The 72,089-nt window shown below is 47.8% G+C and overlaps 2 protein-coding genes across 2 annotated transcripts; one reads left to right on the top strand and one right to left on the bottom strand.

Annotated features, from left to right (window-relative positions):
- Positions 1–21,491: 21,491 nt before the first annotated feature.
- LOC123096383 (uncharacterized) lies at positions 21,492–23,950 on the top strand. Its single transcript, XM_044518122.1, has 2 exons — positions 21,492–23,594; positions 23,686–23,950. The coding sequence occupies exon 1, from the start codon at positions 21,492–21,494 to the stop codon at positions 23,502–23,504; it is 2,013 nt and encodes a 670-aa protein (XP_044374057.1). The 3' UTR covers positions 23,505–23,594; positions 23,686–23,950.
- Positions 23,951–24,094: 144 nt separating this feature from the next.
- On the bottom strand, positions 24,095–35,791 carry LOC123096384 (uncharacterized). The gene is made up of 2 exons (XM_044518123.1): positions 32,805–35,791; positions 24,095–25,891 (listed from the first exon to the last, which is right to left on the bottom strand). The coding sequence occupies exon 1, from the start codon at positions 34,583–34,585 to the stop codon at positions 33,338–33,340; it is 1,248 nt and encodes a 415-aa protein (XP_044374058.1). The 5' UTR covers positions 34,586–35,791; the 3' UTR covers positions 24,095–25,891; positions 32,805–33,337.
- Between the last annotated feature and the right edge of the window lie 36,298 nt (positions 35,792–72,089).

The raw sequence follows: 72,089 nt of genomic DNA, 5'->3' as shown, positions 1-72,089 counted from the left end.
TGTCTTCCTTATGAGTGGCGGTCGGGGACGAGTGATGGTCTTTTCCTACCAATCTCTCCCCCTAGGAGCATGCGTCTATTACTTCGTTTTGATAACTAATAAAATTTTTCAATAAGTATGTGAGTTCTTTATGACTAATGTTGAGTCCATGGATTATACGCACTCTCGCGCCTCCACCATTGCTAGCCTTACCGCGCAACTTTCGCCGGTGCATTAAACCCGCCATTTACCCTTCCTCAAAACAGCCACCATACCTACCTATTATGGCACTTCCATAGCCATTCCAAGATATATTGCCATGCAACTTCCACCGTTCTGTTTATTATGACATGCACCATCATTGTCATATTGCTTTGCATGATCATGTAGTTGGCATAGTATTTATGGCAAAGCCACCATTCATATTTTTTATACATGTCACTCTTGATCATTGCACATCCCAGTACACCGCTGGAGGCATTCATATAGAGTCATATTTTGTTCTAGTATTGATTTGTAACTCTTGAGTTGTAAAGTAAATAAAAGTGTGATGGTCATCATTATTAGAGCATTGTCCCATGTGAGAAAAGGATGGTGGAGACTATTATTCCCCCATAAGTCGGGGTGAGACTCCAGAAGAGAAATAAAAAAAGATAAAGAAAAGAGGCCAAAGAGCCCAAACAAAAAAATGAGAGAAAATGAGAGAAGGGACAATGTTACTATCCTTTTACCTCACTTGTGCTTCAAAGTAGCACCATGATCTTCATGATAGAGAGTCTCCTATGTTGTCACTTTCATATACTAGTGGGAATTTTTTATTATAGCACTTGGCTTGTATATTCCAATGATGGGCTTCCTCAAATTTCCCTAGGTCTTCGTGAGCAAGCGAGTTGGATGCACACCCACTTAGTTTCTTTTTTAGCTTCCATACACTTATATCTCTAGTGCATCCATTGCATGGCAATCCCTACTCACTCACATTGATATCTATTGATGGGCATCTCCATAGCCCGTTAATACGCCTAGTTGATGTGAGACTTTCTCCTTTTTGTCTTCTCCTCACAACCTCCACCATGCTCTAGTCCACCTATAGTGCTATATCCATGGCTCATGCTCATGTATTGCGTGAAAGTTGAAAAAGTTTGAGAACATCAAAAGTATGAAACAATTGCTTGGCTTGTCATCGGGGTTGTACATGATTTAATACTTTGTGTGATGAAGATGGAGCATAGCCAGACTATATGATTTTGTAGGGATAACTTTCTTTGGCCATGTTATTTTGAGAAGACATGATTGCTTGGTTAGTATGCTTGAATTATTATTGTTTTTATGTCAATATTAAACTTTTGTTTTGAATCTTATGGATCTGAATATTCATGCCACAATAAAGAAGATTACATGGATAAGTATGTCAGGTAGCATTCCACATCAAAAAAATTGTTTTTATCATTTACCTACTCGAGGACGAGCAGGAATTAAGCTTGGGGATGCTTGATACTGTCGGATTCGGGGCTCCGCAGACCCTAGATAGATTCGAACTCTGGGGTGCGTGCAAAGAACTCAACCTCCCCAGTCTACCAACTCGTCGATCTCACAGCCTAGCTCGATGAACTGGAAGGAAATGGAACAAGGCAATTTACCCAGGTTCTGGCCACCTTGTGGTGTAAAACCCTACTCCTGCTTTGTGGTGGATTAGCCTCGAGGCGGGCTGAGGATGAACTAGTACAGTGGAAAAACAACCTCAGGAGGTGTGTTCTTGTGTTTGCGTGAGCTGGTGAGGGTGCGGATGGATGAATGATCCGTCATCCCCTATGGTGGTGGCTAGGCTATACTTATAGTGGCCTTGGTCCTCTTCCCAAAATGAAGGCGGGAAGGGATCCCACAATGGCCAAATTCAAAGGGAGACAACTAGTACGTCTTATCCTGACGACAGGTGGTCTTCGCCTGCAAAGCCTCTAGTCGTGACGCTGTGGTGGGCTCGGCGATGACCTTTGTCCTGCCGTCCTAGCGGTCTTGGTCTTGTAGAATGGAAATGGAAACCTTTGGTTGATGCCTCGGGACTCAGCGCCTGCGCTTGCCTATTTAGCACCAAAGAGGAAACCTACTGTACTGCTCCCGCTTGCACCCACCTGGCCTTGGTCGTCATGGCTCGCGTCATCCAAGCCTCACGAGGTGAGGGCTCGCATAGAAATATCCGCTCCTCAGGAGCCAGCCTAAGGAGGCCGCTCCTTCTAGAGGTCTTGGCGTTCGCCTCGCGAGGGTCTTGTGTTGTTGGTTCTAAAGATGGGACGTACCATGCCGTCGATGGAGCCATGCCGTGGGCCGCACGCAATCAAGTCTGGGTACCCCGGTTCCCAGAACGGTGACGGTAGCCCCGGGGCCCAAGGCGCGCTCGAACTTGGCTTCTAGGCGAAGCCAAAGGGCAAGGGTGGAGCGCCGCGGGCCCCACCTGCTTGCGGCCTCGATCGACGCATGGCGCCTGATGGGACGTGGGCGCCTCCACTTCCCCACGCAGCCTCGGCAACCGTTCGACTTGACGGCTGTCTGTTGCGAGCGCGGTTCAGCCAACATTGCCCGCTGCGCCGGTCCTCCGCTTCTTCTTTTCCTGTGAGCTCGCTCCTCCCCTTCCAGATTCTGCGCCGGTGCTGATCCACCTTTGCCGCCATGGCTCCGAGGTCGAAGAAGAGGGTGAACACTCAGGCGACTGCTGGATCCCCTCTGGGCTTCCAGCTCACGCTTGGCCGGTCGTCGGTGATCAATCAGGAGGGATTGGACAAGGTCCGGCCGACCCTCGCCGCCGATTCCAATGAATGGAAGGCGACGGTGGTCTAGCCTGCCTCGCGGGCCCAGATCGATATGACGGCCACCGAGATCCACATCCATCTTCACGCCCTCCAGGCCGGCTTGGCCCCCCTTTCTCTGATTTCTTCAACGCCGTGCTCTCGCATTACCAGATCCATGCGTTGCATCTGGACCCCGGGTCCATTGTGCTCCTTGCCGCTTTTGCCTTTCTGTGCGAGGCCATTGTGGGCGTCGCCCCATCTGTGGCCTTGCTCCGCCATTTCTTCTCGCTTTATCTGGTCGACAGCAGACAATTCTCGGGATGCGTGTCGCTCCGGGCGATGGCGGCTCCGGCTGGCTCCGACATTGACTTCACGCTTCATCCGGACGCGATGGAATTCCAGGAGCAGTGGGTGTATGTGGCCGCCGCCATGTACAACCCCCTTCTCCAGCTTCCGCAGGCGCCAGCGAAGCTGAGCTCCGGCTGGGGACACTCGAAGCTCGTCGACCATCGGCTCACCCTCGTTTGGTCCAGGTTGGCTGAGCTGAAGAAGGCGGGGGTGACGGCACCGATTGTGGTGAGGGAGTTTGTCCGGCGGCGCATCGCCCCACTTCAGCGCCACTCTTGCCCCATGCGGGCCTTTGCCGTCTTCAAAGGCCCCATGAGGCTACAGGTGCCCTCGCTTCCCTTCAAGACGCTGCAAATGGTGCTCTAGCTCCTAACAGGTGACCCGACGCCTGCCGTGCTCCCAGCAGACAAGTGCCTCCTGTATCAATGCTCGAACGGGGAGGCGTTCGCAAAGCTGATGCCTTGCTTCGACATGTGGGGGCTGCGCCCAGCGAGCCTCGAGGGGCCTCGCGAGAATCCCATCTTGGTGGCCCCTGTTTTTGCCGATCCTGTGGCGTGCACCATGGATGTGGTTGCAGGGGGGCGAATGTCGCCAGGTACCCCTGGGGCGACCGCTGGGGAGCGGATGCTTTTAGGCGCCCCCGAGGTAGCCGCTCCTGAAGTTCCAGCGAGCGCTCCTGAGGTGGTCGCTGGCGAGCTGGTGCGGCCCGGTGCTCCTGAGGCGGCTGCCCTCGAAGCTCCGGCAAGCGCTCCTGAGGTGGCGGTACGCGGCCCAGCTGCCAAGGGCCATGCTCCGACCCTCGGCTCGCTTCGTCTGAACCTTGGAGCACTCCGCAAGAGGAAAGGGCTCTGGAGCAGCAGTGGTGACGCCTACTGGCCCCTGAAACAGAGAAAGTACATAGCCATAGACGAGTAAGTGCCTTATGTTTGCGGTTCTCCGCGTGTCGCATCCTTTCCTGACCCTAGCTCCTCAGGATCCCTTCGGCTGCGGCGGTGAAACCTCCTGGGGAGCGACCTCCGGAGGCCCTTCGTCCGCTCTCGATCCCAGACCCCTCATGACAAACATCCACGCGAGGCGCGAGACCGGTCCGCGAGGCGGGGGTGCCGCTGGAGGGCCGTGAGGATGTGATCCTGGGACCCTTCCTTCATGGTCACCCCTGGGGCACACGAGGCGTGCCGAGGGCTCCTCCACTCGTATTTGCTGGTGGCTGGGCGGCCCCAACATCGGCTTCATCTTCGAGCGGCGAGGCCACGCCGCCCAACGCCTTTGCCGAGGCCTAGGAAATGGCTGGGGAAGCGCCGGCCACCAGCCCCTTGTCGGAGACGGGCGAGCCGCTCCGCGCCTCTCCGGCAACCCCTGGCACAGAGGAAGGGCTTGGCGGCACGCTAGAGCTTGCGCGCGGGCGTAGCGCCATCCGCGATGACCTTTTTCGGGAAGCAGTGGGCGCGCTGAGTCGGCTTGGAGGAGAGCTTGTCGATGTCGACGCCCGCCTTGAGGCGGAGGGCCTCCGCTTGGCACGCGAGTGGCACCAGCTGAAGGTCGCCATCAACCTCGCGCATCTGCAGCATGAGCGCGCCCGCGCGAACGCCATGGTATCCCTTGCCAATTCTCGCAAGGCTTGCGCCCGCGCTTTGGAAGAAGCCCGGGCCGCCGATTGCCGTCGTGAGGCAGCCAAGGAGCGGGAGAGGGAGCTTTGAGCTTCATACATCGCCCTTGAGCGGCAGGTCCAGGCCCGCAGGGCCGCCCTGGCGCACCGCCGAGGGAAGCCCCCTCCGACGAGAAGGAGGTCCAGGCACACGAGGACGCACTGGCGCTTGAGGTCCTGGAGCACAGCCTGCAGCTCGAGCGGCTCGAGGTGAGGGAGCGCCAAGCAGCCGCGGCTGAGGACGTTGTGGCCGCTCGGGAAGCCAGGATCCATCAGGAGGTTGACCAAAGGGTGGCGAAGATTCACGCGGCTCGTGCTGACGAGCACCGCCGGGAGTTGGGGCTCCAGGAGACCCGCTTCGAACTGCAGCAGGTGGAGCTTGAGGGCAGCACGACCGCCCTCAAGGCGAAGCTGCTGGCCGCGGCAGAGCAGTGCGAGAGGACCGCCCAGGAGGCTCAGGCCTCCGCCCAAGCCGACCCGGCCTCACTCCAACAACAGGTTGAGGGCGTCACGTCTCTCGCGGAGAGGGCCACAACCGAAGCGTGCCATTGATGTCGCTTGAAGCTACGTCGGTATTTCCCCAAAGAGGAAGGGATGATGCAGCACATCGGCGGTAGGTATTTCCCTCATAAATGAAACCAAGGTTATCGAACCAGTAGGAGAACCAAGCAACACAACGTAAACAGCCCCTGCACACAAACAACAACCACTCGCAACCCGACGTGTTAAAGGGGTTGTCAATCCCTTTCGGGTACCGGCGCCAGAAATGGTGCATGGACGGGAGAAAGTTGTAATAGATTGATAGATCGAATGCCAAATAAAATAAATAAGAATAAAACGCAGCGAGGTATTTTTGTATTTTGGTTTAATAGATCTGAAAATAAAGGCAAATAAAATAGATTGCGAAGGAAAATAATAGAGAAATAGACCCGGGGGCCGTAGGTTTCACTAGTGGCTTCTCTCGAGAAAATAGCAAACGGTGGGTAAACAAATTACTATTGGGCAATTGATAGAACTTCAAATAATCACGACGATATCCAGGCAATGATCATTATATAGGCATCACGTCCAAGATTAGTAGACAGACTCCTGCCTGCATCTACTACTATTACTCCACACATCGACCGCTATCCAAGATGCATCTAGTGTATTAAGTTCATGGAAAACGGAGTAATGCAAAAAAAATGCCATGATGTAGACAAGATCTATCTATGTAGAGATAGACCCCGTCATTTTATCCTTAGTAGCAACGATACATACGTGCCGGCTCCCCTTCTGTCACTAGGATCAAACACCGTAAGATCGAACCCACTACAAAGCACCTCTTCCCATTGCAAGATAAATAGATCAAGTTGGCCAAAAAAACCAAATATCGGAGAAGAAATACGAGGCTATAAGAGATCACGCATAAAAGAGATCAAAGAAACTCAAATACTTTCATGGATATAAAAAGATATAACTGATCTTAAACTCAAAGTTCATCAGATCCCAACAAACACACCGCAAAAAGAGTTACATCATATGGATCTCCAAGAGACCATTGTATTGAGAATTCAGCGAGAGAGGGGAAGCCATCTAGTTACTAACTACGGACCCGAAGGTCTACAAAGAACTACTCACGCATCATCGGAGAGGCACCAATGGAGGTGGTGAACCCCATCTGAGATGGTGTCTAGATTGGATCTGGTGGTTCTAGACTCTGCGGCGGCTGGATCAATATTTCGTCGACTCCCCTAGGGTTTTGGGAATATTGGGGTATTTAGAGCAAAGAGGCGGTCTGGGGGGCACCCGAGGTGGGCATAACCCACTAGGGCGTACCTGGGCCTCCTGGCGCGCCCTGGTGGGTTGTGCTCTCCTCGGAGCACCCCCCAGGCGTAGCCAGGGCCCATTATGTGTCTTCTGGTCCAAAGAAATCTCCATAATGTTTCGTTGCATTTGGACTCCGTCTGATATTGATTTCCTGTGATGTAAAAAACATGCAGAAAACAGCAACTGGCACTTGGCACTATGTCAATAGGTTAGTACCAAAAAATGATATAAAATGACTATAAAATGATTATAAAACATCCAAGATTGATAATATAATAGCATGGAACAATCAAAAATTATAGATACGTTGGAGACGTATCAGCATCCGTTGGACGATGCAGCGCGAGCGTTCCTCGATGCTTCAGGACCTCAGGACCAGGGCCAACCGGGCCTTAGGTACCATTTGCGAAGAGAGCATCTCTCACCCGCACGAAGACGATGACGCCGGCCACCTCCACTTCCTCACTCAAGTCGTGACGCGCCTGGAAGATCGGGCCACGAGGGCTCGCCAGCTTGTCGAGGAGAGAAGCCGGGGGCTTCTTGGGCACACATTCTCGCGCGTATTTAGCCACCTCCTTATCACTGACCCCGACTTTGACTTCAACGCTACGATAACCCCCGTGCCCACGGTCATCCAGGGCAATCTGGCGGACTGGGTGAATGACCATTTGGACGACCTGGTGGCGAAGTTCGCTCCCGAGGACGACATGGTCGTGCCCGCAGCTGAAGAAGATGGTGCAGATGGTGATGATGGAGGCGACGACACCGACGGCAGCGCATCTAGCTAGTCCTGCATTTCCCTTCCTGTCCTGACCTGTATGCCAAAATTTTCGGATACGGCCCTGCGAACGTGAAAGCATTTTTGGATGGGGGGGGCTCATAACATATGAAATGATGATTGCTTTTGAGATAGAATTTGGAACGTGCCGTCATGTCCCTGGAGGCTCCCGAGCAAAGTAACTGTTGCGACTTATCTTTGGTTCCGTAGGTCTTGAGCGGGTCCTGGTGTCACATAGGCACCCCTCTCCCGAGGCGGGCCCTCCGGGAGCTCGCGAGGGTTTAAGCCTCTAGAGGAGCCTGCTGGCCCGCCCAAGAGGGCCTTGCAAGGAGCCGATTGCCGGATTAGGGCAAGGTGTGCGCATGGTGATCCTGAGGCGGTTGCATTCCTGACCCCGAGGAGGCCTCGGCGCCGCCTGGGCTAGCCCGAGTGTGCTTCACGCGCGCATACCATGCAAAGACCCCGCCGGCGGGGCGCTCACAGGGGGGTAGCAGGTGTGAGCCTTACTCTTAAACACAAACCAAAAGGCAAGAAATCGCCACGAGCCAAGAAAAATTCCCCCCGTTTTTCCTTTGATAAGCACACGAAACTCCAAATCTCATTCCAAAAGATGGCAAATTGGGTTACAGAAAGAGGGCGAAAGCAAACAACCACGTCCCGCACCTAGCTAGTCTTCTCACCAGCGCGGAGCTAAGTACTTCCACTGGGCGTGAGCATAGTCATTGGGGGACAGTGTCGACGGCCAGCACGGAGCATGGTGCTTCCACTCGAACTTGGGTGGGAGCCCCCGTGAGGCCTGAGGGCGGCACACAGGAGACTCCGTGGCGTGTACAGCCCCAACTCATTATTACGTGAGAGTGTCACGAGCCGAGATCTTCACGGGCTTCCCCGACGCCTGCCGAGGGCCCCGCCTGCACCTCCCCCGATCACCGTTGGGGCGTCCGGAAACCAGGACGAGACCAAGGGGCAAGGCGGACACTAGCGGTGCCTCGGCGATCGCAGGCCCCAACTACCGGGGGGAGGGCTTGTCGGCGCCTTCCCCGGCAAGGGGGGTCTACCTTCATGCGGCGTGCACCGCCGTCGTGGCGGCGCCTTGCTCCATGCGGAGCGGGGGAGGCCCTGGCGCCGGGCTCCCCCCGCGCAACTCCTAGTGCATCACGTTTGCCTGTAGTGGGGCCATCATCCTAAGGTCCATGCCTACTGTCGTGGCTTGGTTCACCTGCGGTCCATGGTTAGCGTAATCGTGCCCCTGAGATATTGGCTGTACCCGGTGACTATTGTCATTGAAGACGTCGGTGAAGTTCCGGGGTGGCTCGCAAAGAGCCTCGACCTCGCGTGGCCTCGATGCCCAGGCTGGCGAGGGAAATGGGTAGGGGCTTCTTCTTGGCGCGTATAGCAAGTCCGTCAGGGGGGGAACAGGGGTGCCTGAAGCCGCCATCCTCGAGTCGTCGCCTAGCCATCCCGCGTCGTTGCTTGCCAGGCTTGGCGCCAAGTCACGACGACCATAGGGTGGCGTCTCGGCGCGGCCCCAGGAGGGGCCGCCCGACCTCGCCACGCCCGGAGGTAGTGTATCCTGGGTAGGATAAACGGCGTCACGGGTCAGGTTGGTGTCGTGAGGTCCTCTAGGTCGCCCGAGGAGGGGCCTGCGGGTGTAGCGGGGGCCGGCGCGTGCCCCTGGCAACGCTTGCGACGTAGGCAAGGTGTAGAAAGGTGTTGCGCCCTTGCAGGCGTCATCGAGCAGCTCAGCGACCCGCTCCAGTAGGGCGTCATGGCCGCCTTCCACCAGTCTGCATCGCAGCAGCTCCCGTGCCACGATGAGCGCAACTCACGTGTTCACCTGCTCCCGGCGGGTGTGTAGCATTGTCGCCGCAGCATAGCTCGAAGATCGCGTGGTGGCGCGGTTGTGGCATAGCGCGGGAGCGGGCGGTGGCGGTCCTTGCCGCCCACGGGTGACGATGCTGGGCGGCGTGTGGGCTACGAGGAGTGCGGAGTGGAGATCTTCTTGGGCGAAAGGCGCTGCTCGGGCAGGCCGAGCAGCCCAGTGCTCAGTGTGAGCTCAAGGAACGTCAGCCATAAGAACGGCGGAGCGGTGGTGAGCCAACCGACGGAAGAGAGGCTTCGACGCACCCCTACCTAGCGCGCCAAATGTCGGATTCGGGGCTCCGCAGACCTAGATTCGAACTCTGGGGTGTGTGCGAAGAACTCAAACTCCCAGTCTGCCAACTCGTCGATCTCACGGCCTAGCTCGATGAACTGGAAGGAAATGGAACAAGGCAATTTACCCAGGTTCGGGCCACCTTGTGGTGTAAAACCCTACTCCTGCTTTGTGGTGGATTAGCCTCGAGGCGGGCTGAGGATGAACTACTACAGTGGAAGAACAACCTTAGGAGGTGTGTTCGTGTGTTTGCGTGAGCTAGTGAGGGTGCGGATGGATGAATGATCCGTCGTCCCCTATGGTAGTGGCTAGGCTATACTTATAGTGTCCTTGGTCCTCTTCCCAAAATGAAGGCGCGAAGGGATCCCACAATGGCCAAATTCAAAGGGAGACAACTAGTACATCTTATCCTGATGAAAGGTGGTCTTCGCCTGCAAAGCCTCTGGTCGTGACGCCGTGGTGGGCTCGGCGATGACCTCCGTCCTGCCGTCCTGGCGGTCTTGGTCTTGTAGCATGGAAATGGAAACCTTTGGTTGATGCCTAGGGACTCTGCGCCTGCGCTTGCCTCTTTAGCACCAAAGAGGAAACCTGCTATACTGCACCCGCTGGCGCCCGCCTGGCCTTGGTCGTCATGGCTCACGTCATCCGAACCTCGCGAGGTGAGGGCTCGCATAGAAATCTCCGCTCCTAGGAGCCAGCCTAAGGAGGCCACTACTTCTGGAGGTCTTGGCGGCGTCCGCCTCGTGAGGGTCTTGTGTTGTTGGTGTTGAATATAGGTCGTACTAGGCCATCGATGGAGCCACGCCGTGGGCCGCAGGCAGGCAAGTCTGGGTACCCCGGTTCCCAGAACGCTGACGATGCGTCTCCAATGTATCTATAATTTTTTTTATTGTTCCATGCTATTATATTATCTGTTTTGGATGTTTTATATGCATTAATATGCTATTTTATATTATTTTTGGGACTAGCCTATTAACCTAGAGCCTAGTGCCAGTTTCTGTTTTTCCTTGTTTTTGAGTTTTACAGAAAAGGAATATCAAACGGAATCCAAACGACCTGAACTTTACGATGAATTTTTATGGACCAGAAGAGACCCACGGGGCATCAGAGATGGACCAGAGGAGTCCCGAGGCAACCACAAGGGTGGAGGGCGCCCCCCCTAGGGCACACCCCCTGCCTTGTGGTTCCCTCGGGAACCCCCTTGATGTGAAACCGACGCAAAAAATTCCTATAAATTACGAGACCCCCAGAAAGAAACCTAGATCGGAGTTCCGCCGCTGCAAGCCTCTGTAGCCACGAAAACCAATCGGGAGCCCGTTCCGACACCCTGCCGGAGGGGGAAACCATCACCGGAGGCCATCTTCATCATCCCGGCGGTCTCCATGATGAGGAGGGAGTAGTTCACCATCGGGGCTGAGGGTATGTACCAGTAACTATGTGTTTGATCTCTCTCTCTCTCTCTCGTGTTCTTGATTTGGCACGATCTTGATGTACCGCGAGATTTGTTACTATAGTTGGATCATATGGTGTTTCTCCCCCTCTACCTTGTGATGAATTGAGTTTTACCTTTGAGATTTCACTATTATCGGATTGAATACTATTATGGATTTGATAACACTTGATGTATGTCTTGCATGGGATACCCGTGGTGGATGTTCTATTGATTCACTTGATGTATGTTTTGGCACTCAACTCACGGATTCTCGAGGTGACATTGGGGTAATCTATGCATAGGGGTTGATGCACGTTTTCGTCCTTGTTTCTCTGATAGGAATCTTGGGGCACTCTTTGAGGTTCTTTGTGTTGGATTGAATATTATGAATCTGAAGTTGTTTGATGCATATCGTATAATTGACCTACGGATACTTGTGGTGACATTGGAGTATCTAGGTGACATTAGGGTTGATTGATGTGTATCATATGGTGTTATTTTACTACGAACTATAGGGCTGTTTGTGACACTTATAGGAATAGCTCAATGGATTGATCAGAAAGAATAACTTTGAGGTGGTTTCGTACCCTACAAACAATTTCATCTTATGTTCTTCGCGATCAGAACTTTGGAGTGACTCTTTGTTGCACGTTGAGGGATTGTTATATGATCCAGTTATGTTATCATTGTTGAGAGAATTTGCACTAGTGAAAGTATGAACCCTAGGCCTTGTTTTCAAGCATTGCAATACCGTTTTTGCTCACTTTTGTTACTAGTTACCTTGCTGTTTTTATATTTTCAGATTACAAAAACCTATATCTACTATCCATATTGCACTTGTATCACCATCTCTTCACCAAACTAGTGCACCTATACAATTTACCATTGTATTGGGTGTGTTGGGGACACAAAAGACTCTTTGTTATTTGGTTGTAGGGTTGTTTGAGAGAGACCATCTTCATCCTACACCTCCCACGGATTGATAAACCTTAGGTCATCCACTTTGAGGGAAATTTGCTACTGTCCTACAAAACTCTGCGCTTGGAGGCCCAACATGAGTCTACAAGAAGAATGTTGCGTAGTAGACATTAGCGGGCGGGCGCCTGCCACTTGTAGAGACTTTGTTGTGGGGGGCGCTCCTAGATCCTCGCCACTGGTGTGTCTGGAAGCTGTGGCGTGTGCTCCTAGATGCTCGCCATTGGTGTGTCTGGAAGCTGTGGCGGGTTTTTTGTAGCGCCCTCCACTGAGTGTCAGTCATACAAATTAAAACTTTCACATCCACGTCAACATTTATGTTGTCATGGCTGCGTTTTTCATAAAACCCATATCAGAATACATTGGTAAGAATAAGAGAGGACAAAATATTGTTGCATACATTAACCACCAGCTCTAATTGTTTGCAACCATGACTACAAATGCCCCAACTAAATATTCGTAGCTAGGTAGCAGCCAACATATAGTAGGAGAAACACGATTGACGATACAAACATGCACCAGTTAATTAGTCCTGATAATGACATAGTACTAGGACCTACTCCACTCTTTTAGGATAAATTGAAAAGAATAAGAAAACCCCTGCATCTCCATGGTGGAGCACGGAGATCCACCGATCTCCAATTTCTGGTCTGCACTCATTCAATATTTGCCGCCATTCATCAATTTTGAGGCATCCATCTAGTGGTCTGCAGTCAAGTAGGTGCCTTTGAAATTGGTCTTCTGACGAGTAATAATTGCCACCTCATCTTTCGCATCCATCGCTGCAGGCACAACAACTCTTGGGAGATTCTGTTGAAGAACAACATAGTAACATTGTAAGCAATGTAGTTTATTTAAGATGGACTAATGGCACCAATAATAGTACAAAATCATACCATGCATTTCTTATGAATGTTGGTATTGCTCAACTTGTGAACTAGTGGTACGTATGGTGTAGTATTTGGACCACCTCCGTAAGTGCCCTTAAACTAGCGCGGCTCTTAGCCCCTCGTTGCTGCTATTGGCACCTTATCCACCACGCATGTTTTCTCTCTTACTCACTCTCCCCTCACACACTCTCTTGCTCGCTCTCTGCTGTCTCCCGCCAGCCGCTACCATCGCCTGGCGCCGCCCGCTGTTGCCCTCGCTCCTCCACCGGGGTATATCTCCCTCCTCCCTCCCTTCCTCCCTTCTCCCTCCATGGATGGATTAATGCCTGGATGAATTGATAGATGTATGGATGGATTGTTAGATGTATGGATGGATTGATTATGGACGTTGTTCGATGGATGGATGGATGGATGAATTTGTAGATTTTGGCTATTGTCTATTGGTGGTGTTGTTTTTTCTGTTGTTCAATGCTAATGTGAGAATGATGAACGGTGCTGCTCATACAATTTTTATGAATGATGTATACAAGAATGAAAAATATTAAAACTGCTAATAGAATAGAATAGAAAAATTAGTAGTAGAGAATAGATAATTTTAAGCAAGAAATAGTAATAGAATAAAGAATTGAGGTATCGAATAGGAAATGTTTTAGATATCAAATAGGTTTTTTTAATACATAAATTTTGAGGTATCCAATAAAATATAATTTTTTTAGGAATTTAAATTAACCAAATACCTTAAAATTTTAGGTACCGAATAAAATATAAAAATGTTGTTGCCAATTATATCGATGATCTAAATTTGTCACTCGGTGAAATATGCACGCTTTCTCGTGTCATGTCTCCTTGGAGTGATCATCATCGGAGCTTCCTCTACTTCCTCAGCTGAGTGGGTAAGATAAAAGTTCACCACCTCCTCCTCCTATGCTCTTTGTTTCATGTCACTAAAACATTTTGTCGAGAGTGGTACGGTTTGTATATATGATGATATTTGGACATGTATTGGTTGTCTCTTTGGACATGTGTATAATTTTGCAGGGAACACCTCCGAGTGGTATATTTTTGCCGGAATGTTGATTTGTTTCCTTTCTGGCAATTTTAAGGCGCTCGATGTGTCCTATTTTAGCAAAGATCATGCCGAATTTGTTGGTTTGTTGGGATCCGATCTTCTTGGAGTTCTATTCGATGTAATCCTTTTTTACGGTGTGTTTGTTGGGATCCGATGAATTGTGGGTTTATGATCAGATTATTCATTGAAAGTAATTGAGTCTTTTCTGAACTTTATTATGCATGATCGTTATAGCTTTGTATTTCCCTCTGATCTATCTGTTTGGTTTCGCCAACTAGACTGATTTATCTTCAATGAGAGAGATTCTTTATGGTGGGTTCAATCTTGCGGCGCTCTATATCCCAGTGACAAAAGGGGACAAGACACATATTTGTATTGTTGTCATTAAGGATAAAACGGCGGAGTTTATTCATGTTGATTGGGTTTACTTTGTCTACATCATGTCATCTTGCTTAAGGTATTACTCCGTTTTTCATGAACTTAATACCATAGATGCATGCTGGATAGTGGTCGATTGGTGGATTAGCTGTAGTAGATGCAAGGAGTCGGTCTACTTGTCTCGGACGTGATGCGTATATACATGATCATTGTCGTGAATATGTCATAACTATGCGCTTTTATATCAATTGTCCAACAGTAATTTGTTCACCCACCGCACTTTATGTGCTCGAGAGAGAAGCCTCTAGTGAAAACTATGGCCCCCCGGTCTACTTTTATCATATTATAAAAACAAAAATACCTTGCTGCAATTTATTTACTTTTATTTTACTTTTCCATTTATGCATCTACCTATACAAGATTTGATCCTTGCAAGTAACGAGTTCAATAGGATTGACAACCCTCTTGCCCGGTTGGATGCAAGTATTTGCTTTTGTGTGTGCAGGTATTGTTCACGAGGCTTTGCGTGATTCTCCTATTGGTTCGACAAACCTTGGTTCTCGCTGAGGGAAATACTTATCTCTACTATACTACATCTCCCCTCCTCTTTGGGGAAAATCCCAACACAGCTCACAAGTAGCAGATGCTAAGCATTGTCTCGTATAATTGTTTGTGATGGCTCACCCGATCGCACACGAGCTCTTTTCGCCCCGCGTGTGTGACTGAAGGATTCACCGACGATTTATATGAGTCGTGTGGGATGCACCCCCTATCTCTCGCACATGCAAGACGATGATTTAAAAATGTGTCACGTAAAGGGGGTAAAAACCCGTTTGCATAGGAGGTATCTGCAATAGTGCGCTACCGCCCCAACCGCCCCGCTTGTGAGAAGGTAACTGCCCTCGGCAATGCTTGACGTCGTTCTGGCCTCACAATAGCTGGGCATCCCGGATGCCTGGATGTTGGAGGAAGCAGATGCCTCCGAGGACATGGGAATGACTTGCCGCAACACCACGCCAACATCGGGCATGCCCACGTCCTGTTCAATGAAATGGATGACCTAGACACAACCGATGTAGGTATATTGTTTCCCCCATGACATTGTATTGGTTGCTCTGTTTGTTTCATATACCACTGGGTTGCTTGCATCGTTAGCCCAATACAGAAAAACAAATTAGGATGTTGTTTCATAGTGATGCATATTTTAGGATACATACATGATGAACTTGAGAAATGAAGGTCAAGAGCCTATCATTATGACTTGGCTGGTACGAATTCCTCTTTATTTCATGTTGGGTAAACATCAGGCACTAAAAAAGGAAGGCACCAAAGGCAAGAGGTTCGACATTCACAACACATGAGGATGTATAGTTGTGTGAAGCTTGGTTGGCCATAAGCATGGATCCTATTTGTGGAACCAAGCAAAAGGGCGTTAAATATCGTTAAAAAATCCAAAAGCATTACCATGAACATAAGAACTATGTGTAGACAAACCATATGCATACCACCCGCAAATGAGGGCTCTCTCCAACATACATGGTCCATCATCCAAGAGAGCGTCAACAAGCTTTGCGGTTTTTATACACAAGTGGTTGGATGGAAGCAAAGTGGAGTTAGAGTCGATAACCATGTAAGTTTGACTTGCTTCACATTGCATCATTTCTATTGCTAGCTTCTTCTTTTTTCATTATCTTGTGTGATTCTAGTTTACTAGATGGGGGCAAGCCATTCACTTTGTGCCCTTTGTTAATTGAAATTGAATGGGAAACTAAAGTGGCAACTTGCCGTTGAAGAGCTAAAAAATCCCAAGTGAGGGGCAGATGGACAAGCGACCATGCCAAAGAGAACCGACATGTGAAGGAGAGGTACAAGAGAAACAAGTTGGAGGAGGGGAGGGTCGCGGCAAGAGAAATGTCTGCCACATGGGCGAACATTTTTCCAACCTAGGAGAAGGAGAGGTACAAGTTCTTCTCGGATGTTGTTCGACCGAGAGGGGATGCGGGAAGTTGAACATTGGGAGGGAGAAGATAGACATGAAGAAGTAAGAGAAATGGGCAAAATGGGAGTTTCAAAAGGCAAGGCAATGGAATCAATTGAGCTCGGAAAAGAGAAGTTGAGGCTTGCGAGCGACACATGATAATGTTGCAGGACACTAGCCCTTTGGATAAAGAAGGCAAGAAGTGGTTGATTAACAAGAAGAAGGCTGAAAGGATAGGATAGAGCTCCCACGACGCACCCCGCGTGTGCCACAGGAGAGCTTGCGCCGCCGCCGTCCCTAGGCTCCTCCCTCCTCCTCTCCTCCCCCCCCCCCCCCCCCACGCTGCCAGAGGGCGTAGCCGGGCAAAGCCCGTGCGGCGCTAGCGGTGGAGGGGCTTTCCTCCCATTCCTGTAGGGTGTTTTGGGAGGATCGTCCTTGCGGGGGCGCTGGGCCGGCGAGGCCTCTGGCGGCGTTGCAGGGTGGTGGTGGTGTCGATCTGCTGCGGGGGCGTGCCCGGGTGCAGCCGCGTCCTGCACGCCAGATCCAGGTCGATGGCGGTGGATGGCGGGCGTAGGCAGGCGGGGATGGTTGGCTGGCGGTGGCATTGGTCCTCGCGGCGCGACACTCTCCTCCTTGGCCTATTGTAGCTTCGCCGGTCCAAGTGGCTAGCGTGCTAGTGGCGGCGGCTCCTGGATCAAGATCTGGCGCGGACAAGTGGCGTGGGGGCGGGTTGCGACCTCGGCGGCGCGCTGCATTTGCTGCAGGGCGGCTCGGGGCTACTCCTCGGGGTCCCAGCGTGGATGTGGGCTGCCACAGCATGGTGGTGGCTCATGGCGGTAGTTTGGGTCATTTCACGGCAGTGGTTGGACATCTTCGGCGTTGACCCGTCGGTGAGCAGCCTGTGTCGGCATTCGATCCCTCTCCTCGTCGTCCGGACGCTGCCTTCGTCAAAGGGTTGGCCCTCTCCCAGGTGTGGTCCATCACTCGTCTCGCGCCCGGTGCTGCGGGACCGAACTCGTCTCGCGACCGGCAACAGGACCGAAATCGTCTCGCGCCCAGCAGCAGGACGGGACGATGCAGGCCAGTTTTGGCTGGCCTATTGGGTCTCGGTGCTGGGGGCCGCCCAGGGGTGCGAAAGGTTGGGCCTTTCCACTCGTCTCTTTGGTTGGGGTAGCAGCAGGTCTGGGGTGTCGTGGTGTCAAGGTCTTGGATGTCGGGGCGGTGGCCCCGGTGGTGGTAGCGCGGTGCTCATGGGCAGAACCAGTGGCTCAATGTTGCCAGGTGGCCATGACCGTGTGGGCAGCGTAGTCGCTTGGGGTGTGGCGTTCGATGACGGTGAGTGTTGGCCGGGGTGAAAACATGTTTGATCTTTGGACGGACCAGCGACGGCAAAGCTCCTTCCCTTCCTGAAGGCGTTGCGGCGGCTCTCATTGCCTGTCGTGTTGCTCCAGGGGAAACTCTGATCCTCGAGTCGGGCGGTGCCGGTGCTCCAGTGTCGTAACCTTCCTGAAGGCGCCGCCTTGGAGCCCACGGTTCATCGTATGCTGCTTCATCTCTTCGCGGTCATGTGTTCACGATTGAGGACTCTGGTTGCTCTTGTAGTGTTAGGAGTGGTTTTGCCGCGCTCAGCGCCTATGTATCATGCCTTGGGTGTGTGCGTGTGTTGTGGTTGCTTAGTCTGATTGTAGATGCTCTAGGACTTATATGTTTGCTATTGTTTCAGTACAACAAATATGTGTACCATACATCGTGGTATCTTACCGAGAAAGGGTTTCCCCCGCTTTGTATTACAAAGAAACCAACACCGATCACATAGCAATTGCTGGGGCGAGTAGCACAATAAGCCCAAAAGAAAGAGAAAGAACAAAGAAGAAGAAACAAAAGCCAACAACGATAGCTCGACAAAGCACGGATGACCTGCCACCGCTGCACCCTTCAGAATCGACCCACCACAGTCCAAGGCACCGATCCACCACGTACCAAGCAGCACCTCCAAGAAGGAATGCGACACCAATGACGTTGCTACCCGGACGTGTCCTAGGGTTTCTCCCAGCACGCGGAAGGGAGTGGGGGCTGGATACCACCGACACCCTCCAGGAAGGGATGGAGGCACCCGCAGGTGTCACCGCTTCAGAGCCGGAAGAACCGGCAAGGATTTCCCACGCACTCCAAATCCCACTGCCCAATCGGGCCGAAACCAACCAGCCAACTCGCCGCCGACCAGCATGCGCCACCGCAATCTTGACGCCACCCACGCCGCCTCATTGAGATCACCACCACGAGGCCAAGAGGACGGAGAGAGAAGCACCAGGCGTCGGGAGCAGCAACACCGAAGCCGTGCGGGAGGGAACCACCTCCACCGCTGTTGTGCGGGAGGCACGTGCCTCCGGCACCGTCGCGGTCGCCATCCGGATGCGGCAGCAGGGCATACTAGGCCACCCCTGGCCAGGTCAGGCCAAAATTAGGCCCGCAAAGTCCCACCGGCCACGCTGCAGCAGGTCGTCACCAGCGCCGCCAGCACCCACCCGCGATCCTCCCCCCCCCCCCCCCACAGACCCAGATGGGCCCAAAGGGCCCAGATCTGGGCCGAGCGGGCACCGCCAAATCACGCCGCCGCGTCACCCTGCCACCAATGGCAGCGCAACCGCCCAGCAAATCGCCCGCGACCACGGTAGAGAACCCCGCCGCCTAGGAGCACCACGCGGCGCCGCTCCGCCCCGCGTCAGAGCGACCCGAAAGGGGAAAGGCCAGCGGCCGCCCTGGCCAGGCTCGGCGCCGGACGCCAGCAACGGCGAGGGAGGGAAGAGGGAGGGCTCGGGGAGGAGGTGCCGGGGGCGCGGCCGGTCGCCCGCGGGGGCGACGCGCGATCGCGAGGGGCGGGGGGCTAAGTCAAACCAATTCTGTATTCACATCGTGTTATCTTTGGTGACAGTGTGTTGACCTCGAGAGAATTGATGAATTGCATTGTACAGGCCACAAGGTGGGGAATCAAATAAGCAATGCGACTTCGGGATCTACACTTGGGAGTACTTTTCTTTACGTTAATTATCGCCAACCTTGCCAATTTGGAAGATCTATGAATAAAAAATTCCCTGTGTCCGGTCAATGCGCTAGTCAAGTTCAATATTACTATCCAAGTCAAGTTTTGCTGTGTTTTCTTTTGCGGGGTAGATTTATTGCTGCTAACCCTGATACTTACTGATAGTTAGGGTACGTGTACCTACGCTTCTTCACCACCAGTTCACCACAAGGTTCTGCCATGGATGGATAGCTTCCGAGTCCTGGTATGAGATGGCTCCTCCCTTTTCTCCGTAGCCGTGCACTTGTAGCGCGCTTCTTCAGTTTTTGTGCCAAATGAAAGGATGATTTGCATGCTGCATTGGCCATCTTCCTCTCTTTCATTTTTGGAACAATAATTATATGCATATTTCTTCCATGTATCTGTTACAAGACTAACCATGGTCGCCGACTTGTCAGTACTGTAGGTACAGTTAGGGACTGACGGAGGAACATGAATCAATCATCTTGAGGCCCTGTTTGGTTTGGCTGTGGATTTCTAAAAATAGCTGTAAAAAATCTGTTGTGAAAAAATAGCTGTGGAAAATCTGATGTGAAAAAGATGTAGGTCATTTGGCAAACCAGCTGATACAACTTTTTTCAGATTTTGGCCCGCGGCGGAATCAGATTTTGGAAAGCACGTCCTGGGCTGCTTTCGTTTTTGGTTCAGATTTTGGCAGCGGATTTCTGGAATCGGATTCTGCTGGGTTCGCCCTTTGGTTCAGATTCTGCTGCGCGGCAGCGGAATCCGTCGATAAAAGCTGAACCAAACAGGGCCTGAAGCTGGTAATAGCTCGCTGCGGAGATAAGCAACAACTCACTCGGATCTCATAGTCCCCTTTCCCGTCGAGGTATGTCCATCCATCCCCTGCATATTGCTTAGGTGCTCGTTACGTATCTGATAAACTGAAAAGACAAAAAAAACTGCAATGAAGAGCTTACAAAAGACTGTGCTTAAGAGTTGATTTGGATCAATTTAGAGACTGTACCAAAGTATGTTTTCATACTGTATATTTATTTTTTACAGTTTCATGGTTATTTGTTTGGGATTTTTTTCTGTAGACTTGATCAAACGTAAAACTGTTTCGACTTAAGGAAAAATTTATTGGCCTCGCTCAGCTCACCTGGATGGATAGAGCACATAGTACACAGTGGCTTGCTATTTGTCGCTTTTAAACCTTATAAGCAGTATTTATTGTGGTTAAGAAACAACTTTGGTCCTCATTCTGTGTAACTTCACTAGCAGGACGTATAGGCTGCTGCACACAAGAGCGAGAATGTCAGGAAAAATGGTGGATGCGCGCGGCGTAATCACATCCATTTTCATCATGTTGAAAGAGGACATGTACGTCCTCATCCGCATCGAATTCTTGGTGGCACTAGTCACGATGATGTTCCTGGTGATGTTCATCGTGGACTTTCACCGCTGCCGGTCTCGCAACTTGATGGCAATCAACATGCTGCAGATCATTGATGGCCTGTCCGATCATATTGTGTATTATCTTCTAGGGGCCATGCAGTCTGCAAGCTTCAGCAATCAGATGTTCCCGGTCTGGTCCATCGTGCTGGTGAGCCTCCGTGCCAGCCTCGGCTACCTCTCTGGGTATGGCATCACGGACCGCGAGCGGCAGCTCACTGAGGCAGCAAACGTGATAAAGTTCATAGTAGCAGGGGTCTTGAATGGCACACGCGGCCTGGAGTTTAATGACCCACTCTGGTTACTCTAGGCCATTCTGGTGCTGAGGAGCGTGTGCAGATTTCTCGCACATCATAGGGCGATCAAATCCTTGTGGCACGGCCGTAGCTCGGAATTCCTCCCGGAGTACATGCAGGAAAGCCGCAGCGACCGTGAAAAGGGCGAAAACTTGGACAGCCATCAAATGTACCTGGTTTACGGAGAGTCAAGTCAGAAGGTCAAATTGCAGAGGCCTGGGTATACTCTGCATCTCAATGTCGTCAATCCTGGATCACTCATCACACTGGATAAGATTTCAGATTGCCCTGGGCATCTGCTGAGCTCCAGCAACAGCAACACCAACAGCAACAGCAACAACAACAGCAACAGCGACAGCAAGAGCAACAAATACAAGGATATGAGCCTGGCCTTCACACTGTCAAGGCTGCTTCGCTGTAGGCTTGAGACGCAACGCTGCACCAAGATATCAAAGATGAGATATGTGGTCTAATCATTTCAAAAGTTACTGGTCAAGAAAAGATGGAGGCCAAGAGGATATTCAGAATCCTACAGTGGGAGCTTGGATTTGTCAGAGACTACTTTTACACCCTCTACCCTATGGTCTTCTGTCAAGGTCTTTCTTCTCTCTGCTTCAGCGTCTTGCTGTCCATGGTGACCTTCGCTGCCGCATTTTGGCTGGCGATCAGCATCCGCAAGGCCTACGAGCCCACCGAAGAAACCGTTGTGCTCTGGGTGGGCGGATGGAATGTTGACGTTATCATCACTTGGGTGTTCCTCTTCATGATGTTCAAGGAGGTATGGGAGATCATCACCTACCTGCTATCAAACTGGACAAGATTACTCCTTGTGTGCAAATATGTGCAGCAGAGCATGGAGAGTGAGCAGCGCCAACGTTCAAGGAGGTCTGGGAGATTGTCACCAACTGAGTATCTGATAAGTTTGTTCTTTGCCTCCAAAATTGCTCTCACGGAGAGTATGACAAGTTTGTTATTTGTCTCCAAAATTGCTGACCCATGGGATGGCCAAATCGATCAGTATGATTTCCTGCAGTCCTGTACTTACAACCCATCATTTTGGGAAAAGGCAAAATCAGTTACCCTGGGAAAGACTGCAAGAAAATTAGATGGCAGAATATGTGGTGAGCCTATCAAGATCTCCGAATGTGTAAAGAAAGCAATCCTGCAGGCACTCGGCAAAATAGGCCTCAACAATGATCAGCTTCCCAGAGAAATCCCATCACTTAACGCAGGCAACCATTTTCAGAGGTACAAATGGGCCTGCATGGATCTAGACACATGCTCTCAGGTCATTCTGGTGTGGCACATCGCCACCAGCTTCTGCCAAATCAAGCTGGTGAAAGAGGGTGAAATTGATTTATCCAAGCCCGGGTTTGTGAGCTCAGCCTGGTCATATCTGAAAACACTCTGCCGCCCTTCCAAGCCATGCATTGTAGATGATAAAATCCAAAAGCAACTTGACCTCAAGACTAATTACGACACCGCAACCAGCTTGTCACGGTACTGTGCTTATCTGCGGGTTTTTCGGCCTGAACTGTTGCCGGATAGTTTTGTTGTACCAGACTTGATATTTCTAGAAACCTTGCAAAAAGCTCAGGAACAAGCCGATGATTGCAACTTGAAATGGTGTTGGTATAATAAACTTATGGTAGTAGCGCAAGAAGCTGCGGAAAACAATCAGGATGCTGCACGAAACCATGTGGATAGGAGGCTGAGCATGAACATAGTGCAGCAAGGTGCTACTTTAGGCAAGGACCTGATTTCCATGGATAAAGAAATGCGTTGGCAGATTCTAGCTGGAGTGTGGGCTGATTTATTTGTGCACATCGCCCCCAGTTGGAATGCAGTAGATCACAAGAACAACCTTGAGTCAGGAGGTGAGTTCATAACCCTCATATGGGCATTGCTTTGCCACTGTGGCATCGAGAAGAGCAGCATGTGGAAGAATGGTAAAGTATGTGAAAGCAATGCTCAAGTACAAACCAGTAACACTGAGTCCACGGAGGAGCAGCAAGAATCTGAAAGCAATGCTCAGGTATCTCAGGAAAATAATACTGAAACCAGCAACACTGAGCCCATGGAGCAGCAAGAATTTGAAAGCGACGCTCCAGAACCTCAGGAAAATAATACTGAAACCAGCAACATTGAGCCTGAGAAGCAGCAAGAATCTGAAAGCAATGCTCAGGTGTCTCAGGAAAACAATACTGAAACCAGCAACACTGAGCCCGTGGAGCAGCAAGAATCTGAAAGCAATGCTCCAGAACCTCAGGAAAATAATACTGAAACCAGCAACACTCAGCCCGTGGAGCAGCAAGAATCTGAAAGCAATGCTCAAGTACCTCAGGAAAATAATACTGAAACCAGCAACATTGAGCCCGTGGTGGAGCAACCAGAATCTGAAAGCAATGCTCAAGTACCTCAGGAAAATAATACTGAAACCAGCAACACCGAGCCAGTGGACGAGCAACCAGAAGCTGAAAGCAATGCTCAAGTACCCCAGGAAAATAATACTTAAACCAGCAACATTCAGCCCGAGGAGGAGGAGCAATACGATGAGGATGAGACTGAGTGATCAAGACTCTGATACAAGCAGATTTACATGAAGGTGAGTGCGTGATTATCTACTTTTACATGTGTGTATTTTTATTTTTATTTTTTGTGGCTGTAAATGTGTGTACTTTACCATGTACCTGCAGCATGCCGACACTACGATTGGTTAGAATAGTAAGTGGTGAATTCACTTGGAGGACTATTGGAGCAAGTGAAAGAAGCCCCTTGAACAGATTCACTGCATTTGTTGGAGCAAAGGACTTGTGGTTTGCAAAGTATATGTGTGAAGAGCCCCTGTCTGGGCCATCTGAATGTTGTTGTTGATGATGCTTCTTACTGTCATCTTTGATTGACTGTTGTGTATTTCACCAGACACTCTGGGATAAACTTGTATGGTGATTTCTTTTGTCATGTTATATTTTCTGTTCTGCTTGCTGTATCAGATGAAAAAAGGATGCAAGTTAACGTTATTGTCCTATATCTTAAAAGTAGCCAAATTTGTAAGCTGGAATTCCCAGCAAACACTTGTTTATGTGGGGGCCTTTTACACACTTAGATATCGGGAAGAGAAAAATAATGACCGTTTTGACACGCACTGGCCTTTTCCTATTCAATGATGTGATCGATAGTTTGACTCTTCAGGAGGTCAGTATGTCGGGGCAGGAATTCATTTGGGCCAATAACTACGAAAAACTCGATAAGGTACTAATGAATACCGAATGGGAGCTAAAATTTCCTATGAGAACCGTGCGGGCCCTAGAGCGTATAGATACACTTTAGGACCATGCACCCATCATTCTCGATTCTAACTCTACGAGCCCATCGGTTCGCCACACTTTCAAATTTGAATTGGGATGGTTGCACCCGGGTGGATTTGTATATGTAATCAAGAATGTATGGAGAGGCTCGCCGTTGGTTGTACATCGATCCAGAGGTGGAACTTTAAAATAAGGGCCACAAGGCAGCTCCTATCTAGATGGGCGAAACACAGAGTGGTATGCACAAAAATGGAAACAAAAGCCTCTCCATCATTATTGATGATGTCCACAAAATCGCAAAGACTCGCATCCTGTCTCAACAAGAGATTGATCTAAAAAATCAACCTAAGATTGCACGTCTAACGCGAGAAGAGGAAATCAAATGGTACCAAAGATCAAAAGCAGACTTCCATCTTGGAGGGAGACAACGATACACAATACTTTCAAACGGTCGCGAGTGGTCCGCATAGGAAGAAGTGTATTTTGTCTCCAACAAGATGAGGAGTGGATCAAAGGTCAGGCAGAGCTAAACTATCATATCTCCAAATAATACAAGTCACTGTCCGGGGCTCCGGATGAAGAGAATTTCACCCTGGATGAGACCAAAACAGATGATATTCCACAAGTGACGACAGAAGAAAATGGTATCCTCACTGTACCTTTCTCTGAAGAGGAGGTGAGAGCTGCAGTGTTTCAAATGGAACATAACAAAACTCCAGGCCTAGATGGCTTCCCCGCAGAATTCTATCAGAATTTCTGGGTTGTCATCAATTCTAACCTAATGGATTTGTTCAATTGTCATCATGCCGGCCAACTTGACCTATCAAGGCCAAATTTTGGCGGGGTTGTTGTGTAAGGAGGTTGAGTGGATCCAACAATATAGACCCATATGCCTCCTTAAAGCCGGCTTCAAGATCTTCACCAAAGTAGCTACTAATAGGCTCAACACGGTTGCTGACTATGTCGTCCGACCATCTCAAACAACTTCCATGCAAGGAAGGAACATAAACGATGTAGTGATCCTTCATGAGACCGTACACGAGATGCATCGAAAAAATATGAGTAGAGTAGTATTCAAAACTGACTTTGAAAGGGCTTATGACAAAGTCAAATGATTGTTTCTTCAACTGATCGTGAGAAGGGCTTCTCCAGGAAATGGCGCCGGTGGATGCAAAATTTTGTCACTGGAGGCAGTGTGGCTATCAAAGTTAATGATAATGTTAGCCATTACCTCCATACAAAAAATTGACTGCATCGGGTTGACCCGATGCCTCCAATGTTATTTGATGAAAAAGGGTTTCCCCTGCTTTATATTATAAAGCAACCGCACCAACATCACCAACATCCGACAACATCAACGATCCAAGGTTCAAGGTTCAAACAAAAGCAAAAGCAAAGAGTGCAAGAGTCTAGAATAAGTTCAGTTGGGGGCACAACAGAACAAACCCCTAAAAATGAAAGAGCCTACTAGCTAATCCGGCTCAGGTGGTGGTGGAGGGGGCGGGGGCGCAATGGATCCGGCGGTGGAGCGAAGTCCTGCGATGATGACGACGATGTTTTCCCGATCGAACTGCTTGCTAAGCGGTCTCTAGAGCTGTAAGAAGCCTCACATTTTGTAGATAGCGTCAGTCCCATGACATGGAATCACATGCTCAATCACGATTTTATTGTGCACATTTCATAAAGTCTAGGCGAGGGTACCCATCGCCACCCAAAGGGATGGGCGCGCCCTGCATGGAAAGCTAAGGATCTCCCAAAACATGTCCGGGAGATTATCATGACACCAAATCCCACCTACAACATCCCAGAAACAACTCCAAAGAAAGATCGCCGCTGGGCACCGGAAGAATATATGGTTGGAGTCCTCCGGCACCCCACATAGAGGGCATAGCCCGTCACTGGGGTCGTTCCTCTTCGGCACTTCCATACCCGAGGGTAGGCGGCCACGCACCCATTGCCACAAGAAGATGTGAATCTTCATCGGTAGTTTAATCTCCCATAGGAGAGTCAGTTCAGCTCAGCTAGACTTGGGGTGGCCAACAATGCGTGGTACAGGGATTTGGTTGAAAACGTGTCGCTCGGCTCAAGAGTCCAAGAAATGGCATCATGCTCAAGGGAGGGGGAGTGGAGGGCTATGCACTCCGGCAGCTCCTCCCACTATTGTCTCTCAAGTGGGCCGAAGGTACGCCGAAATGCGATGCACCCAAGGTCTGCTAGAGCCGCACCCACCATGCGTCACTTTTTCTACTTCACACCGGGACAAAGGGTGACGATAGCAATCCCCTTTGCCTCCCAGGCCGGGGCAGGATAAGGGGGGCGGCGGTCAACCATCAACTCTCGATATGCATATTGATCAATCAATCTTCGCGTCCTGCCAGTTCGCTAAGTAGACTCACTCTACTGAGGGGCAACAGCTGCCCGTAGAGCAACAGCCTTGTCCGTCAGTAGATTTCAACTCTACTTCCGCCGAAGCAAATCCATTCAACCAACAACTTGGGGCCGCGCTCTTCCGAAGAAGTATGACTATAACCCTAGCTCAAATCCAAGAAAAATATCCAGCTCTGCCAACAGCTGACGATCTCGACAGTAATGCTAAAGACGCCATTATGGGGATGCTCAAATTAAATACCAGTTTGAATGGGGCATTAAGATTTTATTTAGGATCGCAAAAGCCTTTTCGGGATGGAGTCTTTCGGATCCTGGGAATCTTCCAGGCTATCAAGATAGAATAGAGCAAATAATGCATAGTAATGGAAAGGATATCAATAGCTTGCAGGATTTGATAGAAAAACTTCGTTTGGAGTCATGGGACTCCAGACAGATAAATGCTATTCTCTATATGCCAATTCATTTTGCAGAAATTCAGGGATTGGAGAAAATGAGCCTTTAACGGAGGTACGATGCATTACCTTGTATGCGAAATCTAATGAAATTCTCATTCATTCCAAAAATGATTTTTGAGATAGAACAACTTGTTTATGGAGTTAGCCCCCAGTGGAGAAGCAAGGCTTCCAGGCTCACCATCAATCCAGGCAAAGCAATCTTCCCAAACTAACTAATTGTTGAATTAATACTTGCTATACTAATAGCTCTTCAATTTGTTTATTGCTGCTTCATTGCCCTTTCCCTTTGCTCTAGCGTTAGTCGCAGGAATCCCTTTTGTGTTAGTCGTAGTCATTTATTCATAGAAATCGTGGGAACCTACATCGTACCTTCCGTAGTCAATACGATGAAACCAAAGCCGTAGCAGAGGAAGGAACCGATCTGATAGTAGTATTGAGTTCCAATGGATTATTTATTTCATGACCCTTCACCCCATTCCTACTAGATATCCAGAATCTACTCCTCCGAATTCCTTGCCCGCTGACTGAAGAAGCTCCCTACTCCGGAATTCCTTGACCGCTGACTGAAGAAGCTCCCTACGGTGTCCAAATCGAGGGATCAATCCAACAATCTTCTCCTTTCATCAAAGGAGTAGGTGGAAGAGTTAAGAGAGAAATTAAGCGATAGTGGTTGAGCAGTGAGAAGTGCACAGGAAGTGTACTTCGAGCGATGGGAAGCTAGCATGAAAGGTAGAGCAGAGGTGATAACAATAATCTTTCATCCTGCAATGTACTCATAATTGAGAACTGGTAATGTGGATTTTGTTCCATGCAGCTACACCTTTTCGAAAGCAAATTCGAGGAAATCGGTTCTTTCTTCCCATCCCAACCTGTATCACTTGACTTTTAGATTGGCAAACTAATACTAGGTTGATGACTTCACTTCTCTTGGGAACTTGAGATTTAAACGTGTACACATACTAAAGAGCGCATAGAACCGTTCCGCGAACGGTCTGTCGCCCGACCACCGATCCAGCCAGAACAATGTGTTCATATCCTACCCAACCGAGATCGAAGATCCTATCTGAAGAACTGGCATCAACTATATGATTGATTGCCAGAATTGGGAGCCACCCGCTCTGGGGGCAAAAGCTAGGGGTTGCCCACGCAAATACTTTGCACGGATAATCTAGAGCCACAAACCCACTTCACCGGTCTCAATGCGCCACAACCACTTAGACAGCAAGGCGATGTGCATCCGCTTGGATGATATGACCCCGAGACCGCCTTGATCTTTTGGTTCGCATATCTCAGACCATTTAACCATGTGATACTTCTGCCGATCGCCCTGTCCTGCCCAGAAGAATCTGGATATGTGTTTGGCAATCTCCTGGTGAAGGGATTCTTGTAAGCTATAGAATCCCATCATATACATCAACATGCTAATCATATGGAAGAGTTCATCAAGACTACTCGTGCCGCCTTGGAAAGCCAACACCCTTGCCATGGTTCAACTCGGTGCTGAACCTTGGCTAAGGTCGGGCGGAGGTCCTTTTCCTAGAGCCGGGAGTCACTAACCGGCAAGCCGATATAGGTAGTTGAGAATGATCCTGATCGACAATTAAGTCGATTCGCTATGCTGAGGGATTCCTCGGCGGAGTAGCCTATTACCATCGCTTCGCTCTTTGCGAAGTTTATTGTCAATCCCGACATTTCTTGGAAGCACAAGATGAGGAACTTAAGGTGTTGAATGTCCTCGTTTGAGCCTTCAACCATCAGGATTGTGTCATCCGCGTATTACAGGTGGGTAAGACCCCCATCTCCTACCAGGTGTGGGCTGATACGTCTCCATCGTATCTACTTTTCCTAATGCTTTTGATCTTGTTTTGGACTCTAATTTGCATGATTTGAAACAAACTAACCCGGACTAATGTTATTTTCAGCAAAACTACCATAGTGTTGTTTTTGTGCAGAAATAGAAGTTCTCGGATTTGAACGAAACTTTTTGGAGAATTATTTTGCAATAAAAAATACTGGAACCAAGACCCACAGGAGGGGGGGGGCCTGGCTGCCCACAAGACACCAGGGCGCGCCAAGCGCCCTGGTGGGTGGTGGGGCCCTCGAGGCCCGCTGACCCTAATTCCGGCGCTATGAAATCCTATTTTTTCAGAAAAGAATAGGAGAGGAAGTTTCATCGCGTTTTACGATACGAAGCCGCCGCCACCTCATGTTCTTCATCGGGAGGCCAGATCTGGAGCCCGTTCGGGGCTCCGGAGAGGGGAACCTTCGGTCTTTGCCATCACCAACCATCCTCCATCACCAATTTCATGATGCTCCCCACCGGGAGTGAGTAATTCCTTCGTAGGCTCACTGGTCGGTGAGGAGTTGGATGAGATTCATTATGTAATCGAGTTAGTTTTGTTAGGGCTTGATCCCTAGTATCCACTATGTTCTGAGATTGATGTTGCTATGACTTTGCTATGCTTAATGCTTGTCACTAGGGCCCGAGTGCCATGATTTCAGATCTGGACCGTTTATGTTTTCACCATTATATCTATGTTCTAGATCCGATCTTGCAAGCCATATGCACCTATTATGTGTTATGATCCGTAAACCCCAAAGTGACAATAGTTGGGATACTTTCCGGTGATGACCGTAGTTTGAGGAGTCCATGTATTCACTATGTGTTAATGTTTTGTTCCGGTTCTCTATTAAAAGAAGGCTTTAATATCCCTTAGTTTCCTTATGGACCCCACTGCCACGGGAGGGTAGGACAAAAGATGTCATGCAAGTTCTTTTCCATAAGCACGTATGACTATTTACGGAATACATGCCTACATTATATTTATGAACTAGAGCTAGTTCTGTGTCGCCCTAGGTTATGAGTGATATATGATGAATATCATCCAACGAATTCGCCAATCCAATTCCTACGAGTTTTCCACATATTGTTCTTGCTACGTTACTATTGCTATTGCTAGCGTTACAACTGCTACAAAATTATCATTATTGTTGTTACTGTTACCGTTACTGTTACTATCACTGCTATCACCATCAAACTATCATACTACTGTGCTACTGATCACTTTGTTGCAGATATTTAATCTCCAGGTGTGGTTAAATTGAAAACTCAACTGCTAATACTTACAAATATTCTTTGGATCCCCTCATGTCGAATCTATAAATTTGGGTTGAATACTCTACCCTCGAAAACGGTTGCGATCCCCTATACTTGTAGGTTATCATGGGTAAACACCCGTAATGTGTCCGTCCATCTTTGCTAGGTCCAAGATAGCCACTAGGGTGTCTACCACAAGGTTAAAAAGGAAGGGTGACAAGGGATCTCCCTGCCGCACCCCTTGGGCCGTGTGGAAATAGGGACCAACTTCCCCATTGATATTGACCGCCGTGCGCTCGCTCGATACGAGCTGCATAACACACGCAATCCAATGGGGGTCGAAACCTCATTTCGACATCACCTCCCGAAGAAAGGACCAATGTACCGTATCATATGCCTTATGAAAGTCAATCTTAAAGAAAACCGCCCATAGGTGTTTCCTTTTGACCTAGTGAAGGACCTCGTGTAGGACAAGACCCCATCCAAAATAAATCGTCCCTTGGCAAACATTGTCTGGTTAGGATGATGGATCCGGGGGCAAGTAGGGCCGCCCTAGTGGCGTACCCTTTGGCCAGAATCCTAAAGATCATGTTCAGAACCGTGATCAGGCGGAACTGTCGGATATCCGATGCCCCCGAAACCTTAGGGATAAGTGAGACAATCCCATAGTTCAGGCGCGACATATCTAACGTTCCTCTAGAGAATTCGAGGAACAAGGCAAGGATATCCCCCTTGATGGTTGGCGAGAACACTTGAAAAAAGCGAACCGGTAGACCATCCGGACCCGGTGTCGATGCGGGGTTCATTGATTTGACAAAGGTCTCCACCTCTGCCTCATCGAAGGGCGCAAGCAAGGATTATTCTCCTCCAAGGGAATCTGTTGTTGCACCACCCAAATATTCTCTATTGGGGTAAGCCCCCCCTAGGTCGTTCGGTGAATAGCCTTGTAAAACCCATCTACATGGCTCCGAATCTCGTCCGGATCCTGCAGCATCTAATCCCCATCCCACAACAGGGAGATGGTACATCGTCTACAATGGCCATTAGCAATAGCCTGAAAGTATGTTGTGTTTGCATCGCCAAATAGAATTCAGTTCCTGGATCCCCGTTGTCACCAATATTATTCCTCCTTGGCGTAGATGCCCGTTAGAGTATCTTCGAGGCTGTATCGTTGGCCCACTCGTCCAAAGATAGGCCACCACCATCTGCACGTAGGTCGAGGGCCTGAATCTCCACGAGTAGGGCACCCTTCTGGACCCTAATGTCGCGGCCTACGTTGGCACCCCAGCCTTTCAGGAATTGTCTGGAGCATTTAGCTAGGTGGTATCACTCATCCACCGTGGACATAGCTCGGTGTGGTTCTTCTTTGGCCGCCACCCAATGCTCTTTGGCCACCGCAACGAAACTGGGTTGGCGTAACCAGAAGGTCTCGAATCAAAACCGCGGCGGGGGGCATGGCCGTTCATCCTTCGAGGATAGAAGGAGGGGGACATGGTCGAATCCAATGCATGTAATCGCTTGCAATGTAGCTAATGGGAACCGAAGTTCCCACTCGGGTGACATAAACACCCGATTGAAGACACTTTGGGTTGGGGACACCTGTCTATTAGTCCAAGTGTAGCGTGCCCCAACCCTGTCTAACTCGCGGAGGCCCAGATCCGCAATCCAGTCGTTAAAGCATTGCATCCCCAAAAGATCAACACGGGTGTTATTCTTATCCGACGCCGCGCGGAGAAGGTTGAAGTCCCCTCCAACACACTGGAGGGTGGCGAAGCCAATCTTGACCCGGAGCTCCTCCAGAAAGGCAGCAGACCGACCATGGTCCACCGGGCCATAGACCACAATCACTTCCCACTTGAAGTTGACTGCCCTTTCCCACACTTCCATACTAACGAAGAACTCTCCACGGTCCATGGAGCCAACCTCAAAGGTGGCGTCCTTCACTCCCGGAAGGATGCCACAGGAGTGTCCCGCCACTCCACTAAATGGCAGCCAGTGCCATGCAAACAAGTGTCGACTAAGGCGATCAAGTTCCGCAAGCGAAAACTCAGTTCTCATCGTCTCCTGGATCGCCACGACATCAATGGACTCTTCTCTCATATATTCTATAAACTCCCTACGATGGCCACCATGGTCGAAGCAGCGCAGGTTCCAAAACAGGGCAAGCATGTCTATTCGTTTAGGGGGGTCCACCCTGGACCCCATGGTAGTGGATGCACTGAGCGCACGTTGGAGTAGGGCAGTTCGAGACCACGTCTGCCCCCTTATTTCCTCCGGCACCATGTCAGTGCGTCCCCGCCTGCCAGATGGCCGGGGTGTGGGAGGAGCGATCTCTTCCGATGAGGAGGCCGCTCAGGCCCGAGCCGCCACAAGGCACCCTTCTAGTATTTCCTTAGCCCGAATGGTCGCAATTTGTTCAAGCGCGGGACCCTTCTCACCCCGAAAAACTATCGCGGAGTCTGCCGCTACATTAGCTAGGTGACCCAAAGGGACACCCGCCAAAGCCAAGAAAGAACCATCACAATCATCATCAGTATTGAACGAAACAGCAATGGGGTTGGATGGACCTGTGTCAAGGTTTTGTGCCGCGGCACGACGCAGCGCCTTCTCCACTGCATTGGGCGACGCCCCCTCCAACCTGGAAGCCGAGCCAAGTCGCGAACTCTTCCGCGCCGTAGTGGCCGGAGATTACGCGGACCGGGGCCGTCCCTTGGCCCTAGGGGGCCGCGTTGTAGCCGGGATAGCCGAGGGGCCATCCGGAACCACAGGACCCACCTGCTCCCTAGCCAGCATCGCAGGCATGGGGCCGGGGTCCGGAGTCGAAGAACCGGTCGGCAGCGGCGAGGCCAAGCGAGGCGAAGAGGGGGGCAAACGTCAAGCCCCGCGCTGCTGGCATCACTACTCCCCTCGTCCCCGGTCAAAGAAACCGGAGAGGAGAATAGCAGTGCCAATGCAGAGCCTGGCCGGACGGCCGATGCCTCCTCTAACATCGCCGTGAAGGTCTGCAGATCCTCACCCTCAACTGTGGTCTCCACCGGTGGTGCCGCCGTCATGTCCCGCTTGGGGAGGTGCTCAGTGTCGGCATGCTTGAGAGACACCCCTATCCTCGGCGACTCCTCGTCATCATCCTCCAAGCTCGGGGAGTGGCTGCGACTTCGGTGATGGGGGAGTGGCAATGGCCGGCACCACCCCCACCACCATCCCCACGCCCCTTATCTCCGTCCGGGTCTTTACCACCATCCGAGCCAAGAGGGGCAGCACGGTTCTCCCCCTCGACCGAGATGTGAAGGTCGTAGCCGATGTCGTTGAAGAACATCCCTATCGTAGTATGTAGCTTTGCAGGGTCCGGGGTCTTGACCTTGGCGCGCACCGCCGGCACCCGGACGAGGGAGGGACCATCCACCTCGACAATCTTGCCAAGGAGTCTCGACATGTTATGAATGACACACTCCTTGGCAATCGGAGGGAGCCCGCGGATTTGGATCCACACCGTCGAGAGGGTCGCAACCGCCAAGGTATCGACCTCGGGCACCGAGATATTGACAGTATTCTTGTTGAGCGCCAAGGTGAGCTCCGCACTGTGAGTGTGGTAGCGGAGGCTAACCAGGTCCGGGTACACTGCCGTGAAATCGTGATCGGAGATCGGAGTCACCTCCCAATCCCAATCCGGACGGAAGAGGTGTCGAAGCTCGTCCATGATGATCGCCGGAGAGGCCGTCTTACCCCCCAAGACCGAGACGAGGGCGGTCAGGGAGGGTGTAGCCGCCGGCTCCGACAAGTCCATCTGGAGGAAGCCCAAATCATCCAGGGCATAGCCAAAGAGCATGAGCTCCCCTCCGTCGACTGGTCTGGGCAAAGCAATGTCGGATGGTCCATCCTCTTGCATTTGAAGCACGTCGGGGGTTGCTTGCACTCCACTTGGCAATGCCCCTCCTCGCCACAGTTGAAACACACCACGGGCGTAGCCCCCGGAGGAGCAGCAGCCACGGTTGTGGGTGCTGGTGGGGGTTGGTGACCGAGGATGCTTGCCCAGCCGCACCGCCGGGGCGCTGGCCGGCTTTCTTCTTCTGCAAATGCTTCCCTGGTATTGCGGTTGTTGGGGGCCGGTGCGGGAAATTGAGCATGTCGCTATGGTGGATTGTAACACCAAGGTGGGGATTGCTCGGTGCGACCAGACCGGGCCGGCGACCGAGAAAGGCGGGGCGAGGAACGGCAATCCCGATCGCGGCCGCGACCACGCTGATGGTAGGGCGACCAATCCTGGGAGTGCTCGTCGCGCCTGGTTGGTTCGGCCTCGGCAGCCGGGCTCTTGCCTTTGAGCATGGTGGAGCGGAGCTCCGCCTCCCATCGTTCAGCGTTAGGGGAAGGACGCCATGGCTCATCCATCCGGCGAGCCTCACGTCCGTCCACCCGCCGCTTGGGCCGAGGGCCCGGGCAGAGCAGGGAGGAGGGGCGTAGCAAACGGGGGAGGAGTTGCAGCGTTGGTGGGGAGAGGAGTGAGCAGAAGCAGCCACCCCCGACGGGAGCTGGTGCCCTAATGGCCGACTGGGATCCGTCGGGCCGAGCAAGAGCTCACTTAGCAGGCTGAAGGACCATCAGGGGTGGCGCACTGGGCCCCGAGTCACGGCCCAGGGCAGACGAGAAATCCCCCGGCACAACCGGCCCAGAAGGCCCGTGCCGGCCGAACCCAACACCCGTCTCCAGGAGGTGGGAGGGAAGGGTTTCCCTGTGTATGGTCGCAGGGTGGCGGCACCGAGGAACCATCATACGGACCTCGTCGTTGACGCCGCTGCAGCCGCCGGCGAGGGATGTAAGGCCCTAAATCATACTTGAAGATCTGCACCTCCCGTCGACCTTGACTGGAGCCGGCCCAGATCCGCCGAGGTCGTCGCTAGCAGCGCCACGGGCGAGCGAGGAGGCATCACCCCGTCCTGCCACCAGGTGACCTCCACACGACCGAGGTCTGCCCTGCCGACCACCCCCCAAGCGCGAGCTCAGGCCCCGCGACCTCGGTGTCCGGCCAGCGCACCGGAGACAGAGATCAACGGGGAAGGTAGTGTACAGGAGGGGCGGGTGAGCACTTGCGGGAGGGGGCGGATTTGAGCGCCGTTGTCAATTCGCCAGTCCCCACCTCTGCCAGGCGGTCACCAAAGCGGCGCACATGCAAAGGACGACCGATGGCCGCTGCCGCCGCCTAATCGAGGTCCTCTTCGGCCGCCTAGTCGGCCCACCTAGCGGCGATGCAAGTTGCGGCACAAGGGACTGGGTGAGGAGCGCACGCGGCGACGGCCAGCCGCGAGGGCAGGGCAAGCGCAGACGGCGGGAGAAGGGAGCGCAAGGCCGCCGAAGCGGCCAGTCACCCGGCTTGCATCGCCCATCTTGCCTCCTGATTTCAGCTTCTCTCTTCCACCTCCAATGTTATTTAACATTATCGCTGACATGTTGGCTAAGCACGATGGACAAATTATAGGAGTAGTGTCGTACCTTGTGGATGGTGGTCTCTCTACCTTGCAATATGTTGATGGTACAATTCTTTTTATGCAGCGTGACATGGATAAGGCTTCAAACCTGAAACTCTTGCTTTCAGTTTTTCAGCAAATGTTGGGCCTTAAAATTGACTTCTATAAAAATGCATTGTTCTGCTTTAGAGAAGCCAATGAGGCAGCCGTTGAATACACTAACCTTTTTGGTTGTGCACAAGGTCAATTCTAATATTTGGAAATTTTGATTCATTATCGGTGTCTCACCAATGCATAGTAGAAACATGTTGAAGAGTGATTCATTATCGGCATACCACTAATGCATAGTGGAAACATGTTGAAGAGTATTTAGAGAAACGGATGAGCAGTTGGAATAGCAAGTTGCTCTCCAAGGAGGCGACTGATTTAGATCATTTATGCCTTCACAAATATAGTTATCTATATGCACTACTTCCGGCTCCCAAAAGGGGTCATGCAAAGGCTGGATTATTTCAGATCAGTATTCTTTTGGCAAGGAAACAGTGAAAAGAAAAGGTGTCGAATGGTCAAATGGAGTGTGGTTTGTAGACCGAAAGACCAAGGTGGTCTAGGTATTCATGACCTTTAGGTCAAGAATGATGCCTTACTTAGTAAATGATTGTTCAAATTACTTACTGAGGATGGCCTCTGGCAAAACCTATTGCGCAATAAATATCTAGACCAAAAGGTTTTCGTTATTATTATTTTTGGTGATACAAAATAGATTTATAGTGTCAAACCCTAGGAGTTGATCTCTTTGAGAGGGGAGAGGAAGCGGGCTTGCGCGGGAAACTTCACCGTGTCGACGCAGCGTCAGCGCGCACATAGAAAAAGGCTGGGCGAGACAGCGTGTCGTGCGTGTGAGCTCTACGGTTGGCTCAGCCATGGTGGTGAGACACTCGTGAGGGCGAGCTAGGGATAGAGAGGAAGGAGGGGGCCGGCACGGAGGCTTGTTTGCGACATCGAGGAGAGGTCAGAGGTGAGCTGTGGAAGCTCGAGGCTGTTGGAAGCCTCAGTTAGGGTGAAGCTACAGTGCTCTTGTGCACTGTACGCGCTCTGGAGCGCAACTTTGGTCGGCATGGTTGCTTCCAGGTGATTATTCAAGTGCCATAGGAGGTTCTAGGGATAGGGGAGCTGTTAGAATAGAAAAATGGAGGGGAGAGGAGGTTGTGCCAAGGGGGGTTTCCACCACGCAAATGGTTGATCTCGAGCAGGACAAGGTTACTACAGTGAAAAGGGAGATGAGGGGGAGCTATGGTAGAAATTTGAGGGAATTTGGAGCAGGGTAGACAACCAAAACAGTAAACCCTAGTTTACTACAGAAGGTGATTGCTCTAGTTTTACCCTAGTTCCACAATGATCTACACAGTGAAAACTTGGCTGGGGTGAAAAGGGAAGGAAGATGAGGTTGTAGGAATATTCTCGGAATTTTCAGAAGAGTTTGAATGTTGAAACATTTCAAACCCTATGAATGAGCAGAAGGTGTTTAATGCTGATTTGTGCAATATGATACATAGCACCATGTGGTGAAAAGTTTATGGAATGATCAAAATAGTCCAAAGGGGCTTGGGTAGATGTTCGGGAATTTTTGAAATAACATTAGTATTTTCCCTATTTTAAAGCCATTGGCCTTAAAAAGAATTTTAAAAAATACTTAAAACTTTCAAACTAATATGTTTGAAGGGGATACTTGTCTTATACATAAGTAGACCTCAGAAATGATTTTTAATAAACTTTTGCTTTGCAATAAATACTTTTAGTTCAAAGCTCTATTCTAGGGTTTTGGAAGTGAAAATGATTTTAAATACACATGGCATGGTCATTGCGAGGAATTAGAGCCATAGGATTGGAAGGATATGACTACGGGGATTTATATGAATTATGGACACTTCAAACAACAAGCAAGTACACGCTCAACCAGGCCACATATGCGAGGAGGCCAAAATGGTCGCATGTAACTAAACAGGCCCTTATAGGGTCAAGATATACATATCCAAACATGAGTATGGCTCGGTGGCTCCCATACTCCATGGAGTCTGCTACGCATTTTTTAAAATACAAAATGTATATTTAGACGTTTCAAAAAATTAGATAGTCTATGATTGGTTTTTGTAAAAGGAATCCGGGTTCTTTGTGATGTGTAGCTCGTAATCATGTATCTTCCCTGGCACTAATTGTTTCACAAATCACAGAGCTCCACCCAAAACAAACCACAGCCAATTCCAGTGTGATTTGATAGGTACGCTAGATCGTTTATAGCGCGCATTGCCGCGCTTGTCCATTTTTAACTATTTATGATAGTGTGATAGAAATTAATCTAAATACATGGAAATTCTTGTGTTGAGTTGATTTCATCTGATACTGGGATCCAGGAACGAATATGATGATAGATGTTGATCTAGTATGTGTGTGTAAGTTATTTGTATACTAGCTTCTAATATACTAATACTAATAGAAATAAAGCAAGCCATACATAAATACTTTCCGCCAGTCCTAAAGAATGAGGTGCTTGGTTGTTGATAGTCCACATATCTACTATTTCACGGTTGTTTAAGTGAAATGGAACATACCAAAAGTGATGAGACCTCACCTCTAGCACCTGATAATTCCACATATTCAGTTTTGCCCACCTACATAAAAGCAAGAAATTGCATAAGCATTTACTGCCTTTTTCTTATCAGCCACTCACCAATATGGCTTTGGCTAACCATCATAAGCCTGCACCATGGGTGTTTAAGATACATAACATTCAAGCGTAGAAAATAAAAATATTTTTGCTTGACTCTAAGTAATGGCAGGACTAGAATGTCTCTCCTCCCTCCCTCTCCCTCCTCTTCCCTCTCTCCCTCCGCGCGACCTTGATCCCCCCATCTCCGTCCCCGGCTAGCTCCCTTCCAACCCCCTTGTCCCTCTCCCTCGTCGGTGCGAGCGGTCTGCTAGACGGTCCCGGCTCCTGCTCTCCACGGTGTTGCCCCTCCGCCTCTCTTTCTCGTTCTGGGAACCGTTTTTGGGCCCTGGATAGTGACGAGGACGCCTCTGATTCCGACCCCGATCTCACTCCCGGTGTGGTGTTGGCGTCGGTGGTGGGGAAGGCGGCGCCACGGGCCAGAAAGTTTGCTCCGGGGGGCAGGGGCCGGCCGGTCGCCATCCCGTTGGGTGAGCACGACTGGTCTCAAGTGGCTCGTCGGAGTCGTAAATCTTGTAAGTTTTCGGTTCCGTCTCCGGCTCGTGGTGTTCTTGGGGCAGCGCTTGTCGCTGGCGTGGGCGCGGCCTTGGTTTTCCTAGGCGTGTCTCCTTCGCCATCATGCTCGTTTGGCGCTTCGCCCCCTCCCTCCGATTCGGCAGTGGCGCCGTCGCTGACGGCTCGGTGCAGAGCGGGGGTGGGGGTGACGGCGGCTTCGCGAACCCTAGATCTGGTTCCCCTCCTGGAGGCTTGTCGGCCTGTGGATCATCTAAACCTTGGGCCAACCTTGGTTGGGCCGCCTCCGGCTCCCCCTCTCTCCTCTTTGTCTATTTTCCCTCCTCTCCCTTCCTTGGGCCCTAGGCCTCTTGTGTCTATCCCCTCTCAACCCCACCCCCCACCAGCCCGTTCGGCCCACTCGCCCGCCTTGGGCACGGCCTGTTCGGGGTATTTATGGGTGCGCAAGGGCTCCCTCCCCCATTTCTAGGGTTTTTGGCTTCCTCCGCTAACCTGCGTCAGCGCTGCGTTCCCATCTGTTTCTTCCACAGATCTAGCCCACCCCCCCCCCCCACTCTCCCTCTCCTTCACGGAGATCCTCGCCATGGATAAATCTAGGGGGCTTTTCTAGTGGGGCTGTCTCTCGGAGCAAGCGCCGCCGCGACGACTCATCGGCAGAGGGCGTGGATCTGAAGTATGAGGCTTTCCTCCACTCCAAGCTGCCGAACAAGTGGCTCGCGAGCAGGTGGCTCGTGATCGGGAGGCTTGGGCTGCTGGGACGGAATGGCTCCAGCGGGAGGAGCGGGCGCGGTCGTTGGGTGGTTATGGTTCTTTGACGACCGGATCTGGGGGTGGGGTGGCGCCGGAGGTGGATCCTTGGGAGATGGCGACGACGGGTGGTGCTACGGGCTTGACCTCGTCCAACCCCCGCCCTCCTCCCCGGGGTCCAGTGCCCTCCCCCCCTCGCCAGCCAGCCCGTGCGCCTGGATCTGGCTTCGGTGGCCGTCCTCCGCAGCGCAACTACGGGCCCCCTCCTCAACAGTCCAAAGCTAGTCGTTTCCCCGCATCTGACCCTGGCGCCTCCTCTGGCCTTGGGGATGGTATCCTTCCTCCCCCTCCGCCTCCCCCGCCGCGTCACACCACGCCCTCGCCCGATCCTTCTTCCACGCTCACTTGTTTCGCATGTCACCAACCGGGCCACTTCCAATCCAGATGCTTCAATCCCCCTTTCTGTCTCATTTGTAGGGCCAAAGGCCACCTCACTGTCGACTGCCAAAATCGGATCAATCCCCCAGCCTTTGTGCACTACGGGCTTGGGCTCCCGGGTTGTTCCTTCTTTGCCCTCGACAGTGAGGTGCTGATGGTGGTCGCTGCCCCCTCATTCTCCAATGCTGCCATTATCACCATGCAGGGGCAAAAGATCTCCCCCCGGGTTCTGTTGGAAGGTCTCCAGTTTTGGGATGTGGATGGCTGGGACTGGCAAGTGCATCAGTTGTCCAACTTTGAGTTTGCAGCGGTGTTCCCCTCCAAAGAGAGTCTCGGGATGATTTCTTCGTGCACTAGCTTCACGCTCCCGCACAACCAACTTGTTGTTTCTGTCAAGGCCGCGGCCAGCGGTACCAAGTCGGTGGGACCTCTTTCTGATGTTTCGGTGTTGATAGATGATGTGCCTGCGGGTCTCCAATCTGTTCCCTTTCTGATGGCTTTTGGTGTTCTTCTTGGCAAACCAATTGAAGTTGATCGTGATTCTCTAGACAAGCTTGGCCCTACCCGCATCAAAGTCTGGTGTGTGGATCTGTTGTGTCTCCACGGCGTGGTGGATGTTTTTCCCTAGTCTGATGGTATCCGTATGCGGGTTCGGGTCGAGGGGGCCGAGGCTCTCCATGTTCCACCGCCCCCTCCTCCTCCCGGGTCTTTGAATACTGATAAGCCTGATGATGGTTCTGCTGGTGGTCAGAATCCTAGTGGAGGTACTGATGTGCATTTCACGCAATCTGAGTGGGACGGCATGGAGCTTGAGGTCCGGGAACTTTTCAAGAAGAATGCCCCTGCGGGTGCTGCACGGAAAGAGGCGTCCGAGGCGCCCATGATCGGTGGGGATGGCCTGCTCCGTGGTGTCCAGGGGACGGCGAAGCCTGTGGGCAAGCCGATCTCTGGTGTTTGTTCCATCATGCCGGCCCGGCCTCTCTCTCTTACTTCCTCGAGGATTGAAGATCTGCCCTTATCTCCAGCTCGTATGGTTGATGTCCCTGTAGCAAGAAGAAGAAGATCTCTGTCAAGAAATTTTCCGCCAAGAGTAGGGCTTCGTCGGGCTCCAAGCACTCCGTGGCTGGGTTGTGCCACCGTCTGGATGCTGACCTGGGGGCGGCGTCTGGCTCTGTCTCGGGGGCTACAGCGCCCTCCCCCGCGACTCGCTCTCCGCCGATCCGTTCGCTGCTACCTCTTGAGCACTGCGTTGGATTTCCCCGAAGAGGAAAGGATGATGCAGCAAAGCAGCGTAAGTATTTCCCTCAGTTTTTGAGAACCAAGGTATCAATCCAGTAGGAGGCTACGCGCGAGTCCCTCGTACCTACACAAAGCAAATAACTCCTCGCAACCAACGCGAATAGGGGTTGTCAATCCCTTCACGGTCACTTACGAGAGTGAGATCTGATAGAGATGATAGATAATATTTTTGGTATTTTTGGTATAAAGATGCAAAGTAAAATAAAAGGCAAAGTAAAAAAGCAAAGCAATAATAAAGTGATGGAAGATTAATATGATGGAGATAGACCCGGGGGCCATAGATTTCACTAGTGGCTTCTCTCAAGAGCATAAGTATTCTACGGTGGGTGAACAAATTACTGTTGAGCAATTGACAGAATTGAGCATAGTTATGAGAATATCTAGGTATGATCATGTATATAGGCATCACGTCCGAGACAAGTAGACCGACTCCTGCCTGCATCTACTACTATTACTCCACTCATCGACCGTTATCCAGCATGCATCTAGAGTATTAAGTTCAAGAAAACAGAGTAACGCCTTAAGCAAGATGACATGATGTAGAGGGATAAATTCATGCAATATGATAAAAAAACCATCTTGTTATCCTCGATGGCAACAATACAATACGTGCCTTGCTGCCCCTACTGTCACTGGGAAAGGACACCGCAAGATTGAACCCAAAGCTAAGCACTTCTCCCATTGCAAGAAAAACCAATATAGTAGGCCAAACCAAACTGATAATTCGAAGAGACTTGCAAAGATAACCAATCATACATAAAAGAATTCAGAGAAGATTCAAATATTGTTCATAGATAATCTTGATCATATACCCACAATTCATCGGTCTCAACAAACACACCGCAAAAAGAAGATTACATCGAATAGATCTCCACGAGAGAGGGGGAGAACATTGTATTGAGATCCAAAAAGAGAGAAGAAGCCATCTAGCTACTAACTATGGACCCAAAGGTCTGAGGTAAACTACTCACACTTCATCGGAGGGGCTATGATGATGTAGAAGCCCTCCGTGGTGGATTCCCCTTCCGGCGGAGCTCCGGAACAGGCCCCAAGATGGGATCTCGTGGGTACAGAAGGTTGCGGCGGTGGAATTAGGTTTTTGGCTCCGTATCTGATTGTTTGGGGGTACGTGGGTATATATAGGAGGAAGAAGTACGTCGGTGGAGCTTTGTGGGCCCCACGAGGGTGGGGGGCGCACCCCCCTACCTCGTGCCCACCTCGGAGCTTTCTTGACGTAGGGTCCAAGTCTCCTGGATCATGTTCGGTGAGAAAATCACGTTCCCGAAGGTTTCATTCCGTTTGGACTCCGTTTGATATTCCGTTTCTTCGAAACTCTGAAATAGGCACAAAAAAAGCAATTCTGGGCTGGGCCTCCGGTTAATAGGTTAGTCCCAAAAATAATATAAAAGTGGAAAATAAAGCCCAATATGGTCCAAAACAGTAGATAATATAGCATGGAGCAATCAAAAATTATAGATACGTTGGAGACGTATTAGGCATCCCCAAGCTTAATTCCTGCTCGTCCTCGAGTAGGTAAATGATAAAAAAGAATTTTTGATGCGGAGTGCTACTTGGCATAATTTCAATGTAACTCTTCTTAATTATGGTATGAATATTCAGGTCTGAAAGATTCAAGACAAAAGTTCATATTGACATAAAAATAATAATACTTCAAGCATACTAACTAAGCAATTATGTCTTCTCAAAATAACATGGCCAAAGAAAGTTCATCCCTACAAAATCATATAGTTTAGTCATGCTCCAATTTCGTCACACAAGAATGCTCTCATCATGCACAACCCCGATGACAAGCCAAGCAATTGTTTCATACTTTAGTAATCTCAAACTTTATAAACCTTCACGCAATACATGAGCGTGAGCCATGGATATAGCACTATGGGTGGAATAGAATATGATGGGGGTTATGTGGAGAAGACAAAAAAGGAGAAGGTCTCACATCAACGAGGCTAATCAATGGGCTATGGAGATGCCCATCGGTTGATGTTAATGCAAGGAGTAGGGATTGCCATGCAACGGATGCACTAGAGCTAAAAATGTATGAAAGCTCAACAAAAGAAACTAAGTGGGTGTGCATCCAACTTGCTTGCTCACAAAGACCTAGGGCACTTGAGGAGGCCCATTGTTGGAATATACAAGCCAAGTTCTATATTGAAAAATTCCCACTAGTATATGAAAGTGACAAAACAAGAGACTCTCTATCATGAAGATCATGGTGATACTTTGAAGCACAAGTGTGGAAATAAAGATAGTAGCATTGCCCCTTTTTATTTATTTTCTTTTTTTGGGCCTTCTTTTTTTCTTTGGCCTTTTTTTGGGACAATGCTCTATTAAATGATGATCATCACACTTCTATTTATTTACAACTCAATGATTACAACTCGATACTAGAACAAAGTATGACTCTATATGAATGCCTCCGGCGGTATACCGGGATATGCAATGAATCAAGAGTGACATGTATGAAAGAATTATGAACGGTGGCTTTGCCACCAATACTATGTCAACTACATGATCATGCTAAGCAACATGACAATGATGAATGTGTCATGATAAATGGAATGGTGGAAAGTTGCATGGCAATATATCTCGGAATGGCTATGGAAATGCCATAATAGGTAGGTATCGTGGTTGTTTTGAGGAAGATATAAGGAGGTTTATGTGTGAAAGAGCGTATCATATCACGGGGTTTGGATGCACCGGCGAAGTTTGCACCAACTCTCAATGTGAGAAAGGGCAATGCACGGTACCGAAGAGGCTAGCAATGATGGAAGGGTGAGAGTGCGTATAATCCATGGACTCAACATTAGTCATAAAGAACTCACATACTTATTGCAAAAATCTACAAGCCATCAAAAACCAAAGCACTACGCGCATGCTCCTAGGGGGATAGATTGGTAGGAAAAGACCATCGCTCATCCCCGACCGCCACTCATAAGGAGGACAATCAAAGAACACCTCATGTTTCAAATTTGTTACATAACATTTACCATACGTGCATGCTACGGGACTTGCAAACTTCAACACAAGCATTTCTCAAATTCACAACTACTCAACTAGCACGACTTTGATATTATCACCTCCATATCTCAAAACAATTATCAAGCATCAAACTTTTCTTAGTATCCAACGCACTCAAAAGAAAGTTTTACAAATCTTGAATACCAAGCATATTATTATTATTAAGCAAATTACCATGCTATTTAAGACTCTCAAAATAATCTAAGTGAAGCATGAGAGATCAATAGTTTCTATAAAACAAATCCACCACCGTGCTCTAAAAGATATAAGTGAAGCACTAGAGCAAAACTATATAGCTCGAAAGATATAAGTGAAGCACATAGAGTATTCTATCAAATTCCAATTCATGTATGGCTCTCTCAAAAGGTGTGTACAGCAAGGATGATTGTGGTAAACTAAAAAGCAAAGACTCAAATCATACAAGACGCTCCAAGCAAAACACATATCATGTGGTGAATAAAAATATAGCTCCAAGTAAAGTTACCGATGGAAGTAGACGAAAGAGGGGATGCCTTCCGGGGCATCCCCAAGCTTTGACTTTTTGGTGTCCTTAGATTATCTTGAGGGTGCCATGGGAATGCCCAAGCTTAGGCTCTTGCCACTCCTTGTTCCATAATCCATCAAAAGATTTCACCCAAAACTTGAAAACTTCACAACACAAAACTCAACAGAAATCTCGTGAGCTCCGTTAGCGAAAGAAAACAAAAGACCACTTCAAGGTACTGTAATGAACTCATTATTTATTTATATTGGTGTTAAACCTACTGTATTCCAACTTCTCTATGGTTTATAAACTATTTTACTAGCCATAGATTCATCAAAATAAGCAAACAACACACGAAAAACAGAATCTGTCAAAAACAGAATAGTCTGTAGTAATCTGTAACTAACGCAAACTTCTGTAACTCAAAAAATTCAGCCAAAATAGGACGACCTAGGCAATTTGTTTATTGATCAGCAGCAATTGTAATCACTATTTTATCACGTTCTGGTGATTTTTAACAATTGTTTTCGTGAACAGAAAGTTTCTGGAAATTACAGCAAGATCAAATGACTATCATCCAAGAAGATCCTATAGGTTTAACTTGGCACAAACACTAATTAAAACATAAAAACACATCTAACCAGAGGCTAGATCAAAGATTTATTCCTAAACAGAAGCAAAAGCAAAAAAACTAAAAATAAAATTGGGTTGCCTCCTAACAAGCGCTATCGTTTAACGCCCCTAGCTAGGCATAAAAGCAAGGATAGATCTAGGTATTGCCATCTTGATTCTTAATTCTTTTAGCGGAGTCATGTTCGAATCCGGGAGGTTCTTTACGTTTCCCTTCATATTCAGAAATCTTGAGATCTAAAGAGTCCAACCGCTTATTCCAAAGGGTAATCAACATATTCATGCGGTGGAGATTCCCGCTAACACTCTTAAGAGGTTCAAGAGACTTTTGTAAAATCTTAGTTACTTCGCAAATTTTCTCAAAAACTTGCGTTTCCTCTTGGGTATGATGAGACCCCTTTTGTTGAGGTAGAGTTCCTACTATACCTTCTATAATTTCATGTGCAATACTGGGATCAATTTCAATAAAATTGCCTTTGGCAACGCAATCCAAAAGTTGTCTATGAGACATATTTGGTCCAACATAAAAGTTGCGAAGCAAAATTATAAAATTCACCTCTAGGGTACAATTACGATAAGATTCCATCATTCTGAACCAAGCATCTAAGTTTTCTCCTTGTTTTTGTTTGAAGTGAAGAACCTCAAACTCAGGGGACAAAGGAGCAGAAAGAGGACTAGCCATAACAGCAAGCAAGCGAGAAAGAGGCAAACGGAAAAGAGAGGGCGAATAAAACGGCAAGGGTGAAGTGGGGGAGAGGAAAACGAGAGGCAAATGGCAAATAATGTAATGCGAGAGATAAGGGATTGTGATGGGTACTTGGTATGTTGACTTTTGCATAGACTCCCCGGCAACGGCGCCAGAAATTCTTCTTGCTACCTCTTGAGCACTGCGTTGGATTTCCCCGAAGAGGAAAGGATGATGCAGCAAAGCAGCGTAAGTATTTCCCTCAGTTTTTGAGAACCAAGGTATCAATCCAGTAGGAGGCTACGCGCGAGTCCCTCGTACCTACACAAAGCAAATAACTCCTCGCAACCAACGCGAATAGGGGTTGTCAATCCCTTCACGGTCACTTACGAGAGTGAGATCTGATAGAGATGATAGATAATATTTTTGGTATTTTTGCTATAAAGATGCAAAGTAAAATAAAAGGCAAAGTAAAAAAGCAAAGCAATAATAAAGTGATGGAAGATTAATATGATGGAGATAGACCCGGGGGCCATAGATTTCACTAGTGGCTTCTCTCAAGAGCATAAGTATTCTACGATGGGTGAACAAATTACTGTTGAGCAATTGACAGAATTGAGCATAGTTATGAGAATATCTAGGTATGATCATGTATATAGGCATCACGTCCGAGACAAGTAGACCAACTCCTGCCTGCATCTACTACTATTACTCCACTCATCGACCGCTATCTAGCATGCATCTAGAGTATTAAGTTCAAGAAAACAGAGTAACGCCTTAAGCAAGATGACATGATGTAGAGGGATAAATTCATGCAATATGATAAAAAAAAACCCCATCTTGTTATCCTCGATGGCAACAATACAATACGTGCCTTGCTGCCCCTACTGTCACTGGGAAAGGACACCGTAAGATTGAACCCAAAGCTAAGCACTTCTCCCATTGCAAGAAAAACCAATCTAGTAGGCCAAACCAAACTGATAATTCGAAGAGACTTGCAAAGATAACCAATCATACATAAAATAATTCAGAGAAGATTCAAATATTGTTCATAGATAATCTTGATCATAAACCCACAATTCATCGGTCTCAACAAACACACCGCAAAAAGAAGATTACATCGAATAGATCTCCACGAGAGAGGGGGAGAACATTGTATTGAGATCCAAAAAGAGAGAAGAAGCCATCTAGCTACTAACTATGGACCCAAAGGTCTGAGGTAAACTACTTACACTTCATCGGAGGGGCTATGATGATGTAGAAGCCCTCCGTGGTGGATTCCCCTTCCGGTGGAGCTCCGGAACAGGCCCCAAGATGGGATCTCGTGGGTACAGAAGGTTGCGGCGGTGGAATTAGGTTTTTGGCTCCGTATCTGATCGTTTGGGGGTACGTGGGTATATATAGGAGGAAGAAGTACGTCGGTGGAGCTTCGTGGGCCCCATGAGGGTGGGGGCCCGCCCTAGGGGGTGGGCGCGCCCCCCTACCTCGTGCCCACCTCGGAGCTTTCTTGACATAGGGTCCAAGTCTCCTGGATCATGTTCGGTGAGAAAATCACGTTCCCGAAGGTTTCATTCCGTTTGGACTCCGTTTGATATTCCGTTTCTTCGAAACTCTGAAATAGGCAAAAAAACAGCAATTCTAGGCTGGGCCTCCGGTTAATAGGTTAGTCCCAAAAATAATATAAAAGTGGAAAATAAAGCCCAATATGGTCCAAAACAGTAGATAATATAGCATGGAGCAATCAAAAATTATAGATACGTTGGAGACGTATCATTCGCCCACTTCCACGGCTCGTAAGGGGCGTCGGGTGCGGGACTCCGGGGAGCCGGTGGCGGTGTGTGCGGAGCGTCGTGTAGCGGCCAAGGATCTGCCTCCCCCAGGTACCTCTTCCCATCCTTCCTCCCCTCCCTCCCCTGTTCGGTTGGTATTGCCTTCTTTCTCTGATGATCATTTATTACACGTTCTATCTGATGTGGGGGTCTCTCTTGATCCGGGGTTTGGTTCTCCTTCTACTATCCTCTCTCTCTCATTGGGGCAAATGACTTGGCCCAAGCGGCCATTGCTAAGGCCAAGGAGGCGGCTGCGGCGAATGTGGTCGTTGCAGATCCGGTTGTGGTGGGGGAGGGGGGGTGACAATGGTGGTGGCCAAGTTCGCCCTCCCTCCTCCAAGAGGGTTCCTTCTAAACATACTAATCCATGCGTAGCCCCGTGCAGGTCCAACCTTCACATCAAAAACCTTTCTTTCAAATGAAAGCGCTATTCTAGAATATAAGGGGTTTCGGTGCTAGGGGGCGCCGAGATCAGCTTAGGGATGTGGTTAGAGGTGAAAATATTGACATAATAGGGCTGGTTGAAACGTCCAAGGAATCCTTCTCTCCCAACGAACACTCTGCCATCACGGGGATGGATAGATTCGATTGGAATTGTCTCCCTGCTTCGGGCCACTCTGGTAGGATTTTAATTGGCACTAAACGAGACCTTTTTTATTTTGTTACCTTTGACCATGGTATTTTTTGGGCTAGCACAGTTGTTCATCATCGACGTTTCAATACTATCTGGGAAATTATGATTGTGTATGGACCTACTGACCACTCCTTGTCTCCACTTTTCCTTGACGAGATTTCCACCAAAATCGATGCTTGTACTTTGCCTATTCTGGTGGGAGGGGACTTTGATCTTTTACGCTCTCCTGCGGACAAGAATAATCGCAACTTCTCTTGGCCTCTTGCTGATGCTTTTAATGGTTTCATTAGAAACTACGCTTTACGTGAACTTCCTCGGGTGGGAGCACATTTTACCTGGACTAATCATCAGACCGACCCAGTACGATCGGTGTTGGACCGTGTCTTCATATGTTCGAACTAGGACTCCTTATTCCCTCGTGCTTCCTTGAAAGCTAGATTGATCGTGGGCTCCGACCACGCTCCTCTTATTCTAGACGCGGGCCTGGACAACACTACTATTTCTTCCCGGTTCCAGTTCGATGCTTCCTGGCTTCTAGTGGATGGGTTTGTAGATACGCTAGCTAACAAGATCTCTGTGTTGCTGGCTTCTTTTCATCCGTCGTTTGGCCCCATGGACGATTGGCACAAATGTTCCTATGCGATTCGCAAATTCTTACGTGGATGGTCTCATAATAGAGCAACGGAGGCCCGATGGACTGGGCCTTTCGGAGAGAGACTGGTCTGTTCGATATGCCCTAGAGGAGGCCCTGATGCAGTTGCATCAGCAGGCTGAGATATACTGGCGCCAATGGGGCACTTTGAATTGGACTCTTAAGGGCGACTCCCCCATGACATATTTTTTTGCCATTGCCAATGGCAGGAGGAGATGTTCGATCGATAGTCTTCTTATTAATGGTGTTAAAGTTTCGGACCAGTCACAAATCTTGCCGCATGTGATTGATTTCTTTTCGTCCCTCCTCTCTGCCAAGCCGGAGTCTGGCCTCTCGATTTCTCTATCTTTGTGGGATGCACCTTCTAGGATTTCTAGGGCTGACAATGACGCCTTACTTCTGCCTCTTTATGAGGAGGAAATTTGGGAGGTCATCAAATCTGCTAATCCCAATGCAGTTTGGGCCCAAATGGCTTCTCTATCCCTTCTTTAGGAAGTTCTGGCCACAACTTCGGCCTCTGGTGTGTAAGATTATCCAAGGCTTTTGCCTAGGGACGGTGGATATATCCCGGCTCAATTATCCTTTCATCACTCTCATTCCTAAGGTCAAAGGGGCCGATTTGATTTCATAGTTTAGGCCGATTGCCCTTATTAACAACTTTGTGAAATTTCCGGCGAAGGGTTTTGCCACTCGCTTGTCTCCTGTTGCTCACAGAACTCACAACCCATTCCAATCTGCTTTCGTCAAAGGGAGATTCATTCTTAACAGGATTCTCTACCTGCATGAGATTGTTCATGATCTCAAAATCCTTAAAGCTAAGGCGGTGATACTAAAATTGGACTTTGAAAAAGCGTACGATTCGGTCAGTTGGCCTTTTCTTAGGCAGGTCCTTCTTGCCAAAGGCTTTGATGGAGCCTATGTTCATAGGATTATGCAGTTGGTCTCAGGGGGGCACACGGCTATCTCGGTAAATGGCCAGGTGAGTAATTTTTTCACCAATGGCAGGGGCCTACGGCAAGGTGACCCAGCTTCACCCATTTTGCTTAACTTTGTGGCGGATGCTCTCTCTCGTATTCTTTCCAGGGCTGCCTCATGCAGGCACATCTCTCCGGTCATCTCTCACCTCATCCCTGAAGGCGTCACGCATCTCCAGTATGCGGACGACACCATCATTACGGTGGAACTTAACGACTCGTGAATTGCCCACCTTAAGTTCATTCTGTTATGTTTTGAAGCCTTATCGAGTCTTAAGATCAATTTCTCCAAAAGCGAGGTCATTATCACTGGTGTAGATGATTCGGAGGCTTTACGGGTGGCCCATCTTCTTAATTGCAGCCTAGGTTCCTTCCCCTTCAAGTACCTGGGCCTTCTGATTTCCCCGGACAAATTATGTGCCAAGGAGTTCGCTCATGTTGTTGCTAAGGTGGGGAACAGGGTGCTACCTTGGCGGGGCAGATATAATACAAATGCTGGGAAGGTTGCCTTGATTAATTCTTGCCTTTCCTCCCTACCTATGTTTATCATGGGATTTTATCTCCTTTCTGCTGGTACTCATGATGGATTTGATAAGCATAGGGGTGCTTTCTTCTGGAACTCTGCGGATAATAAATGTATATATAGGTTGGTTAAGTGGAAATTATTTGTAGACCCAAAAACCTTGGGGGGTTGGGGATCATTAACACTGCTATTATGAACAGATGCCTCATGATCAAATGGTGGCGGAAAATCATGACCACGGGAGTTAACACCTCGTGGTTCTCTATTCTCAAGGCTAAGTATTTCCCTACATCAAATCCTATATTCGCTGCTTCTTGGAGAGGGTCTCAATTTTGGAAAGACCTTGTCAAGGTTCGCCCCTTTTTTAAGGAACATGTTGAAAGTGCAACTATCCCAGGGTGGTTTTGGTAATTCCTAACAACATATAGCTCATTGAGCTAATGCTATTCCAAGATAAACATTTCAGGAAAGCTCAATGATTGGCATGGCATAGATTAGAAAGTGGACCCTTCAAAATGCTAAGGACAAAGGATTGGCTCAAGCTCAAAGCACAAGACTCTACATTTTCTATTTTAGTGATCCAAGATCACATTGAGTCTATAGGAAAAGCCAATACTATTAAGAAGGGATGAGGTGTTGCTTAATGAGGATCTTGCTCAAAATGCTTAGTGATATGCTCCAAAACCCTCCACTACTTTCTCATATACACATATGTCCTAAACCAAAAAGTCCAACTCGGCCCCACCAAAATTTCATATCCGGAGCCACTGCCAGAAACCCTAATCAATTCGGTCTCACCGATAGGGATCTCGGTCCCACCGAGATGGGGTTGTAATCTCTCTGTTTCCTTTTCGTAACATTTCGGTCAAACCGAGATGAGCGATCGGTCCCACCGAGATTGCAATGCAAACTCTCTGTTTCCCTTTCGTAACGTTTCGGTCCAACCGAGATGAGCGAATCGGTCCCACCGAGTTTGCCTGACCAACTCTCTGTTTGACTATTACCAAAATCGGTCTCACCGAGTTTGTGTAATCGGTCCCACCGCGATTACGTTATGCCCTAACCCTAATGACATCGGTCCCACCGAGTTGATCCAGTCGGTCCCACCGAGAATCCTAACGTTCACATTTTGAACTAAATCGGTCAGACCGAGTTTCATTATTCGGTCCCACCGAGTTTGGTGATTTGTGTGTAACGGTTAGATTTTGTGTGGAGGCTATATATACCCCTCCACCCACTCTTCATTCGTGGAGAGAGCCATCAGAACATGCCTACACTTCCAACACATATTTTCTGAGAGAGAACCACCTACACTTGTGTTGAGGTCAAGATATTCCATTCCAACCACATGAATCTTGATCTCTAGCCTTCCCCAAGTTGCTTTCCACTCAAATCTTCTTTCTACCAAATCCAAATCCTGTGAGAGAGAGTTGAGTGTTGGGGAGACTATCATTTGAAGCACAAGAGCAAGGAGTTCATCATCAACACACCATTTGTTACTTCTTGGAGAGTGGTGTCTCCTAGATTGGCTAGGTGTCACTTGGGAGCCTCCGTCAAGATTGTGGAGTTGAACCAAGGAGTTTGTAAGGGCAAGGAGATCGCCTACTTCGTGAAGATCTACCCGAGTGAGGCAAGTCCTTCGTGGGCGACGGCCATGGTGGGATAGACAAGGTTGCTTCTTCATGGACCCTTCGTGGGTGGAGCTCTCCGTGGACTCGCGCAACCGTTACCTTTCGTGGGTTAAAGTCTCCATCAACGTGGATGTACGATAGCACCACCTATCGGAACCACGGATAAAAAATCTCCGTGTCAACATTGTGTTTGCTCCTTCAAACTCATCCCTTTACCTTCATATGCAATTGTTTTACATTCCGCTGCTATACTCTTAGAATTGCATGTGTAGGTTGATTGCTTGACTTGTGCTAAGTTTCCTAAAATCTGCCAAGAACTAAAATTGGGAAAGGCTAGATTTTTATTTGGTCAAGTAGTCTAATCACCCCCCCTCTAGACATACTTCTGATCCTACAAGTGGTATCAGAGCTTTGGTCTCCATTTGCTTTGATTTCCATAGCTTTTGGTGGTCATACCCTTGGTTTCACAACCTAGGAGAGTATGGCGTCTAGCGAGGGAAATCACCACCGTAGAGGTCCTTACTTTGATGGTACTAATTTTGCTAGTTGGAAGCAAAAGATGAAAATGCATATTCTTGGACATAACCCCGCCGTTTGGGCTATTGTGTGTATTGGCTTGCAAGGTGAATTCTTTGATGGGAGAGAACCGAACCGTGATGCTACCGCGGAAGAATTGTAGATGCTACAATACAATGCTCAAGCTTGTGATATTCTCTTCAATGAATTGTGCCCCGAAGAATTCAACAAAATCAGCCGTCTTGAGAATGCAAAGGAAATTTGGGATACTTTGATTGATATGCACGAAGGTACCGACTCCGCCAAGGAATCCAAATTGGATGTGCTTCAAAGTCAACTTGACAAGTTCAAAATGAAGGATGGTGAAGGTGTCGCTGAAATGTACTCTAGGCTTGCTCTCATCACAAATGAGATTGCCGGCTTAGGAAGTGAAGAGATGACCGATAGATTCATCATCAAGAAGATCCTAAGAGCCTTGGATGGAAAATATGATACCATGTGCACATTGATCCAAATGATGCCCAATTACAAAGATCTCAAGCCAACGGAAGTCATTGGAAGAATTGTTGCTCATGAGATGTCACTCAAGGATAAGGAAGAGCTTCACAACAAGTCAAGTGGTGCTTACAAAGCCTCGTGTGATGCTCCCACATCATCAAGTGAGAAGCAAACCTTCAATGAAGAATTGAGCTTAATGGTGAAGAACTTCAACAAGTTCTACAAGAGTAGAAGCAAAGAAAGAAGCTCCAAGTCAAGGTCCTACAATGACAAAAGATCTTCTAGTCGTGAGCGAAATTGTTACAATTGTGGAAGACCCGGACACTACTCCAATGAGTGTACGACCCCCTACAAAAGAAGAGAAGATTCTCCCAAAAGAAGAAGTAGAAGAGAAGAATCACCACCAAGAGAAAGGAGGAGTAGAGATGATCGTTATGAACGAAGACCCTCTCAGAGAAGCAAGGATTCGGAAAGGAAGGAAAAGTCATCAAGGAGCTACACAAAAAGAAGACATCAAGCTCATGTTGGTGAATGGGTATCCGGCTCCGACTCCGACAATCACTCCGAAAGAAGTTATCACTCCGACTCCGAATATACTCAAGATGAAGGTGTTGCCGGTCTAGCACTTGTGTCAACCAACTCCTACGACATATTTGACTCACCAAATGAAGGAATTGGAAGATGCTTCATGGCCAAAGGTCCAAAGGTAACACATCCCGAGTATGTTGATTTCAATAGTGATGAAGATGATTTGCTAGGTGATGATGATTTACTTGTTGACAACTCTAGTGATGAAAACTATGATGAAACATCAATTAATCATGCTAATCAAGATAAAATGAATGATGATGATAAGAAGGAGATTGAGCGTCTAACTCAAGAACTAAACACTCTTAAGTTAGCTCATGAAACTACCTTGGAAAATCATCGAGAACTTTTAAAGACTCATGATAAGCTACGCTTTGAAAAGCTCAACCTTGAGCAAGAGCATGAGTTTTTAAAGGCAATCAATGATGATCTTCGCAAGAAAAGTTCTTCTTACATTGCCAAGCGTTTACTCTTGTCTACTTACATGCCACAAGTTAAATCTAGCAACAAGAACAAGAAAGATTCTTCATCTAGTAGTAACAACAATCATGCTAAATCCAATGTTGATGCTTCTAGTAGTTCTCTTGATTCCACTAATGATTCTCTTAGCCAAGTTACACTTGAGCAAGAAAATAGCTTATTGAAGGGAATCATAGAGAAAGGTGTTTACAAGAGTCTTGCCGGAAGTAAGCAATTTGAGGAAATTGTGCGCAAGCAAGGAAGACACCGGAAGAATCAAGGTGTTGGTTTTGAACGAAAGTTCAATGCCAATGGAGTTGAGTGGGAAGAAGATCAATACCCCAAGACGAAGTTTGTTCCTCAACAAGAGAAGTATGATCCTACTTCTTTCAAAGGAACACAAGCTCAAGATGATCTTCCACCACAAGACCACAAGCAAAAAGGCAAGGACAAGCTTCAAGAGGAAATTGATGCATTTGAAGAAGCACCTAAGGCCTTGGTCAAGTGGGTTCCCAAGACTACATCAAGTTCTACTTCATCAAGCACAACTACGATTCCAAGGATTCCCATCAAGATGATGTGGATCCCGAAGAAGAAGAACTAGAGAGTTCTTGAGGGTGACTCCGCCAACATACTTCACTCTTATCATTTTGGCGAGGACAAGTGCAAACAACTTCCATATCTTGCACTAGTTCAAGGAGTCACAAACCCTCTTGTTGGTAAGACAAGGGACAAGGTAACCTAATGCTTTCATGGACATCATCTTGTGTGTGCATCACTCTATGTCTATGGATATCCTTGTTTGTTCCTTGTGGGACTAACCCGTGTAGGTATTGAAAGTGCAACTCACTCCAAAGGATTGCTCCGAATGATCTACATCAACATTGAGCATCTACATCTTCAACACCTACATGAAGTCATCATCGACAAAACCCAAGGTTAGTTCATCCCTTTTAGGGGGGATATCACATCTAGGGGGAGCTTTACACAAACCAATGAGCTAAAGCAACTCTAATAGTGTGATCACAACAATGCTTTATGTAAAAGTGGTAACCCCACTTGTGCTTAAACGATGAGTATGACCTATGATCAAGTGTTCTCATTTGACTCCTAAGTCAATATACTCATATATAGATGACCTAGTCATCGCCAATTGCTTGATAGATGCTAGAATGTTTGTGCATGCTTTGTCACATATTTCATTTGCCATTTTACTGTATGAGCATGTTGGTTGCATATTTTACTCATTCGAGGACATCCATTTGTTGCTTTGATTGTTTGGTTTTTCTTTCCTTTTGCCAAATGGATGGACAAGAATGCCTAAGAACACCCTCTAGCTATCTATGCGTTTCTCGTCTCAAACTCTATTCATGCTACATCACAAAGTTTGATCAAGTCAGATTCGAACCACTCTGTGTGAGGAGCACTCGGAGATCCTGATTCGTCATAGACTTAAACCTCCAAAACCTCTTTGTGCATCTCGGTCTGGCCGATTCATCCTTTTCGGTCCTACCGAGTCACCAAGTTGATCTAGGGTTTTCAATCTCGGTGCAACCAATTAGAACTTTTCGGTCACACCGAGTTGCAGCAACTGCTTGCAGTTTTGCATCTTGGTGCCACCAAGTCGTTCCACTCGGTCACACCGACATGGTCAAGTTATATATACCGCCGGGCCAAATTTTGGAAATTTCTCCGAACCCCTTCGCCCGCGCGTAACCTACTCTGCCTCCTCTGGTCTCCGGATCGTCCTCTCGTCGCCAGCGACCTCCCGCCGCTGGTCTCCACCGCCGTCAACGGAAATCTTCACCGCCGTTGCCGCCAGCAAGTTCGTCACCGAACTAGGGTACGAACTTGATCATTGTGCTAATCCCTAACTCCGATTCTTAGCACATTGCTTTGCCATGATTCTTGCCATGATTGAAATCATCCTGTCCAGTGAAATTATCCCGTAGATTAGTTTTGATTTGAAAATTTAGGGTTAGGTCTCCGCCGAACTCATCTCGGACCGACCGAGTTGTAGAAATCGGTCTCACCGATTTTGGCTTAGGCCAGAGCACATGCGTTTTCGGTCTGACCGAAAATTGCAAATCGGTGTGACCGAGTTCGATTCTCTGTGAAACCCTAGCAATCTCGGTGCCACCGAACTGTGACTCGGTCTGACCGAATTCACTAGTTCAGGTTCCAAAAGCTGCTTCGGTATCACCGAGTTTACAAATCGGTAGATCCGAAATGCTTTCTGTGAAGAACTAAAACTAAGTTTTTAAGTCATCCTTTTTGCAAAAACTCATGTACTTTGTGATGCTCATCTACTCTACCTCATCTATAACCCATTCACAGGATCTGCTGTCGGAGTATTTGCAGAGATGTCTGACCAAAGTGACAGCCAGAACAAGTCAGAGGAACAGGTTCAGTTGAGTGAGGGCACTAGTCCCTCTAGCAGCTATGATGAAGGCAGCAGGAGCACTCCAAGCAATCTGCCAAAGGCTGCCACAAGGACAAGAAAGAAGAGGACTTCCGACTCTGAAGATGAAGATTATGTGGCTGTTGAAGATGAAGCCACCTCAAAGAAGAAAGTGCTGAAGAAAGAGTATGGCTCAGCTGCTGCAACTAAGCCAGGTCTGAAAACAAAGATGCCAGCAAGAAGACAGCCCATGTCTAAGCCAAGAAAAGTTGCCACAGGAGAAACAATGGAGTTCACTCTTGAACCCAAGGAAACTGGAGATGGCAAGAAGAGGAAAGAAAGGGTCAAGAAGACCATTGCCAGAGTTATTGGGAAGCCATCAATCATGAGAGATTCAGAAGAAGAGGAAGAGGAAGAGGATGTTGCACGAGCACCCAAAGATTAAAAGCTCATGGGAGATGCAATCAGATCAGGGGCTGCTCCATCTAAGCCCAAAGCTGCTCCAAGGCTGCTGCTCCAGCTCCAAAGCCAAAACCCAAGAGGAGCACTAGGAACATCCCTGTTGAGGAGAAAAACAAGGCCCCAGTGCCTCAAGCTGCCGAAGAAGAAAAAGAAGATGATTCTGTTGTTTTGAGAAAGCTGAAGCCCAAGATCCCTGACCACAATGATGCACACCCAGTTGCAGAGAATATGAAAATCAGGAAGGATTCAGGATTGAGACTATGGAGGGAGTCTGATCCATATGCTACCAGGAGAAGGACTGCTGTAGACTACAGATTTCACACTAAGGAACAGCAGGACTTCTATGAGACAATTCTGCTTGACAAGAAGCCCATAGTGTGTGACATGAGATGGGTTGACTGGGAATTCATCAAGGAGAATGAGGATCACTTCCCTGGTGTATATGATAGCTTCAAGGCATGTGAGTTGATAAGTTTGTGGCTCAGAAGTTCACCAAGTGGAATGATGAGCTCATTATGCAATTCTACTCCACTGCCCACTTCTATCCAAATGGAAGGATTGTGTGGATGTCTAAGGGTACTAGGTACCAGTCTACAGTTGAAGAGTGGGCTCAATTGATCAATGCTCCTGAAGAACATGAGGATGACTTGGATATCTATGCAAAGAAGAAGAAAGACCACAACTCTATGGCCAACATGTACAAAGAGATCCCAGATGCTGCTTTAGATACACATAAGTTTGGATCTGTCCATTACCTATTGTCTGGTCTGCCAATAATCAATTGGATTCTAAGGCACACACTGCTACCCAAGTCAGGTGATCACAAGATGATCAGAGGACATGTTATCAACTTGTTGCACATATTTGATGTCCCGCAAAAGTTCAAGGTTATGAGCCTGATTGTGGAAACAATCAAGAGGACTGCAGCTGATCAGAAGAGAAGTTGTGGATATGCCCCACACATCCAGGAGCTCATCAACTCAAAGATGGGCAAAGGCAAGTACATTTTGGATAAGGAGCACCTGCCCATCTACCCTGAATTTGAGGACAACACAGTTGTCATGACTGCGAATGAACCATCATCTGTGCAAGCACAAGAGAAGAAAGCCAAAGCTAAAGCTGAGAAGGCTGCAAAGATGCCAACTGTGGAAGAGGCATCTCAGGTATTCTTGAAGAGCAAGCAAGACCAGCTTGGATATCTGATCCAATCCACTCTGAGGATTGAGCAGGGCTTGGCCACCCTGACCAAGAACCAGGAGAGCTTGGAAAGGATTATTGATACAAAATTCTATGACCTTGATGTCAAGGTAACTGAAATCCAAACTGCGGTTGAGCAACTTCAGGAGGAAGCAGGGGAGAAGGACAAGTCTACCACAGATGCATTTGTTAGAGTGCCCAGAGGACAGAGGTCTGCTGCAGTGCCAGTGACTGACACCAGAGCTACAGCATCAGCACCAGCAGCTACAGCTCCAGTTCCAACTCCAGCAGCTCTAGCTACTTCATCAGAAGCCTTCGTCCTTGGAGTTCTCTCAACACCACCTCCCAAAGATCAAGCCTGAGAGTCGTTTAGCACTATACTTTTTTGAACTTTTTGGTAACTTGTTGCCAAAGGGGGAGAAAATGTATAGATCATAGGCTTCGAGTGAGAGACTATTGGTTTTTATCTCTCTTTGCACTTATTTGGTTTGATTTGAAACTTTATTGCGTGCTTGTGTGAGCTACCTTGTGAGATACTTGTTTGATCATGTGTTTCATCATATGCTACCCTCAATGCTGGTTGGATGATATTATCTCTTACATCCTATTATGATCATTCACTTTGCTTGGTGATGAGTGCATGTTTTTAATATCTATCATTTTGAGCGCTCCACCAAGATGTATGTGACATGGAGTAACCCATGATCCTAATCGATTGTGCATTTGCATTCAAAAGCAAATCTTAAATAATGCACAAATTTAGGGGGAGCTCTTGATTATCACATACTTCTCAAAGCGACGATGTTTCCTCAATCTTATTATCATTTGTCGAAGCTTTGATCTATATGTTGTCATCAATTACCAAAAAGGGGGAGATTGAAAGTGCAACTATCCGTGGGTGGTTTTGGTAATTCCTAACAACATATAGCTCATTGAGCTAATGCTATCCCAAGATAAACATTTCAGGAAAGCTCAATGATTGGCATGGCATAGATTAGAAAGTGGACCCTTCAAAATGCTAAGGACAAAGGATTGGCTCAAGCTCAAAGCACAAGACTCTACATTTTCTATTTTAGTGATCCAAGATCACATTGAGTCTATAGGAAAAGCCAATACTATTAAGAAGGGATGAGGTGTTGCTTAATGAGGATCTTGCTCAAAATGCTTAGTGATATGCTCCAAAACCCTCCACTACTTTCTCATATCCACATATGTCCTAAACCAAAAAGTCCAACTCGGCCCCACCGAAATTTCATATCCGGAGCCACCGAGTTCAGTTGTCATAGCCACTGCCAGAAACCCTAATCAATTCGGTCTCACCGATAGGGATCTCGGTCCCACCGAGATGGGGTTGTAATCTCTCTGTTTCCTTTTCGTAACGTTTCGGTCAAACCGAGATGAGCGATCGGTCCCACCGAGATTGCAATGCAAACTCTCTGTTTCCCTTTCGTAACGTTTCGGTCCAACCGAGATGAGCGAATCGGTCCCACCGAGTTTGCCTGACCAACTCTCTGTTTGACTATTACCAAAATCGGTCTCACCGAGTTTGTGTAATCGGTCTCACCGAGATTACGTTATGCCCTAACCCTAATGACATCGGTCCCACCGAGTTGATCCAGTCGGTCCCACCGAGAATCCTAACGTTCACATTTTGAACTAAATCGGTCCGACCGAGTTTCATGATTCGGTCCCACCGAGTTTGGTGATTTGTGTGTAACGGTTAGATTTTGTGTGGAGGCTATATATACCCCTCCACCCACTCTTCATTCGTGGAGAGAGCCATCAGAACATGCCTACACTTCCAACACATATTTTCTGAGAGAGAACCACCTACACTTGTGTTGAGGTCAAGATATTCCATTCCAACCACATGAATCTTGATCTCTAGCCTTCCCCAAGTTGCTTTCCACTCAAATCTTCTTTCTACCAAATCCAATCCTGTGAGAGAGAGTTGAGTGTTGGGGAGACTATCATTTGAAGCACAAGAGCAAGGAGTTCATCATCAACACACCATTTGTTACTTCTTGGAGAGTGGTGTCTCCTAGATTGCTAGGTGTCACTTGGGAGCCTCCGTCAAGATTGTGGAGTTGAACCAAGGAGTTTGTAAGGGCAAGGAGATCGCCTACTTCGTGAAGATCTACCCGAGTGAGGCAAGTCCTTCGTGGGCGACGGCCATGGTGGGATAGACAAGGTTGCTTCTTCGTGGACCCTTCGTGGGTGGAGCCCTCTGTGGACTCGCGCAACCGTTACCCTTCGTGGGTTGAAGTCTCCATCAACGTGGATGTATGATAGCACCACCTATCGGAATCACGGATAAAAAATCTTCGTATCAACATTGCGTTTGCTCCTTCAAACTCATCCCTTTACCTTCATTTGCAATTGTTTTACATTGCGCTACTATACTCTTAGAATTGCATGTGTAGGTTGATTGCTTGACTTGTGCTAAGTTGCTAAAATCTGCCAAGAACTAAAATTGGGAAAAGGCTAGATTTTTATTTGGTCAAGTAGTCTAATCACCCCCCCTCTAGACATACTTCCGATCCTACACATGTCAAGTTTGTGGTTGGTAATGGAGCTTCGATTCGTTTTTGGCTCGACTGGTGGTGTGGAGACTCAACCCTCTCTGTGGCCTTCCCCACGCTGTTCTCTTATTGTCCGAATCCGGATATCTCCATCGCGGAGGTTTCGGTTGATAATTGGGACCTTGCCTTCCGACGCTCGTTGTCCCCTACAGACTTGGATGAATGGCAGCGTCTTGCTGCCTTCTTCCTCGTGCTCTCGGAGACAGCCGACTCGATGGTCTGGCCCCATGCTCCTTCTGACCGTTTTTCTGTTAAGTCTCTATATGCTAAGCTTATTGATGGCTCCCCCACTAACAAATTCAGTCCGATTTGGCGTGCCCGTATCCCTCCTAAGGTGATGATTTTCCTATGGCAAGCGTTCTGGGGCCGTCGCCCTGCTGCCGATCAAATTCGTAAGCGCAATGGCCCGGGCTCGGAACGGTGCGCGTTGTGTGGTGCCTTGCAGGACACGAACCACGTTTTCTTTCGGTGTGTGCTGGCCAAGCTGGTCTGGTGCTGCTTTAGGTCGTGGCTCCAGGTGTCTTGGGCTCCATCCTCCTTCTCTGAGTTCCGGGTCCTCGCCAATGGCCTGGTTGGGGTTACCAAGCAGTTATTTTGGGTCAGTCTGGCAGAGGTCTGTTGGGCCTTGTGGACTACCAGAAACAAGTTTACCATTGAGCATATGTTTCCTGCTAAACCTATTGATTGCTTGTATAAATCTTGCTTGTTCCTACAGCAGTGGAGATCATTGACTAAGACGTAAGACCGGGATGCTTTTGATCTTCTATCTGTTAGAGTTACTATTGATGATAGCTTTTGGTCTTCTACATTCTAGCCTTTTGGCTTCCCCTTGTACTTGTATATATGATGGCTTAGGCCTCTCCATAATATCAAGTTGCATATTCATGACATGGTATTAGAGCTTTAGATTTTTTTTTCCTTCGCACGCCGCAACTCGTGCTCAGTCCAATCGCGCCGCCGTGTTCCTCTTTTCTGGCTGCGCTGCTCCACCCGGTCTGCAGCTGTGCTTGGCTGCCGCATTCCCTTGCATGTTGTTTCTCTCCTGCCGCTGCTCTACGTCTCTACCTGATCTGCGAGAGATCGATCTCGATCTGACTCCATCATCGTCTGCGAGAGATCGGGTTCGATCTGGACAAGGACAAGTGGGAGCAACATCTCTGTTCCCGCCCGGATTCCGCCCAAGCCGTCGCTCCCTGCCGGTCGTCTACAGCTGCCGCCGCCGGCCGCCAGCCCTGTCCGCTTTCCCACTCTGCGCCTCTGCTCTCAAGCTCGGCCGCCGCAGTGCATCCGCCCCTCCCGTCGCCGCGGCCCGGTTTCACTTCTGCCACCCACAGGCGCAATCCGGCCTCTCCTTCTCGCCTAGACGTCTCCAGCTGCTCCTCCAACCCGCCGCCGGCCTTCTCCAGGTCCACTGGCGCACCCTCCACCCCGGCCGGTGTCCTCCCTGGCCGCCCGTTCCGCACCTGTCGTTGAATACGATGGGCCGCGCGAAGGCCTCCCCAGGTCATGTTGACCTTCCATCTGGTCAGCTTACTTGAGTAAAAAGAAAGTGAGAAAAAAAAGACAGAGAAAAAAAGAGAGTGAGACAAAACAGATATGATGTTTCGGTCGGGCCTACAATTTCGTCCGTCCCCGCAGACTAACGACGGTGTTCCATATATTGATCCCGTCTCACACATACGTCGTCGCTCAGTGCTTGGTGCTTATCCGTTTGTGATGTTGTCCAATACGACATCTTCCACATGCTATGCTGGTCGTTCTACGTCGACTCCTTTCGCGGCTTCCATGCGCGGCGGTGACCGCTCTATGTCAGCTCCTCTCGCGGTTTCCGCGCGCGATGGTGACTGCTCTACGACCACGAGTGGTGGTGACTGCTCATCGTCATCTTCCACTAGTGTTTCTACCTCGATCTCTTCGGTCGTGTCCCTGTCTACGCATGAGATTGCGCAGCTGCGATGCCTGCTTGCTGCTTGGGATTCTTCACCGACAGGTTCTGCAGGTTCTGTGACTGACTCTTTTAGCACTAAGAAACCACCTTCTACTCATTCAGGTACATCCCCATGGATGATACCGGAGCGTCTTTTCATATGACTTATGATTCTTCCACTTTGACCTCCGTTCAACCCGTCGACTCTCCTGTTCCTGTTCTCACGGTGGATGGCACTCCCCTCTGATAACCCACAAGTATAGGGGATCGCAACAGTTTTCGAGGGTAGAGTATTCAACCCAAATTTATTGATTCGACACAAGGGGAGCCAAAGAATATTCTCAAGTATTAGCAGTTGAGTTGTCAATTCAACCACACCTGGAAACTTAGTATCTGCAGCAAAGTGTTTAGTAGCAAAGTAATATGATAGTAGTGGTAACGGTAACAAAAGTAACGGAAGCAAAAGTAATATTTTTGGTGTTTTGTAGTGATTGTAACAGTAGCAACGGGAAAGTAAATAAGCGAGAACCAATATAGGAAAAGCTCGTAGGCATTGGATCGGTGATGGAGAATTATGCCGGATGCGGTTCATCATGTAATAATCATAACATAGGGTGACACAGAACTAGCTCCAATTCATCAATGTAATGTAGGCATGTATTCCGAATATAGTCATACGTGCTTATGGAAAAGAACTTGCATGACATCTTTTGTCCTACCCTCCCGTGGCAGCGGGGTCCTAATGGAAACTAAGGGATATTAAGGCCTCCTTTTAATAGAGAACCGGAAACAAAGCATTAGCACATAGTGAATACATGAACTCCTCAAACTATGGTCATCACCGGGAGTGGTCCCGATTATTGTCACTTCGGGGTTGCCGGATCATAACACATACTAGGTGACTATAGACTTGCAAGGTAGGATAAGAACTCACATATATTCATGAAAACATAATAGGTTCATATCTGAAATCATGGCACTCGGGCCCTAGTGACAAGCATTAAGCATAACAAAGTCATAGCAACATCAATCTCAGAACACAGTGGATACTAGGGATCAAACCCTAACAAAACTAACTCGATTACATGATAGATCTCATCCAACCCATCACCGTCCAGCAAGCCTACGATGGAATTACTCACGCACGGCGGTGAGCATCATGAAATTGGTGATGGAGGATGGTTGATGATGACGACGGTGACGAATCCCCCTCTCCAGAGCCCCGAATGGACTCCAGATCAGCCCTCCCGAGAGGTTTTAGGGCTTGGCGGCGGCTCCGTATCGTAAAACGCGATGATTTCTTCTCCTTGATTTTTTTCTCCCTGAAAGCAAATATATAGAGTTGGAGTTGGCGTCGGAGGACCTCCAGGGGGCCCACGAGGTAGGGGGTGCGCCCTAGGGGGAAGGGCGCACCCCCCACCCTCGTGGACAGGGTGTGGGCCCCCTGGTCTTCATCTTTTGCAAGGATTTTTTATTATTTCCAAATAGACGTTCCGTGGAGTTTCAGGTCATTCTGAGAACTTTTGTTTCTGCACATAAATAACACCATGGAAAGTCTGCTGAAAACAACGTCAGTCCGGGTTAGTTCCATTCAAATCATGCAAGTTAGAGTCCAAAACAAGGGCAAAAGGGTTTGGAAAAGTAGATACGACGGAGACGTATCAGCTCCCCCAAGCTTAAACCTTTGCTTGTCCTCAAGCAATTCAGTTGATAAACTGAAAGTGATAAAGAAAAACTTTTACAAACTCTGTTTGCTCTTGTTGTTGTAATATGTAAAGCCAGCATTCAAGTTTTCAGCAAAGATTATGACTAGCCACATTTGCAATAACTCTTAGGTCTCATGTTTACTCATATCAATAGCATAATCAACTAGCGAGCCATAATAATAAATCTCGGATGACGACACTTTCTCAAAACAATCATAATATGATATAACAGGATGGTATCTCGCTAGCCCTTTCTGAGACCGCAAAACATAAATGCAAAGCACCTTTAAAGATCAAGGACTGACTAGACATTGTAATTCATGGTAAAAGAGATCCAGTCATAGTCATACCCAATATAAATTAATAGTAATGGATGCAAATGACAGCTGCGCTCTCCAGCTAGTGCTTTTTAATAAGAGGGTGATGACTCAACATAAAAGTAAATAGATAGGCCCTTCGCAGAGGGAAGCAGGGATTCGTAGAGGTGCCAGAGCTCGGTTTTGAAATATAGATAAATAATATTTTGAGCAGCATACTTTCATTATCAACATAACAACTAAGAGATGGCGATATCTTCCATGCTACACACATTATAGGCAGTTCCCAAACAGAATGGTAAAGTTTATACTCCCCCTCCACCAACAAGCATCAATCCATGACTTGCTCGAAACAACGAGTGTCTCCAACTAGCAACAGTCCCAGGGGGAGTTTTGTTTCAATTATTTTGATTTAGTTTGCATAAAGCATGGGACTGGGCATCCCAGTGACCAGCCATTTTCTCGTGAGTGAGGAGCGGAGTCCACTCCTCTTGAGAATAACCCGCCTAACATGGAAGATAAGGGCAGCCCTAGTTGATACATGAGCTATTCGAGCATACAAAACAGAATGTTTATTTGAAGATTTAGAGTTTGGCACATACAAATTTACTTGGAACGGCAGGTAAATACCGCATATAGGAAGGTATAGTGGACTCATATGGAATAACTTTGGGGTTTAAGGGATTGGATGCACAAGCAGTATTCCCGCTTAGTACAAGTGAAGGCTAGCAAAAGACTGGGAAGCGACCAACTAGAGAGCGACAACAGTCATGAACATGCATTAAAATTAATAAACATTGAGTGCAAGCATGAGTAGGATATAATCCACCATGAACATAAATATCGTGAAGGCTATGTTGATTTTGTTTCAACTGCATGTGTGAACATGTGCCAAGTCAAGTCACTTAAATCATTCAAAGGAGAATACCACCCCATCATACCACATCACAACCATTTTAATAGCATGTTGGCACGCAAGGTAAACCATTATAACTCATAGCTAATCAAGCATGGCACGAGCAACTATGATCTCTAATTGTCATTGCAATTTATTCATAATAAGCTGAATCAGGAACGATGAACTCATCATATTTACAAAAACAGGAGAGGTCGAGTTCATACCAGCTTTTCTCATCTCAGTCAGTCCATCATGTATCATCATAATTGCCTTTCACTTGCACGACCGAATGATGTGAATAATAATAAGAGTGCACGTGCGTTGGACTAAGCTGGAATCTGCGAGCATTCAATAAACAGGAGAAGACAAGGCAATATGGGCTCTTGGTTAAATCAACAATAATGCATATAAGAGCCACTTCAACAATTTAATCATGGTCTTCTCCTATCGACCCCCAAAGAAAAGAAAAGAAATAAAACTATTTACACTGGAAAGCTCCCAACAAGCAAAAGAAGAACGGGAAATATTTTTGGGTTTTCTTTTAATTATTACTACTACCGCAAGGAAAGTAAACTAACTAGAAGCTACACTAATTTTTTTTGGTTTTTTCTTAAAGTTTAACAAACACACAAGAAGAAAGCAGGAAAAAGAAAATAAACTAGCATGGATATTACAGTGAAAGAGTATGAGCACCGACATCTAGCAATGAGTGTGTGTGAACATAAATGTAACATCGGTGGGAAATACGTACTCCCCCAAGCTTAGGCTTTTGGCCTAAGTTGGTTCATTGCCAGGGATGGCCTGGCGGATATCCGTAGGTGTAGCTGGGGTCGTACTGAGATGCAGCGGTTATCGCCTCCTGAGCTGCAGCGTGGCGGCGAGCTGCCTCCGCCCTCCTCTCGTACTCATCTGCCTCCTCTCTGGTAATAACATATCTTCCTTTTGCCTGATAATCAAAGAATGCAGGAGCAGGGAGAGTAATACGGACATCACGCCGTTTGTCAAAGATTAATCGATACTGGAGAGGTGATTCATTCCTCTCGACAAATTGGTGGTAGACCATAGAATTGTAGTCTAAATAAGTAGGAGGCAACTCAGTGTCATCCTCCCGAACGTCCACATCAAGAAAATCAGCTAAGCGGGTTGCACAAATTTGCAATGAATAAAGCACTAGAGCAAAAACTAATTGGACCAATGGAGGAGTCACATACCAAGGAACAATCTCCCCAAGCAGTTTTGTGAGAGGTGCTTTGAGCAAGGAGATCAAAAATCGCAGCAAAATGAGCTAGAACTCGTGCTTGAGCTGGATATTATTATTTGTGGGAGGAAGAAGGAGTGTATGGGTGCAGGAATAAGTGGAGGAGGGCCACCGTGGGCCCACGAGGCAGGGGGCGTGCCCTGGGGGGTAGGGCGCGCCCTCCACCCTCGTGGCCAGGTGGTTGACCCCCTTGCTGTGTTCTCAGTTCCAGAAATCATCAAATATTCTAGAAAAAATCATATTTCATTTTCAGGGCATTTGGAGAACTTTTATTTTCGGGGTATTTTTATATTGCACGGATAAATCAGAAATAGACAGAAAAATACTATTTTTACTTTATTTCAACTAAATAACAGAAAGTAGAGAGAGGGTACAGAAGGTTGTGCCTTCTAGTTTCATCCATCTCATGCTCATCAAAAGGAATCCACTAACAAGGTTGATCAAGTTTTGTTAACAAACTCATTCCGAATAACATGGGACCGGAGAAATTTTGAATAACACTATGTTACCTCAACGGGGATATGCACATCCCCTATAATAAGAATTTCATATTTCTTCTTGACAGTAGGAAGAGGAAATTCAAAACCTCCAAATATAATCGATGGAATTTTTCCAATAGAGTTGATACTATGAACTTAAGGTTGTTTCCTCGGAAAGTGTACCGTATGCTCATTACCATTAACATGAAAAGTGATATTGCTTTTGTTGCAATCAATAACAGCACCTGCAGTATTCAAAAAAGGTCTTCCAAGAATAATAGACATACTATCGTCCTCGGGAATATCAAGAATAACAAAGTCTGTTAAAATAGTAACGTTTGCAACCACAACAGGCACATCCTCACAAATACCGACAGGTATAGCAGTTGATTTATCAGCCATTTGCAAAGATATTTCAGTAGGTGTCAACTTGTTCAAGTCAAGTCTACGATATAAAGAGAGAGGCATAACACTAACACCGGCTCCAAGATCACATAAAGCAGTTTTAACATAATTTCTTTTAATGGAGCATGGTATAGTGGGTACTCCTGGATCTCCAAGTTTCTTTGGTATTCCACCTTTAAAAGTATAATTAGCAAGCATGGTGGAAATCTCAGCTTCTGGTATCTTTCTTTTATTTGTAACAATATCTTTCATATACTTAGCATAAGGATTCATTTTGAGCATATCAGTTAATCGCATACGCAAAAAGATAGGTCTAATCATTTCAGCAAAGCGCTCAAAATCCTCATCATCCTTTTTCCTGGATGGTTTGGGAGGAAAAGGCATGGGTTTCTGAACCCATGGTTCCCTTTCTTTACCATGTTTCCTAGCAACAAAGTCTCTCTTATCATAACGTTGATTCTTTGATTGTGGGTTATCAAGATCAACAACAGGTTCAACTTCTACATCATTATCATTACTAGGTTGAGCATCATCATGAACATCATCATTAACATTTTCACTAGGTTCATGTTCATTACCAGATTGTGTTTCAGCATCAGACATAGAGATATCATTGGGATTCTCAGGTGGTTCAGCAATAGGTTCACTAGAAGCATGCAAAGTCCTATCATTTTTATTTTTCTTCCTTTTAGAAGAACTAGGTGCATCAATATTATTTCTCTGAGAATCTTGCTCAATTATCTTAGGGTGGCCTTCAGGATACAGAGGTTCCTGAGTCATTCTACCAGTTCTAGTAGCCACTCTAACAGCATAATCATTTTTCTTGCTATTCATTTCATTGAGCAAATCATTTTGAGCCTTAAGTACTTGTTCTACTTGAGTGGTAACCATAGAAGCATGTTTGCTAACGAGTTTAAGTTCACCTCTAACATTAGCCATATAATCACCCAAGTGTTTAAGCATACCGGAATTGTATTTCAATTGTCTACCAAAATAAGCATTAAAATCTTCTTGCTTAACCATAAAGTTATCAAACTCATCTAGGCATTGGCTAGCAAACTTAGTAAGAGGAATTTCAGCTCTATCATATCTATAGAGAGAATTTACCTTTACTACCTGTGTCGGGTTATCAAGACCAGGAGGTTCTTCAATAGGTACTGGATTAAGATCATGTGTTTCTTCAACAGGCGGTAAATTAAGACCATGTATTTCTTCAATAGAAGGTAAATTCTTAACATCTTCAGCTTTAATACCTTTTTCTTTCATAGATTTCTTTGCCTCTTGCATATCTTCAGGACTGAGAAATAGAACACCTCTCTTCTTCGGAGTTGGTTTAGGAATAGGCTCAGGAATTGGCTTGGGAGCTGGCTCAGGAAGTGTCCAATTATTTTCATTTGTCAACATATTATTCAATAGAATTTCAGCTTCATCCGGTGTTCTTTCCCTGAAAACAGAACCAGCACAACTATCCAAGTAATCTCTGGAAGCATCGGTTAGTCCATTATAAAAGATATCAAGTATTTCATTTTTCTTAAGAGGGTGATCAGGCAAAGCATTAAGTAACTTGAGAAGCCTCCCCCAAGCTTGTGGGAGACTCTCTTCTTCAATTTGCACAAAGTTGTATATTTCCCTCAAAGCAGCTTGTTTCTTATGAGCAGGGAAATATTTAGCAGAGAAGTAATAAATCATATCCTGGGGACTACGCGCACAACCAGGATCAAGAGAATTAAACCATATCTTAGCATCACCCTTTAATGAGAACGGAAATATTTTAAGGATATAAAAGTAGCGAGATCTCTCATCATTAGTGAATAGGGTGGCTATATCATTTAATTTAGTAAGATGTGCCACAACAGTTTCAGATTCATAGCCATGAAAAGGATCAGATTCAACCAAAGTAATTATATCAGGATCAACAGAGAATTCATAATCCTTATCGGTAACACAAATAGGTGAAGTTGCAAAAGCAGGGTCAGGTCTCATTCTATCATTAAGAGATTGCTTATTCCATTTAGCTAATAACCTCTTGAGTTCATATCTATCTTTGCAAGCTAAAATAGCTAAAGAAGCTTCTTTATCAAAAACATAACCCTCAGGAATAACAGGCAAGTCTTCATCATCACATTCATCGATACAATCAGTTTCAATAATTTCTTTCTCTTTAGCCCTAGCAATTTGTTCATCAAGAAATTCACTAAGGGGCACAGTAGTATCAAGCATGGAAGTAGTTTCATGATAAGTATCATGCATAGCGGAAGTGGCATCATCAATAACATGCGACATATCAGAATGAATAGCAGAAGCAGGTTTAGGTGTCGCAAGCTTACTCAAAACAGAAGGTGAATCAAGTGCAGAGCTAGATGGCAGTTCCTTACCTCCCCTCGTAGTTGAGGGATAAATTGTTGTCTTAGCGTCTTTCAAGTTCTTCATAGTAATCAGCAGATATAAATCCCAAGTGACTCAAAGAATAGAGCTATGCTCCCCGGCAACGGCGCCAGAAAATAGTCTTGATAACCCACAAGTATAGGGGATCGCAACAGTTTTCGAGGGTAGAGTATTCAACCCAAATTTATTGATTCGACACAAGGGGAGCCAAATAATATTCTCAAGTATTAGCAGTTGAGTTGTCAATTCAACCACACCTGGATAACTTAGTATCTACAGCAAAGTGTTTAGTAGCAAAGTAATATGATAGTAGTGGTAACGGTAACAAAAGTAACGGAAGCAAAAGTAATATTTTTGGTGTTTTGTAGTGATTGTAACAGTAGCAACGGGAAAGTAAATAAGGGAGAACCAATATAGGAAAAGCTCGTAGGCATTGGATCGGTGATGGAGAATTATGCCGGATGCGGTTCATCATGTAACAATCATAACATAGGGTGACCCAGAACTAGCTCCAATTCATCAATGTAATGTAGGCATGTATTCCGAATATAGTCATATGTGCTTATGGAAAAGAACTTGCATGACATCTTTTGTCCTACCCTCCCATGGCAGCGGGGTCCTAATGGAACTAAGGGATATTAAGGCCTCCTTTTAATAGAGAACCGGAACAAAGCATTAGCACATAGTGAATACATGAACTCCTCAAACTATGGTCATCACCGGGAGTGGTCCCGATTATTGTCACTTCGGGGTTGCCGGATCATAACACATAGTAGGTGACTATAGACTTGCAAGATAGGATCAAGAACTCACATATATTCATGAAAACATAATAGGTTCAGATATGAAATCATGGCACTCGGGCCCTAGTGACAAGCATTAAGTATAGCAAAGTCATAGCAACATCAATCTCAGAACATAGTGGATACTAGGGATCAAACCCTAACAAAACTAACTCAATTACATGATAGATCTCATCCAACCCATCACCGTCCAGCAAGCCTACGATGGAATTACTCACGCAAGGCGGTGAGCATCATGAAATTGGTGATGGAGGATGGTTGATGATGACGACGGCGACGAATCCCCCTCTCCGGAGCCCCGAACGGACTCCAGATCAGCCCTCCCGAGAGGTTTTAGGGCTTGGCGGCGGCTCCGTATCGTAAAACGCGATGATTTCTTCTCCTTGATTTTTTTCTCCCTGAAAGCAAATATATAGAGTTGGAGTTGGCGTCGGAGGACCTCCAGGGGGCCCACGAGGTAGGGGGCGCGCCCTAGGGGGGAGGGTGCGCCCCCCACCCTCGTGGACAGGGTGTGGGCCCCCTGGTCTTCATCTTTTGCAAGGATTTTTTATTATTTCCAAATAGACGTTCCGTGGAGTTTCAGGTCATTGCGAGAACTTTTGTTTCTGCACATAAATAACACCATGGAAAGTCTGCTGAAAACAGCGTCAGTCCGGGTTAGTTCCATTCAAATCATGCAAGTTAGAGTCCAAAACAAGGGCAAAAGGGT

This window comes from Triticum aestivum, chromosome 4D, assembly GCF_018294505.1.
Source record: "Triticum aestivum cultivar Chinese Spring chromosome 4D, IWGSC CS RefSeq v2.1, whole genome shotgun sequence".
Taxonomy (NCBI): domain Eukaryota; kingdom Viridiplantae; phylum Streptophyta; class Magnoliopsida; order Poales; family Poaceae; genus Triticum; species Triticum aestivum.
Note: the sequence above shows the minus strand (reverse complement) of the source record. Positions and strands in the feature narration are given on the sequence as shown.

Bases quoted from the DNA above. Each gene is read 5' to 3' on its own strand.
- LOC123096383 (XM_044518122.1), top strand. From the start codon at position 21,492: ATGGAGGCCAAGAGGATATTCAGAATCCTACAGTGGGAGCTTGGATTT.
- LOC123096384 (XM_044518123.1), bottom strand. From the start codon at position 34,585: ATGGGAGGCGGAGCTCCGCTCCACCATGCTCAAAGGCAAGAGCCCGGC.